General features: G+C 41.3%; 1 pseudogene; it reads right to left on the minus strand.

Moving 5' to 3' along the window:
• Window positions 1-38,438: 38,438 nt before the first annotated feature.
• On the minus strand, window positions 38,439-54,624 carry LOC138372350 (voltage-dependent T-type calcium channel subunit alpha-1G-like; annotated as a pseudogene).
• Between the last annotated feature and the right edge of the window lie 17,465 nt (window positions 54,625-72,089).

The raw sequence follows: 72,089 nt of genomic DNA on the forward strand, positions 1-72,089 counted from the left end.
TGGGTATGGGGTGCATAATAAATGAACTAAACTAACTAACTTCCGGCCTAAACATAACACTGGGAATGTTGTAACATCTCTGACTGCCCTGTTATCAATGATTTCAGACCAAATGGTACGAGGTATTTTGAGCTCTGTAACTACTTTTATTATTATTATTATTATTATTATTTATATATGGAGGAGTTCATACATGGTTGTAAAGCCACTAGCACACATAGCGTTTCGTGCAGGTCCTTAGTGCTATGTTCCCTGGAATACCAACCAGGTACCCATTTTACTGTCAGGGTAAACAAAGGCTATAGTTAAGGATTGGCGGCGTCCAGTAAATCCTCCCCGGCCAGGATACGAACTCAGGACAAAGCGCAAGCTAAACGCCAGGCGAGTCTTAACCACTACACCACCGGGACTACTTCATACACTTACGTGTATTGGAAGATATTCTTGTGCTAGTGTACTGGTGGATCAGCCTGGCATTCCATATTCTCTCCTGATTCCGTGTATGACTGGCCTTCCTGTGAGACGGGGAGGTTAGATGAACTTGTGGCTAGTTTTTGATCTACACTTTGTAATCCATCATATAGAATAGCGAAGCAGCATATTGCTGTGTACACCTAAGCTTGTTAATACAAGATTTTCTGAATATTAATTTCAGTGGGAGACACAGTTCATCTGCCAGTTCTTTTATAACTTGTGATTTAATTTCGTTTACACCTGGGACTTTTGAGTCGTTGACCCAATGTACCTTCTTGTATATATAAAATAAATAAATAAATAAATTTACGATGCTTACTGTTTGAGACATTTATTTTTGCTATATTTCGTATATGACAAGTGAAATTCAGTTCCTTGTCAATGTGAACACCAAAAATAATTTTCCAACTACTCTGCTTTCAATTTGGGTATTGTTAATTGTTAGTTTAATATGATCCATAGCAAGTCATTGAGTGCTCCTCGTACAACAGGTGTCAAGGTCACTAACCAGCAGAGTCACCCCATAAATGTATCTCGTTTTCTGTCAAACAAAAATCACAGAGAATGTTAAAATTTGTCAATAACATAAACTGTGTAACTTCAGAGATATCTAAGTCAATATGTGGATTTATTCCGTGATAGCGTGACAATTATAGACCAAGTAACATAAATAAGTTAAAATACAAGCCTAAGGGACATGTGGGAGCACTGGATAAAACTGGGTTAAAATGTTTATCATAAAATGTATAAAATTATCGATTATATCATTGACAGTATTTATTTATTTATTATTTATTTAATTATTTATTTATTTATTTATTTATTTATTTATTTATTTATTTATTTATTTATATATATATAAGAAGGTACATTGGGGTTTAACAGAGAACATAGAAATTGAGTTGATTTTACATTCTTGTAAAGCCACTAGCACGCTTAGCGTCTCCTCCATAGAATAAGACATGGAAGGAGTGTGCATCATTGCATCACCACCATTCTTACTCTTAACACTTTTAACTCTGTATTAGACTCATGTCAGGACCTAGGTTTAGTCATCTCAGCAGAGAAAACAAAGATACACAATCGGCGCCCACCCAGGCAGGGAGGAGCTACATGTTCGCAAGATGCAACTGTCTGATGGCTCCCAGCTTGACTATGTTAACAGGTTCAAATACCTTGGCCTTGAGGTGCCACTGTATGGTCCTGTTGTATTCAGACTCTGTCGTCAGTATAAAGAGAGGCTCCGAGCTCTCAAGGCTGTTGCAGGTTATCACTCAGGCTATGGTGCCAATGTCAGAATTGTCAAAATGATGTACCTTGCACACATCAGATCTTTAGTGGATTATGTTGCAACTCTGCTTGTCTGCTTGCTCTGGAGGACTTGGAGGCTTCGTGGGGCTGGAGACTTGGAGGCGTGGAGGTCTCGGAGGTCTCGGAGGGCTTGGAGGGCTTGGAGAGGGTTGGAGGACTTGGAGGCTTCGTGGGGCTGGAGACTTGGAGGCGTGGAGGTCTCGGAGGGCTTGGAGGGCTTGGAGAGGGTTGGAGGACTTGGAGGCTTCGTGGGGCTGGAGACTTGGAGGCGTGGAGGTCTCGGAGGTCTCGGAGGGCTTGGAGGGCTTGGAGAGGGTTGGAGGACTTGGAGGCTTCGTGGGGCTGGAGACTTGGAGGCTTCGTGGGGCTGGAGACTTGGAGGTCTCGGAGGTCTCGGAGGGCTTGGAGGGCTTGGAGAGGGTTGGAGGGCTTGGAGGGGGTTGGAGGCTTGGAGGGCTTGAGAAATTGTAGACGGAAGCCGTGTGGATTACCCTTGGGTGCCCTCGTGTCAAGCAGAGATTTAATATAAGAAAGGAACGTAATATTCGGAGCGTTATTGATCGTGTTACTGAAATTATGGCACAAGCCTCACTACAGGAATTTCCGGAGATTTCAGAACCGCTAGACCGAGTAGGGGCTGATTTGATTGATCTCCATTGCAGCCATTCAGGCAATCGGTATGTGTTGGTATTAGTGGCCCATCTGTCCAGATACACCACCTTGATCGCCATCCCTCAAAAGGACTCTCATACTGTTGCCCGAGTATTTTTGAATAGGTTCGTAAATCGGACCGAGGTCAAGAATTTAATGGGGATATATTTAGAGAAGTTTGTAAGATATTGGAGACAACCTCAGCCTTTACAACAGCTTACCACACTCAGGCAAACGGGATGACTGAACGTACCAACCGTTCAGTTAAGGATATGCTTGCAATCCTTGCTGAACGCGATGCAAACTCATGGGACGAACACCTACTCTATGTTCAGCTGGCTCTGAATACTGTTATCCACCAGTCTATTAATACCCAACCCCCTTCTTTTGTTCACTGGTCAATCATGCAATTTCCCATCAGGTCTGCTTAACAGACACAATGTTGCATATGGAGAGGACTATCCTTTAGAAGTTCTGAACAAAATGAGGAATCTTGGAGAGTTGCAGCGGAGGCTTCAAGAAAAGCACGGGGTAGATATGCTCACTATTATGACAGTAATGTCATAATAGTGAGATAAGCAGATACCTAATAAAGGTATCAGGTATTTATTAGGTAGATAAGCTATACCTAATAAATTCCCTGTAATCTACCTTACCCTTCTATTGTCAACCAATGTCTGTTTTTTTTAAAGAGCGCTGTTTGTCGACATAATTGTATTTGTGCTGCTTTTTCAGCTATGTTTTCATTTCTTGTTTTCATTCTACTCATTATGCGCAATTAGTATTAAGCTTGTCATTTAAGTTTATCATGCCCGAAACGCTTTGCGTAATAGTGGCTTTAGGCATTGTATGTACTAGCTCTACCTATAAGTCAACCAATCTTTGTAAAAATTTATTGTATGTATGTACCTTACCTAAATAAACATTTTATTTTTTATTTTTTTTTTGATTGCCAATGAGCAATCTGAGAGCAGTAGTACACCGAGAACTTCAACAAGATCTTGTAGATCTGAGGCAAAGTAAAATCGTCACCAGTAATTCCATCTATCATCATACTATCATGCAAGAGGAGCCACACATCTATGGTTCATCCAATAAAATCAGCAGACTTCTAGATGTTACTACTGCTCGGCTTAGACTCAGTTACAAGTATCTCTGGGAATTCTCATTATCTGCCGATGTAGACCTGACCAAATGTAAACTGTGTCAACAAAATTATTCGTACACCCTCCGTCACTATGTGATGGAGTGCGAAAAGATACATGAATTCAGAGACAATTCTATAACCAATGTTCCAGCGATGTGTAAATATTTCATTCAAAATGATCTGCTACCAGAAATTTTAGCCAAATATCCCCAGTTTGCTAACTGTAGGTAGTAACTGATTGTAACCTATCCACCGCTGCCCACTGGATGGGGGGCGGTGTGCAGGACAAACATATCAATTTTGACACTAGCTCTCCACATATGTCAGTTGCTTAATTTAGAAACTGTACTTGTGGTCGATCTCGAACCCATTGTTGATGTGACGACTTATACTGAATTTTGTAACCTAGCTCATCAAGATTGTAACTTGCTTAGCTAAATGAATTGTGGGGTTCAGTCCCTGAGCCCATTATGTGCCTCTGTAACCCTTTCCACTACCGCCCACAAGATGGGTATGGGGTGCATAATAAATGAACTAAACTAACTTCCGGCCTAAACATAACACTGGGAATGTTGTAACATCTCTGACTGCCCTGTTATCAATGATTTCAGACCAAATGGTACGAGGTATTTTGAGCTCTGTAACTACTTTTATTATTATTATTATTATTATTATTTATATATGGAGGAGTTCATACATGGTTGTAAAGCCACTAGCACACATAGCGTTTCGGGCAGGTCCTTAGTGCTATGTTCCCTGGAATACCAACCAGGTACCCATTTTACTGTCAGGGTAAACAAAGGCTATAGTTAAGGATTGGCGGCGTCCAGTAAATCCTCCCCGGCCAGGATACGAACTCAGGACAAAGCGCAAGCTAAACGCCAGGCGAGTCTTAACCACTACACCACCGGGACTACTTCATACACTTACGTGTATTGGAAGATATTCTTGTGCTAGTGTACTGGTGGATCAGCCTGGCATTCCATATTCTCTCCTGATTCCGTGTATGACTGGCCTTCCTGTGAGGCGGGGAGGTTAGATGAACTTGTGGCTAGTTTTTGATCTACACTTTGTAATCCATCATATAGAATAGCGAAGCAGCATATTGCTGTGTACACCTAAGCTTGTTAATACAAGATTTTCTGAATATTAATTTCAGTGGGAGACACAGTTCATCTGCCAGTTCTTTTATAACTTGTGATTTAATTTCGTTTACACCTGGGACTTTTGAGTCGTTGACCCAATGTACCTTCTTGTATATATAAAATAAATAAATAAATAAATTTACGATGCTTACTGTTTGAGACATTTATTTTTGCTATATTTCGTATATGACAAGTGAAATTCAGTTCCTTGTCAATGTGAACACCAAAAATAATTTTCCAACTACTCTGCTTTCAATTTGGGTATTGTTAATTGTTAGTTTAATATGATCCATAGCAAGTCATTGAGTGCTCCTCGTACAACAGGTGTCAAGGTCACTAACCAGCAGAGTCACCCCATAAATGTATCTCGTTTTCTGTCAAACAAAAATCACAGAGAATGTTAAAATTTGTCAATAACATAAACTGTGTAACTTCAGAGATATCTATGTCAATATGTGGATTTATTCCGTGATAGCGTGACAATTATAGACCAAGTAACATAAATAAGTTAAAATACAAGCCTAAGGGACATGTGGGAGCACTGGATAAAACTGGGTTAAAATGTTTATCATAAAATGTATAAAATTATCGATTATATCATTGACAGTATTTATTTATTTATTATTTATTTATTTATTTATTTATTTATTTATTTATTTATTTATTTATTTATATATATATAAGAAGGTACATTGGGGATTAACAGAGAACATAGAAATTGAGTTGATTTTACATTCTTGTAAAGCCACTAGCACGCTTAGCGTCTCCATAGAATAAGACATGGAAGGAGTGTGCATCATTGCATCACCACCATTCTTACTCTTAACACTTTTAACTCTGTATTAGACTCATGTCAGGACCTAGGTTTAGTCATCTCAGCAGAGAAAACAAAGATACACAATCGGCGCCCACCCAGGCAGGGAGGAGCTACATGTTCGCAAGATGCAACTGTCTGATGGCTCCCAGCTTGACTATGTTAACAGGTTCAAATACCTTGGCCTTGAGGTGCCACTGTATGGTCCTGTTGTATTCAGACTCTGTCGTCAGTATAAAGAGAGGCTCCGAGCTCTCAAGGCTGTTGCAGGTTATCACTCAGGCTATGGTGCCAATGTCAGAATTGTCAAAATGATGTACCTTGCACACATCAGATCTTTAGTGGATTATGTTGCAACTCTGCTTGTCTGCTTGCTCTGGAGGACTTGGAAGCTTCGTGGGGCTGGAGACTTGGAGGCGTGGAGGTCTCGGAGGTCTCGGAGGGCTTGGAGGGCTTGGAGAGGGTTGGAGGACTTGGAGGCTTCGTGGGGCTGGAGACTTGGAGGCGTGGAGGTCTCGGAGGGCTTGGAGGGCTTGGAGAGGGTTGGAGGACTTGGAGGCTTCGTGGAGCTGGAGACTTGGAGGCGTGGAGGTCTCGGAGGTCTCGGAGGGCTTGGAGGGCTTGGAGAGGGTTGGAGGGCTTGGAGGGGGTTGGAGGCTTGGAGGGCTTGAGAAATTGTAGACGGAAGCCGTGTGGATTACCCTTGGGTGCCCTCGTGTCAAGCAGAGATTTAATATAAGAAAGGAACGTAATATTCGGAGCGTTATTGATCGTGTTACTGAAATTATGGCACAAGCCTCACTACAGGAATTTCCGGAGATTTCAGAACCGCTACACCGGGTAGGGGCTGATTTGATTGATCTCCATTGCAGCCATTCAGGCAATCGGTATGTGTTGGTATTAGTGGCCCATCTGTCCAGATACACCACCTTGATCGCCATCCCTCAAAAGGACTCTCATACTGTTGCCCGAGTATTTTTGAATAGGTTCGTAAATCGGACCGAGGTCAAGAATTTAATGGGGATATATTTAGAGAAGTTTGTAAGATATTGGAGACAACCTCAGCCTTTACAACAGCTTACCACACTCAGGCAAACGGGATGACTGAACGTACCAACCGTTCAGTTAAGGATATGCTTGCAATCCTTGCTGAACGCGATGCAAACTCATGGGACGAACACCTACTCTATGTTCAGCTGGCTCTGAATACTGTTATCCACCAGTCTATTAATACCCAACCCCCTTCTTTTGTTCACTGGTCAATCATGCAATTTCCCATCAGGTCTGCTTAACAGACACAATGTTGCATATGGAGAGGACTATCCTTTAGAAGTTCTGAACAAAATGAGGAATCTTGGAGAGTTGCAGCGGAGGCTTCAAGAAAAGCACGGGGTAGATATGCTCACTATTATGACAGTAATGTACAACCTCTGAAACTGAAGGAGGGCAGCCTGGTCTTGAGAATCAATGAAGCTGCTCCCACCAATCAGAGTAGGAAACTAGCTCCTAGATGGCGGGGGCCATACAGTGACCAAGAAAGACGGCCCTGTCAATGTTGTCATAATGGGAGTATTTGAGGATCAGGTGGAAAGAACTGTCCACATTAATAAGTTGAAGATTTATCATGCTAGGGAGGAACTGGAATTGCCTTCAGCAAGTCTAATTCCTGACCCAGCAGAGCTGACTAATGACTCAAGTTACGAGTCAGATGGAGACAATGACCCTCTGTCATCTCTCGTCAGTAGTCAAGTGCACTCTCGTCACCCCATGGTAACAAGAACTCGCACTGTACAGTAAAGGTTAAAGTAACTCCCTTAGTTAGTATAATTTAGAATTCATTAGATTTTCCTGTAGAGGCAATAATGATGTGGATTTCTTGGCTGTACTTAACTCAGATAGCAGACTTTACCTTGCTCTGGGGTTTCCAACTTCCAACAAACCCAGAGTTGAGTTATATCCATGCATCCGCCATGTTGTTGTCTGTCTTTTCCCGGGTCTGATTTGTACACCTGCCCAGTTGTCCCAGCCACACGTGAACCCTATCTGAGAAGATCAAGGGGGAGGCACGTAACACAAAGTCCTCCCCCACCAGACCCAGCAACTAACCACATGGTTACTTAGGGTTGGTGACAATACACCAGTCACCCAGCCGTCACCTAACGTCACTAACGAGGTTGTCTTGGCTCAGTATGCTGTCCACAAGGATGCAGTCACCAGATGCCAAAGTTTTACACCATCGTGGGTAGTTGTCTCGACGTCACCACCACCCACGAGGACTTAGGAAGGGAAGAATGCTTTACTGGCACTTGCTAGGCTGTGTGGGGAGAAGAGAAAGGAAATTAGGAGCAAGTATTGGCAGGAGTTTGCAGAGAAAGTTGGAAGTAACAGAAACTTGAAGGAAATCTGGCAAGACGTAAATAAAGTAAGGGGTAAAAAGCATAATTTTTGTTGCACATCCTGACCCGCAAGGAATTGCAAATGGTCTCGTAAATAAATGGGCGGAAGCTGCCAAACTTAGTTCATTACCCGCTGTAACGAGAGAGTCATTAGATTCTTGGAAAGATCTAAGAAAGGATTTTATACTTACAGCAGGTAACAGTGGTGATGTCACTTGCACAGGTATTACCAGAGAAGAACTAATAACGGCGATTAAAGTTGGGAAATCTACCGCCCCTGGGGATGATGGAGTAACTTATGAAATACTTAATGAACTTGCCACTATGACGAAAAGCCCACTTTTAGACCTCTTTAATATTAGTTATAAAGAGGGCAGTATTCCCAGTAAATGGAAAAAAGCTATGATCATCCCTATCCCTAAAGCCAATGGAGAGTACAGACCTGTGTCTTTAACCTCGTGTTTTTGTAAAATGATGGAGAGGATCATTTTAAATAGACTTTTATATATAATAGGTGATCAGCTGTCTAGTAATTTGTTCGGGTTCCTCAGAGGAAAAAGTCTCCGTGGTGTAGTGGTAAGACACTCGCCTGGCGTTCCGCGAGCGCTATGTCATGGGTTCGTATCCTGGCCGGGGAGGATTTACTGGGCGCAATTCCTTAACTGTAGCCTCTGTTTAAGCAACAGTAAAATGTGTACTTGGATGAAAAAACGATTCTTCGCGGCAGGGGATCGTATTCCAGGGACCATAGGATTAAGGACTTGCCCGAAACGCTACGCGTACTAGTGGCTGTACAAGAATGTAACAACTCTTGTATATATCTCAAAAAAAACAAAAAAACAAAAAAACAAAAAAAGTACCTCTGATTGTATTATTAAATGTCTAGCTAATGGTAATGATTATTATAGAATTTTTATTGATTTACAAGGAGCTTTTGATAAAGCCAACAAAGAGGTTATTTTATATGAATTAGCTGGTCTTTGTGTTAAAGGGAGATTATTGCGCTGGATAGGGGATTATCTTTACGAAAGGAAGGCTCAGGTGTGGTATCAAGGTTGTGTCAGGTGTGAGATCCTTTGAACTCGGCACACTTCAGAGAGGAGTGTTGAGTCCCACCTTGTTTAATGTACTAATGAATAAGATAGCATCTGAGAGATACTCAAATGGGGTAACTCCGACCATATATGCCGATGATATTTTGTTTCAGGGGCAAAGATAATTCAGAGGATCAAACAGTGTTGGATAATTTCGGAAACCTGTGTCACCATATGGGACTGGTGTTTAATGAAAACAAAACTAAGTTTGAATGTAGAAGTCGGAGGCCCATTATATTGAAAATAAACGGTAAAAATATATAGAGAGTTAATATATATATAAATATTTAGGCATATATGTTGGATATACCCATGAGAGTTTGGAAGCTGAGATGAACAGACTGTTGGGTCAATGTCGGAAGAGATTACAACCTCTGAAGGCCTTGGCATCCTGTGGAAAAGGAGTGGGAGTCCCTGTGCTACGAATGATATACTTGAGTACTGTAAGATCTCTTATTGATTATGCTGCACCTGTCATTTCCTGTCATGTCATTTCCAATCGACTTTAGAATGGTCCAGGACGGACCGAAACGTCGTCGTCCCTTCAACTTCTAGTGTGTGGTCTGGTCAACACTGTCATTTCTTGTTTTGGTAAAGGTAGGATGGGCAAGTTGGAGAAGGTACAAAATGAAGCCATGAGAATTATCTTAGGATGCCCAAGAAATGCTATGATTGAGATAATGAGGATGGAGTTGAATCTGCAGAGTATTGGGGATAGAATTGTAGAGATAAATGTAGCCTCTGCCATTAGATTAATGAGAGGTGGGGGAGCCAATGAATTAATCCTCTCGGTTCAAAAGGTGGGAAGTAGTGAACAGTGTATGATGAAGAAGAGAGTATATATGAATAACTTATGTTCTAATGTTATAAAGTTTATTGCTGTGCCCAAGAGAAAATTCACACCACCATGGGAGGATTGTAATGTAGATGTAGTAATTATTCCCTTGCAAAAGAAAAAAAGTATGTATGAAATAAGAGAGCTGAGGGCAACATACGATTGTATAATTAGAAAACTACCTACAGAAAACACTCTACATGTATATTGTGATGGGTCAGTAGCTAGGGATGGGAAGGCAGGATGTGGAGTCTTGATCAGGGAGTACACTGACATTGGCACTGTAGATACTGTTAATTGACAATGTCTCTTCGACGCAGGCTGAACTCCTAGGTGTATTAGCAGGATTACAGGAAGTACTCAAATGTGGTAAAAATGCTTGCTTCTTTATTGACAGCAGAGGAGCGTTGGTCTTTAAATAGCAGACGCCCAGTATATCAGAATATTGTGATAGAGTGTAGAGAGAATGTTAAGAGACTAGAAAAAACTGGGTAAAAAGTAAGATTCACGTGGATCCCTTCACATGTGGGAATACTGTTGAATGAGGTAGTTGATGACATAGCGAAGAGAGCCACTGAAAAAACTCTTGTTGATGTTGAATGTCAGTTAACCTTGAAACAAATAAAACAAGAATCAAGAAGATCCAAGAAGGTGAAGAAATGATAAAGAACATAAGAACAAAGGTAACTGCAGAAGGTCTATTGGCCCATACGAGGCAGCTCCTATCTATACCCACCCAATCCAACTCATATACTTCTCCAACCCACGCTTGAAACAATCGAGGGACCCCACCTCCACCACGTTACGCGGTAATTGGTTCCACAAATCAACAACCCTGTTACCGAACCAGTATTTACCCAAGTCTTTCCTAAATCTAAACTTATCCAATTTATACCCATTGTTTCGTGTTCTGTCTTGTGTTGATACTTTTAATGCTCTATTAATATCCCCATTGTTAAGGCTATTCATCCACTTGTAAACTTCTATCCTGTCACCCCTAACTCTTCGCCTTTCCAGTGAATGCAATTTAAGCTTTATTAATCTTTCTTCATATGAAAGATTTCTAATTAGGGGAATTAACTTTGTCATCCTACGCTGGTCACGTTCAAGTGAATTTATATCCATTCTATAGTACGGCGACCAAAACTGAACTGCATAATCTAAATGGGGCCTAACCAGAGCAAGATATAGTTGAAGAACCACACCAGGTGTCTTGTTACTAACGCTTCGATTAATAAATCCCAGTGTCCTATTCGCCTTATTACAAACATTCATGCATTGATCCTTTTGTTTAAATTCTTACTAATCATAACTCCCAGATCCCTTTCGCAATCCGACTGCAATCTCAACACCATCTAGCTCGTATCTTGTAACTCTATCATCATTACCTAGCCTCAAACTTTACATTTATTAGCATTAAACTGCATCTGCCAATCCTTTGACCATTTCAAAACCCTATTTAGATCAACTTGAAGTGACAGCGAGTCTTCTTTCGTGTTAATTTCCCTACCGATTTTTGTATCATCTGCAAATTTGCAGATGTTGCTATTGAAACCTGAATCTAAATCATTTATATATATTATAAACAACAGAGGTCCCAGAACAGAGCCCTGAGGTACTCCACTAACAACATTATCCCACTCTGACTTAATCCCATTTATACTAATTCATTGTTTCCTTTGGAATAGCCATGCCCTAATCCAACTTAATATAGCCCCCCCAATACCATTAGCCTCTATTTTTTTAATCAGTCTTTCATGTGGCACTGTATCAAAAGCTTTGCTAAAGTCAAGGTACACAACATCGCAAACCTTACCACTATCAACTGCCTCAACTATGCTGGAATAAAAAGTTAGCAAATTTGTTAAACATGAACGGCCATTTGTAAAACCATGTTGCGACTCATTTATTCATTTATGTTTTTCAAGATGAAGACGAATTGTATTTGCAATTATTGATTCAAGTAACTTTCCCACAATAGACGCTAGGCTAATTGGCCGATAGTTTGACGCAAGTGATCTATCTCCTTTCTTAAAAATTGGTACCACATTAGCTACCTTCCATGACTCTGGCACTCTGCCTAACTCTATTGATTTATTAAATATGGTAGACAGTGGCTCGGAAAGCACCTCTTTGCATTCTTTAAGCACCCTGGCAAACACTTCATCCGGCCCTGGGGATTTAAGAACATAAGAACATAAGAACAAAGGTAACTGCAGAAGGCCTATTGGCCCATACGAGGCAGCTCCTATTCTATAACCACCCAATCCCACTCATATACTTGTCCAACCCGTGCTTGAAACAATCGAGGGACCCCACCTCCACAATGTTACGCGGCAATTGGTTCCACAAATCAACAACCCTGTTACTGAACCAGTATTTACCCAAGTCTTTCCTAAATCTAAACTTATCCAATTTATATCCATTGTTTCGTGTTCTGTCCTGTGTTGATACTTTTAATACCCTATTAATATCCCCCCGGTTATGTCCATTCATCCACTTGTAAACCTCTATCATGTCACCCCTAACTCTTCGCCTTTCCAGTGAATGCAACTTAAGCTTTGTTAATCTTTCTTCATATGAAAGATTTCTAATTTGGGGAATTAACTTAGTCATCCTACGCTGGACACGTTCAAGTGAATTTATATCCATTCTATAATATGGCGACCAAAACTGAACTGCATAATCTAAATGGGGCCTAACTAGAGCAAGATATAGCTTGAGAACCACACCAGGTGTCTTGTTACTAACGCTGCGATTAATAAATCCAAGTGTCCGATTTGCCTTATTACGAACATTTATGCATTGATCCTTTTGTTTTAAATTCTTACTAATCATAACTCCCAGATCCCTTTCGCAATCCGACTTCGCAATCACAACACCATCTAGCTCGTATCTTGTAACTCTATCATCATTACCTAACCTCAGAACTTTACATTTATCAGCATTAAACTGCATCTGCCAATCCTTTGACCATTTCAAAACCCTATCTAGATCAACTTGAAGTGATAGTGAGTCCTCCTCCGAATTAATTTCCCTACCGATTTTCGTATCATCGGCAAATTTGCAAATGTTGCTACTCAAACCTGAATCTAAATCATTTATATATATTATAAACAACAGAGGTCCCAGGACAGAGCCTTGAGGCACTCCACTTACAACATTTTCCCACTCTGACTTGATTCCATTTATACTAACTCTCTGTTTCCTTTGGTATAGCCATGCCCTAATCCAGCTTAATATAGCACCCCCAATACCATGAGACTCTATTTTTTTAATCAGTCTTTCATGTGGCACTGTATCAAAAGCTTTGCTAAAGTCAAGGTATACAACATCGCAATCCTTACCACTATCAACTGCCTCAACAATGCTAGAATAAAAAGATAACAAATTTGTTAAACATGAACAGCCATTTATAAAACCATGTTGCGACTCAATTATTAATTTATGTTTTTCAAGATGAAGACGAATTTTATTTGCTATTATAGATTCGAGTAACTTTCCCACAATAGACGTTAGGCTAATTGGTCGATAGTTAGACGCAAGTGATCTATCTCCTTTCTTAAAAACTGGTATCACATTAGCAACTTTCCAAAACTCTGGCACTCTGCCTGACTCTATTGATTTCTTTGTGATCACTGCTCCCTAGCTCACTCCCTATTTCGATGTCATTAATTTGCGTTTCCCTGTTAGTTAACACTAAATCTAAAATATTATTTTCCCGTGTTGGTTCCTTAATGTGTTGCGTAAAAAAGCAATCGTCAATTATTTCTAGAAAATCTTCTGCTTCACTATTCCCTGTTTTGTTCAACCAGTTTATTCCGCTAAAATTAAAGTCACCCATGACATAAATACTGTTAGATCTAGATGCTCTAGATATTTCATCCCATAGATGCTTTGCTTCCATTCTGTCTAAATTTGGTGGCCTATATATTACTCCTATTATAATATTATTAGCTTTTTCGTTTAATTCAATCCAAATAGTTTCTGTGTGTGGCTCTGTTTTGATTCCCTCTTTGAGACTTTGAGTCTTTGAGACTTTGAGAGTTAAGAACAAATAAAAAAAAAAAAAAGGGGGGGGGAACATGGCTGAAAAAGCAGCACAAATACAATTAGGTCGACAGCGTCGTTAAAAAAAAAACAGACATGGGTTGACAATAGAGGGGTAAGGTAGGTTACAGGGAAATTATTAGGTATAGCTTCGTTTTTATCTTAAATTGGTTGAGAGATGTACAGTCTTTAACATGGTTGGGAAGGTCATTCCACATTCTTGGTCCCTTGATTTGTAGAGCATTTTTAGTTTGATTAAATCGTACTCTTGGAATATCAAAACTGTATTTATTTCCGGTGTGGTGCTCATGGGTTCTGTTACAACCTTCTATGAAGCTTTTGAGGGCAGGATTGACATTACAGTTTAGCGTTTTATATATGTATAATACACATGAGAGAATGTGCAGTGACTTAATTTCTAACATATTCAGAGATTTGAGTAGGGGTACCGAGTGATGTCTGGGGCCAGAGTTGGATATTGTCCTAATAGCAGCTTTGTGTTGATTTAACATAAGAAGAACATAAGAACAAAGGTAACTGCAGAAGGCCTATTGGCCCATACGAGGCAGCTCCTATCTATAACCGCCCAATCCCACTCATATACTTGTCCAACCCGCACTTGAAACAATCGAGGGACCCAACCTCCACCACGTTACGCGGCAATTGGTTTCACAAATCAACAACCCTGTTACTGAACCAGTATTTACCCAAGTCTTTCCTAAATCTAAACTTATCCAATTTATACCCATTGTTTCGTGTTCTGTCTTGTGTTAAGTTGCATTCACTGGAAAGGCGAAGAGTTAGGGGTGACATGATAGAGGTTTACAAGTGGGTGAATGGATATAACAAAGGGGATATTAATAGGGTATTAAAAGTATCAACACAAGACAGAACACGAAACAATGGGTATAAATTGGATAAGTTTAGATTTAGGAAAGACTTGGGTAAATACTGGTTCAGTAACAGGGTAGTTGATTTGTGGAACCAATTGCCGCGTAACGTGGTGGAGATGGTGTCCCTCGATTGTTTCAAGCGCGGGTTGGACATGTATATGAGTGGGATTGGATGGTTATAAATAGGAGCTGCCTCGTATGGGCCAATAGGCCTTTTGCAGTTGCCTTTGTAATAATGATGATAGGGTTACAAGACACGAGCTAGATGGTGTTGAGATTGCAAAGTCGAATTGCGAAAGGGATCTGGGAGTTATGATAAGTAAGAATTTAAAACAAAATCAATGCATGAATGTTCGTAATAAGGCAAATAGGATACTGGGATTTATTAATCGAAGCGTTAGTAACAAGACACCTGGTGTGGTTCTTAAGCTATATCTTGCTCTGGTTAGGCCCCATTTAGATTATGCAGTTCAGTTTTGGTCGCCATACTATAGAATGGATATAAATTCACTTGAACGTGTCCAGCGTAGGATGACTAAGTTAATTCCCCAAATTAGAAATCTTTCATATGAAGAAAGATTAACAAAGCTTAAATTGCATTCACTGGAAAGGCGAAGAGTTAGGGGTGACATGATAGAGGTTTACAAGTGGATGAATGGACATAACAAATGAGATATTAATAGGGTATTAAAAGTATCAACACAAGACAGAACACGAAACAATGGGTATAAATTGAATAAGTTTAGATTTAGGAAAGACTTGGGTAAATACTGGTTTGGTAACAGGGTTGTTGATTTGTGAAACCAATTACCGCGTATACTGGTAATTGCTCAGAAAGGTGGGGTCCCTCGATTGTTTCAACGCCGGTTGGACAAGTAGTGGACAATGAGTGGGATTTGGTGGTTATAGATAGGAGCTGCCTCGTATGGGCCAATAGGCCTTCTGTAGTTACCTTTGTTCTTATGTGTTGATATTTATAATACCCTATTAATATCGCCCCTGTTACGTCCTATCATCCACTTGTAAACCTCTATCACGTCACCCTTAACTCTTCGCCTTTCCAGTGAATGCTACTTAAGCTTTGTTAACCTTTCTTCATATGAAAGATTTCTAATTTGGGGAATTAACTTAGTCATCCTACGTTGGACACGTTCAAGTGAATTTACATCCATTCTATAATAAGGCGACCAAAACTGAACTGCATAATCTAAATGGGGCCTAACCAGAGCAAGATTTAGCTTAAGAACCACACCAGGTGTCTTGTTACTAACAAAGCTTAAATTGCATTACCTTGAGGTTACCTTGAGGTGCTTCCGAGGCTTAGCGTCCCCGCGGCCCGGTCGTCGACCAGGCCTCCTGGTTGCTGGACTGATCAACCAGCTAGGCTGTTGGACGCGGCTGCTCGCAGCCTGACGTATGAGTCACAGCCTGGTTGATCAGGTATCCTTTGGAGGTGCATTCACTGGAAAGGCGAAGAGTTAGGGGTGACATGATACAGGTTTACAAGTGGATGAATGGACATAAGGGGGATATAAATGTGTCAACACAAGACAGAACACGAAACAATGGGTATAAATTGGATAAGTTTAGATTTAGGAAAGACTTAGGTAAATACTGGTTCGGTAACAGGGTTGTTAATTTGTGGAACCAATTACCGCGTAACGTGGTGGAGGTGGGGTCCCTCCATTGTTTCAAGCGTGGGTTGGACATGTTTATGAGTGGGATTGGGTGGTTATAGATAGGAGCTGCCTCGTATGGGCCAATAGGCCTACTGCAGTTACCTTGTTCTTATGTTCTTAACTTCAGACCTACAAGATCTTGTTGAAGTTCTCGGTGTACTGCTGCTTTTGCTCAGGGAGAGGAATTGTTGTTTAACGAGGGGAATGCACTTTCACTAATCCAATTCTTATATATAAATAAATAAATAAATAAATATATAAATAAATAAATAAATAAAAAATAAAATAAAAGTGAAAATGAAACTCACACTTGTCAGCTCTATGCCCAGTAGTGCATCCACTATGGGAGAGCTGTTTCCTTTTAAAAGTATAATCGTGTGGCATTATGTTTAAAGAAACAATTCCAAGTACATTCTTTGATTGAAAAACATGAGGATAAATACAAGTGTTAATTGTAAATTACTAGTTATAAACAAAAATAAGAAACAGGAAAAATGAAATGTGGACCCAGACAAAAACATTGGAACGCTTAGGTGAAGAGGGGTGCGCGACCGCCTCCATATAAGCAGCACCAGCCGGTGATATCCAACTTTACGTCGACATCTTTTCATTGGCAACGGAAGCAGTAGCACGTCGCGCTCGCAGTGAGATCTAGGCGATACGCTGTTTGAGCGCCCCCGCACCTGCAACCACCTGCCTCTGCATTATTGCAGTTACATGGGACCACCGTTTTGAGGCATCTGACATCACAACCACCACAGTGATCCAACAGCATCGATTCAACAGCAGCCAGAGATGCAGAGCGCTAGTAGCACCTGTTGCTAACTTGCAAGGTCAGGGCCGCTTGGTCGGCCCAGACGAGCATACTCTCGTGGTAACCCTACCTGGGGCCACATCCTTATCACAGCCATCTTCCATCCAAGGCAACACCCAGGCAAACTGGCACACACCTCTTTTTCAGGCAACGACGGCTCTTCCTCTCGGCGTGTTCACGGTTTATGTTACAGCTCTATCAGTGATATAACGTGCAAAGATACATTACCCTAGTGGGCCAACCCGTACTGCCACCCTGAATAAAACCAGGGACAGCTGGATGGCCTAACTTACGTAATGTGTATTGCCGTGTATAGCACTCTTTCTCTCCTCTGCTAAAAATTTCTTCCTCTTCAGGCCGGGACCTACCCCCTGTGCGGTGAAAGTGCAGTGGGGTATTCGTCCTTTCCTCCCAGGTGGGGTCACAGCACGTGCTTGCGCCCTGTGTCTCCCTGCCTGGCTTGTTTGCTATGCAAACAAGCCAGACGTGCTATGCCGATCTGACGTGCTATGCCGATCCACTGCTAGAACCTCGTGATAGTGCGAGTCAACTAGCAGTGGGGGTTGCCCTTGAGTAACACCTTCAGGACTCACGAATACTTTGTATTTGTGCCGAACCGGGTTCAATTAGCCTGCTAGGAACCCTGAATTACGCCTCTGACAACCGAGCTCCAACCCACAGCTCACGAGCACACTGACCCCCCCACTGAGCTAATGGAATCGCAGTGATTGGCACAAGACACAGGACAGTGAGTCACAATGGCTCACTGTCTACGGATGACCTACACTGGGAATATACCCATAGACACAGTTGACTGCATCACTACCTTTTACAATGCCACTGGCACACCAGCCACAAACCATATAAAACATGCCAACACAAACACCATCAAATTTCTCATTGCCTCAGAAGACGACCTTTTTGCCTGTTTCAGGGAACCTGCTTTATCAAAACTCACACAAGCTTCACTGACTCCTGTCCTCACAATTGAACAAAAAACTAAATGCTCCATCCTTGTAAGAAATGTCGACAGCTCTGTCCTATCAGCACCTAACACTATCAATCTCTCCCAAGACATCTCACACAGGAATGCTATTACTGTCATGGAAATATACCCAGTGCCCAACACAAAACACCTTAAGATCCAGTGTTCCTCCCCTACAGAAGCTCAAAAACTCTTGCATCATGGGATAAAAATCCTCAACACCAGCACTACTCCCTATCTCATTAGTCCAGTTGACTATCTTCCTTTGCTGCAATGCTTTAAATGCTACAAATACAGTCATGAAACCCGGAAATGTAAAAGCCCACAAATTTGTTCAAAATGTTCTGCAGAAGGCCATTTTTACACTCAGTGCTCTGCCAACACTTTAAAATGCATCAATTGCCAAGGAGGTCATTCAGCAGTTGACAAATCTTGCCCTTTGAGAAAGCAAACCCTAAAATCTCTTCGCAATAACCAACCTCGCACTCAAGCTCACCCTCATTCCTCTTCTTCAACCTCCCATAACCTATTTCATCACCAAACAGCATCAGCCACCTCAATGTCCTATGCCAGTGTCCTTAATGCTTCACCTCACCAGCAACATCATCATAATACTGCACAACAAACTCAGTCCTCTCCACCTCTCTTCCCTCACCCACCACCTCCACCTTATTCTCCTCTTCAGAACCTTGCATATGAACGAGTCACTGCCTGTGTACAAGCTGCTTACTTGAAGGCCAAGGACGATGGCCGTGACTTTGCTGACTATCTTCCAATCTTTCTCACTCATAACGGCCTTCCTAGTATCTCTGTTCCTCCTACTCAACTATTGCGCTCTGCTCCATTCTCGCCTACAGTCCTCACTCCACAAAACACCATGACTTCAGCTGAAGAAAATACTACAGTTCCCCCACAATCTCCTACCAACCCACTCCTGACTGCTACAGAAAACGGTGCCACTGACCAAACAGCACATCCTGGACTATCCCAAACTGAAGCATCCATGTCAAAGGCACTTTCAACCTCTTCTCCCAACATTGTCCTCTCCACTTCCAATCTGACTACTAACACTACAACCTCTGATACCTCTCACCCGGTCCCTGTCAACAAGCCTTCTGTCTCCCTCCATCCCCCAACAACTTCAGTCATTTCTTCTGTAACTCATCTTGTCTCGTCCCGAGCCCGTTCAGCAACCCGTTGTCTTACTCCCACCTCCCGCTGTAAATATCCTACAATTCCTACCACCATCCTCCAAGATGCACCCTCCTCAATAACTGCCCAACTCATTGAATCACGCAACCCTCATGCTCTTGTACATGCACAAAACCCCACCAGCACCCCATCAAAACCTAAAAATTCATAAAGATCATACAGTTTAATGTGAGGGCATATTTCAACATTAGACACATGGTGTCAGATTTTATTGAGATCGAGAGACCTGATGTGCTATTATTAAATAGCACATACATTACGAACTCATATAAAATCAAACATTATGGCTACTCCTCTTACCAGTCACCAGATGAAGCACATGAAGGAGTTGCAATACTCATCCGTTCTTCATACAAACACGAACTCCTACACACTCATTGGCTTCACAAACATTTCCTAGCCATTAAAGTTCATACACAAATGGGGTCTCTCATCATCTGCACAACCTACACACGTCCTAACACCGACATTCCCATGCAAGATTTCATAACTCTCTTCAACAACTCTCACTTGCCTGTTTTTCTGCTTGCAGACCTCAATGCACAACACCCTACATTCCACCACAATACCACAAATCAGCATGGCAGACAGCTTCACCAAATATACACCCAAAAACATCTATTCTTTCTTGGCCCTGATTTCCCCACTTGTTTCACACATACAGGTTCTGGCCGGCCTGATCTCATATTCACCAACAGACACGGCAGCAACTTGCAACACTTCATTTCACCAGGGCCCATTACGGGCTCTGATCATATTCCCTTAATTCTCACAGTCTCCACAAATCCTATTCTCATCCCCAGCACTCCTCAATTCTCATACCATAGGGCAAACTGGGACATGTTCAAACAACACATTGATGACACTGATCTCACTTATGAATACAATGACAAACATCACACTGACATCGACACACAAGCACGCAACATACAAGACACCATCATTCATGCAGCAAACATCTCCATTCCTAAAACAGCACACAAACCACATTTCACTTTCACCCCCTCCATTCGCTCCAAACGCCTCTTAGCTTGCTATCACACTAGATTCTTACAAAACATACATCGTCATGGACAAATACTATGGGACCTAACAACATTAAAAAACCATATCCTTAACAGCCTAGATGAAGATCACACAAAACATTGGAAACACCTTATAGAACAAGCAGAACAATACAGAAAACTGACACCTCAAGAATTCTGGAAACGAATCAAACGATTACAAGGATCAACTCACACACCGTTTAAATACCTTCTACATAATAACAACAAAATCACTGATCCTGAAGCAGTTCTCAACATTTTTAAACACCACTGGGAACAAATCTTTCACCCTCATCCTCCTGAACCATTTGCACGCCCCAACATTGAAATAGTCGAAGACTGGATACACCAAAATAGACAAGCAACTACTCCAGACGACCTCATTCACCTTGAAAATCTCAATTCAAACACTGAACTACAGACTCCCTTAACTCTAGCTGATGTCAAGACAGCTCTCATGGGCACTCGTCGTAGAGCCCCTGGTGCGTCTGGCATTGGACATATCCTTCTTAGACAACTCCCTGCTTCTATCATTACTGCTATCACTAACCTATTCAACGCCTCCCTTGCCTCTGGATACTTTCCACTCAACTTTAAGTCTGCCACAGCCGTTCTTATTCCAAAACCTGGGAAACCCCACACTGACCCAAAGAACTATAGACCCATCAGCCTTCTAGAGACACTTGGCAAAGTCTTTGAAAGGCTGATCAACCAGAGACTTAGAACCCACCTTGAACACAATGACTTACTCACTAACAAACAGTTTGGATTTCGGCCTCACCGGTCCACTCACGACGCCTTAAACATCATGACTAACTACCTCAGTATCAATCAGCACCAAAGACTTAAGACTGCACTCATCACTAAGGACGTTGAGAAGGCCTTTGACACTGTTTGGCATGACGGCTTAAAATTCAAACTATGCAACAACTTTAATCTTCCTCTTATCACCACCAAACTTCTTTCAAACTACTTAGACAATAGGACAATGAGAATTAAGTTCCTCCAACAACACTCTGACTACTTCAATTTACACGCCGGTGTTCCCCAAGGTTCTGTTCTTGCCCCAACACTCTACATCCTATACATAAACGACATTCCTGACCCTGTTCATCACACTTCATTAACCATATGTTATGCTGATGATGTCTCTCACCTTGTCACCAGCAACACCATTGATACACTAACAAACAGAGCACAAACAGAACTTGATGTTGTCACTGAGTGGGAGTACAAATGGCGTATAAAAACCAACTCCAGCAAATCTAAAATCACCTACTTTTTCTGTAAAAGAACTATTCGCCCAATTCCTCTCAAACTCTATTCATACACTCAAAATCCTACTTATATCTCTGTATCTCCCTCCTCCACAGTCCTGGGACTCACATTTGATCGACAACTACTCTTTCACACACACATAACACAGAAACATGCAATAGCTCTTCAAGCCATGAAGAAACTATACAGACTTAGATTTGCAAAACCTGACACAAAAATGCACCTTTACAAAGCACTTATTAGACCTCTCCTAACATACGCTCCACTAGCTCTTTCTCTATCTGCACGCACTAACAAAATAAAACTTCAAAGAATACAGAACAGAGCACTAAGATGGGTACTCAACACCCGATGGCAAGAGTTAAATACCAGTCAAAGTCTCCATGAAAGTACTAACATTCCTGCCCTAAATACCTACTGGAAAACTCTATCAGACAAACAAATCGATAGACTACTCACTCATCATGAACAACACATTGATTTTCTCCTACACACTCTCAGACTACCACGAAACAATCATGACCTCTTCTCTACCATCCATGATCCTCTTCCTAACTCTGTATTTCGTTAAACTTTAGCTCTCAAAACCCAGCATCCACTATCATTACATATTCAGCTCTCAACAACCAGCACAAACAATCCGTAAAAAAGTTCAGCCCTGACGCTCTTGAGCCAATCACTGTGATGTTGTGAGTTTGTGATGTCCCGATGTTGTCACTGAAAACACCTGACTGAGTCCCTGCCTCGAAAGCCGCAACCTAACGACACGCAGCTGGGTTTAGCCCTGGCACTTTTTCTCTTACAAATCTTCTTCCTCTCACCCCCCCTTATCTTCTTCTGTCCCCACTTCCAAGCTCGCCCCTATGGGCATCTTCTCCTGTATTATTCTGATTCTGACTGATATCCAGCAGTCACGCAGGGTGCAGTCGCACCTCCACAGATCTCCAGTATCATCTATTGATACTGGTAATTGCTCAGAAAGGTCTCCACTTACGGGCTATTCATTCCCGTGCCACCTTTTAGGTGGCTTAATCTTCGTCATTCATTAATCTTCGTCGATATCCAGCACGAGCATTAAGGGAAAACCTTGACACAAACTGCACCTATCATAAAGAAGAAGCACCACCATTGACCGCCAAGTGCTCACATCAAGTCTAACTCTAAGAAACAACACTCAAGCCTTGACGCTTCTCCCAACATCCGGGGGAGAAAACCTTCACACAAACTGCACCTGTCATAAAGAAGATGAAGACTCACCCGTGTCCACAGTGTCAGAAGGTATTCACCAGTCCTTCACATGTGAAGCGCCACATGTTAGTGCATTCAGGTGAGAAACCTCACGAGTGTCCAGAGTGTGGGAAGAGATTCAGTGAGCGTGGAAATATGAAGACTCACATGATGGTGCATGCGGATGAGAGACCTTTTCAATGTGCCGAGTGTGGCAAAAAATTTAGAGGACGTGGAACTATAATAAGGCACATGTTAGTGCATTCAGGTGACAAACCTCATGAATGTCCAGAGTGTGGGAAGAGATTCAGTCAAGGTGGAAGTATGAAGACTCACATGTTAGTGCATTCAGGTGAGAAACCTCATGAATGTCCAGAGTGTGGGAAGAAATTCAGTCAGCATGTACATATGAAGACTCACATGTTAGTGCATTCAGGTGACAAGCCTTACGAGTGTCCAGAGTGTGGGAAGAGATTCAGTCAAGGTGGAAGTATGAAGACTCACATGTTAGTGCATTCAGGTGAGAAGCCTCACGAGTGTCCAGTGTGTGGGAAGAGATTCAGTCATCTTGGTAATATGAAGACGCACAAAATGATACATGCAGATAATAGGCTAAACACTTAGAGTGTGGAAGGTAATTAAGAGAATGTTGAAGGATAATGAGGCACATAATGGTATATTAACTTAACTTTAATCTAACAGTGTGCTATCACAATGTCAGTTGGATGTTCTTCAAAGGTAATTCTATTTTGTTTGAGAAATACACTTCACCATGAGAGGTAAAGATCAAGATATTTTATTATATTGTTCTTTTATGAAAGTTAGATGACCAAGCAAGAACTAGAGAAGCTGTCACTATTGGAAAATTCAAAATTGCCTATAAGTATAGAAATATCTCTTTAGTTTAGCAAAGATAAATCAAAGCTGTAAATGTTTTTCTTCATATTTATGTAAATAATAATGTGCTTTCTGTTTTTGTTCTCTGTGAAAATATATTTAAAATGTAATATACTCTGTAGCTAAGTTATGGACATTATTGTTGTAATATTATTTATCATTGGTGCTGGTGAAGAAGACAGTCTGAGACGTACTTAAGATGAGACCATTTGATTGATAGGGAAATGTAGGTTAATCAGGGAATTTTCTCATCAGATTCATATGCAAACTGATGTCTATTTTATATTTTTTGTTTAGGCATATTTATGAATAATACTCTCGATTATAAATATTTCACCAAAGAGTTTATTGAAGGCAGATTGGCATTTATAACTGTCAGTCATGTTGATATGAAATTTATATTACTCTAGAAATTTACATCACTCTAAATTTACCAGAAATTTATATTACTCTAGCCTAACTTTATCAGTTATGCTGTAATTGTCTTGGAATAATATTTTACCCGATTTACCTGAGGGCTACTAACCCTAGTGGCCTCGATAAAAACGGGAAGCTAGCAGCTTCCCGTTTGAAGGTTCCCTTCCCCCCCCCCCATTTTGCTTGATTTTTTCCAGGTATATTTTGAAATTCAGCACATTTTGGCAGTTATGGCGTTGGTGGGTAGTCAGTTCCATCGATCAATAACCCTGTGGGTGAAAAAGCCTGATTCAAAGTTATATTAGCTTGATTAGCAAAAATATTATCCTGATTCGTATAATCCTGTCAATTATATTATCCAAACTGGCAATTATATTAAGATGATTGTGAATTACATAAACCTTACTGGCAATTATATTAGCATGACTGTCAATTTATATCAAACAGATATTTATTTATGTTGTGGTGCTCGTGGGTTCTATAACATCTATCAATGGAGAGTTTCAGATCAGGATTAGCATTTAGGAACAAGGTTTTGTACATGTAAATAGCACAAGAGAATGTGTAGAGTGAGTGTATATTTAGCGTGTTCAGGGATTTAAACAGAGAGGCTGTGTGTTGTTTGAAGACAATTTTATTGTTCTGATAGCAGATTTTTATTGGGTGGTGATGAGCATCAGGTAATTTGCAGTGGATGAATGAACCCCATGCACAGATACCATATGTTCACATACCAACCCTAATTTTCAAAGAAAACTCTAGATTTTTAGCTCCAGCCATTTCATTGCTCTACAACAAATCATTTGAACTCCAAACCTTTCCTGATATACTTAGGGGAAAAAAAGCAAGAGTAACCTTAGTCCATTAAAGTGTCAATCTCACTGAAGTCAACAATTATAGACCAATATGAACTCTGCAGATTTTGTCTAAAATATTTTAAAGAGTTCAAGCTACAAAGCAGCCTACAAAGCTACAAAGCAGCCTACAAAGCTACAAAGCAGCCTACAAAGCTACAAAGCAGCCTACAAGCTACAAAGCAGCATCTACAAGCAGCCTTAATCCTATTTAGCAAAACAAAATTTACTTACTTCTTGCCATAATGGTTTCAGGCCCCAAAAAGGACCAATCATGCACCGATTAGTATGATTAACTTTATATGTGCAGCTCTTGGAAGAAATGAGTACCCTTGTTCATTTATTTGTTGACCTACATTAAGACTTTTTTACACTGTTAACACATTAACTTTCTTAAATTACAACATTACGGAGTAAGAGGTTAATCCCTCCAATACCTAGAGTCTTACGTTAGTGACAGGCTCCAGTATGTCTTTGTGAATGATTCCAATTCACCCACTCTACCTATTAACACTGGTGTTACATTGGGCAGTATTCTTCACCCTCTCGTCTTTCTCATTCCCCCCTCCCTTTCCAGCCCGTTGCCATCATGAGGGGGCTTGGTTGGCGGATGCTAGAGTGTGATGCTCCATGGGACAGTGTCCTCTGTCCTTTTGAAGCCTAATGCTCTTGCTGCCATCTTCGCTAATTGTGCTGAATGCTTTTTCCTATTAAGTTTAATTTTTCCTTCCCAATTCTCCTGTTTAATTGCTATTTCCTTGTGACGTTTTACAACTCTTGATTATTCTTTCAGATGTTTTCTGAAAGAATTTTATTTTTGGGGAGGCACACCCTCTCCCCCGTAAAACTGACTGTGGTACTCGTCATTGTCGAGCAAGAGGACACCTTTATTGTCAACCTTTTCCTTCATTGCTGAGCCCAATTATATCGTGCTGAGCTTCCATTATATCTTGACGGACTGATGATTCCTATGGTTGCGATTGTAGGGCGTATATCTACAGTGCACCCCTGTGGGGGGGGGGGGGCACTGTAGATATACGCCCTACACTGTAGATATACTGTAGATATGTAGTCTTGTTGGGTGTCCTATCCTCTAATTGTGGCTCCATGGTGAGTATGGGGCCTTGTTTGTTGATGAAATTCACCATTCATTTACATGCTGATATCTGACCCTCTTTTTAACTTCTAAGACGTGAGGGGTGGGAGACTAGGCCCCAAGTCGAACTGTGATGGAAAGCTGGGCTTTGTAGCCCACACTACATTGGTCCCAGATCAGGCAGCTCCTGACTCTCCCTGTTTGATGAGGTTCTGGGAGCTCTTCTACCCAGCAAACATAGAACGTTTGTGAACGTTTTTAAATGGTGCCACAAAGGTAATACATTTGACATAAATACGTATTTCTGACGTTCTTAAAACCAAAGGATATAACTAAAAACATGTATTCTTGAGACACAGTTTTTTAAGATTTATGTAAAAATTTAAAAATACTAGTGAATGCTATGGAATTATAATGTTTTCATGCTTTATATATAAAAATAAACAATTTTCAGTCAACATTTCTTTTTTTTTTTTTACTTTATGTAAACCTATTCAATTTACGTTCTTATAACATAAATATAACATTTATATGTCGTCAATATAACGTTATTTACACGACATCGTTACGTTATTATAATGTTATATCAATGTTTAATTCCTGTATAAAAAAACTGAAATATATTGAGCTTTATATTTTAAACCTTGTAAAATTGTCGTAAAACTTGGAATAAAACAGTAAGCATGCTTTATTTATGAAAATATAGAAACAAATCAACAAAAACATAAACCACATGTCACCTAGCTATAATTCTTTGTCTTTCTAGAGAATGTAATTTAAGCTTTGACAATCTTTCTTCATATGACAGGTTTCTATTTTGGGGTATTAACTTTGTTATCCTCCGCTGGACGCATTCTAGTAAATTTATATCCATGATGTGGATATGCTATGACCAAAAGTGAAGTGCATATATATCTAAATGGAGCCTACCCAGAGCAAGATATATCTGAAGAACAATGAACCGATATCTTAATTATTACTAGTGTTTCAATACATGAATCCCAGTGTTCTGTTTGCCTTATTACGAACATTTATTCATTGATTTTTGTTTGTTTTAAATTCTTACTAATCATAACTCCCAGATCTCTTTCATAATTCGACTTCATAATCTCAGTACCATGCATGCATCTAGCTTATATCTTGTAACTCGGTCTATCGTCATTACCTATCCTTTAAACCTTACATTTGTCAGTATTAAATGGCATCCGCCAATCTTTTGACCATATTTCAGTACCCAATTTAGATCGTTCGATCGATCAATTTAGACCTTGTATCATGTATCATAATACATGATAATATAATGATACACACTACTGGGTATGCTGATGATATAATGATACACACTACTTGTTATGCTAACATGCAGAACACTCTTAACTCTGTATTAGTCTCATGTCAGGACTTAGGTTTAATTATCTCAGCAGAGAAAACAAAGAAATAGGCGCCCACCCAGGCAGGGAGGAGCTGTTCGCAAGATGCAATTGTCTGATGGCTCCCAGCTTGACTATGTAAACAGATTCAAATACCTTGGCCTTGAGGTGCCACTGTATAGTCCTGTTGTATTCAGACTCTGTCGTCAGTATAAAGAGAGGCTCCGAGCTCTCAAGGCTGTTGCAGGTTATCACTCAGGCTATGGTGCCAATTGTCAAAATGATGTACCTTGCATACATCAGATCTTTAGTGGATTATGCTGCACCTCTGCTTGTTTTGATGCCTGAAAGAAAGCTTGGAGGGCTTGAAAAATTGCAGAACGAAGCCTTGAGGATAATCCTTGGGTGCCCTCGTACAACAAAAGATACTTAATATGAGAAAGGAACTTAATATTCCGAGCGTTGTTGATCGTGTTACTGAAATTAACTGTCAAATTAGTATTAAAATGCTTAGGCTAACTCATCCTAGTTCTTGCACAGAAGCCCTCCAGAATTTCTTTATTGAAGATCAGCATTGTTGCAAATGTATAAAAAAACTGGAACTCAACTCAGAATGTATCAGGTTCATGATTTGTACCAAGAGAAGCAACAACGGCACTTTCCTGCACCGTGGGAGGTTACACCCTTTCCAGTTTTAATCCCTCCCTTTCTACCCAAGAAGCAAATTAGAAATCAGCCCAAACTTCGTCTTGAGGCAAAGCTCAACGCCTTAAGCCATATTGATGCTCTGTCCACAGAGCATTCTCTCTCTCAAATCATATACACTGATGGTTCCCTACACCGCACCACGGGTGCAGCTGGAAGTGCAGTTGTTCTGACAATGGGCGATGGCCTATACTTTGAGTGGGGAGTCCGTATAAACAATTGGGCCTCTACCTTTCAGACTGAACTATTTGCTTGCTCCTTGCACTGAAATGTGTTCAAGTCTCCAAACTTGATACATTAATTGTAAGTGACTCCTTATCATCCTTAAATGCTCTCAACTCTTTAAGACATAACTGTAACATGCTCGTGTCCGAAGCTAGGCACAAATACAACAAAATTATTAAGGATGGTAACAGAGTCCATTTCATGTGGTCTCCATCTCATGTTGGCCTCCGAATGCATGATAGAGCTGATAAGTTAGCCAAAGAATCTGCCTTTAAAGGAGACGTATGAGTGTAGCCTTGGATTGTCAATGAGCAATCTGAGAGCAGCAGTACACCGAGAACTTCAACAAGATCTTGTAGATCTGAGGCAAAGTGAAATTGACACCAGTAATTCCATCTATCATCATACTATCATGCAAGAGGAGCCACACATCTATGGTTCATCCAGTAAAATCAGCAGACTTCTAGATGTTACTACTGTAACATCTAGATATGCACTATATATAACACTATATGTAACATGTCTTTTTGTAAAAAGTTTGTAATTATATGCAATAATATGTATTGTTTCATTGCAGATTAGAGATTCTAGATAGTTCTAGATTTCCGAAGTACTGAAACGTGCGCCATACAGGCTTGGTGGATCTAGGTGCAAGGTAAAATTATTTACATTTACTTGTTTTATATATATATATATATATATATATATATATATATATATATATATATATATATATATATATATATATATATATATTATATATATATATATATATATATTATATATATATATATATATATATATATATATATATATATATATATTATATATATATATATATAATATTAGTATATTTTGGTAGCAGTCTTTCCTGTAGACATATTTTATTAAATATGACCGAAAAAGTAAGATTAATAATTCTAACACGAATTTTCTCAATCTTTCGTACATTATGCTTCACTGTTGGAGGTAAATCAAAAATCACTTCTCCAAAATTCATTTTTATTTCTAGTCTGACGCGACACGGGCGCGTTTCGTAAAACTTATTACATTTTCAAAGACTTCACAAATACACAACTGATTAGAACTTGCATTTCCCTGATTTTATATCTACTTTTGAGTGAGGTGGGAAGGGTGATGTGGCATTACATTTGAGTGAGGTGGGAAGGATGATGTGGCATTAGAGGATATTAATAGGGTATTAAAAGTATCAACACAAGACAGAACACGAAACAATGGATATTGAATAGAAGTGTTTGTAGAAAGCCTATTGGTCCATATTTCTTGATGCTTCTATATTGGAGCGGAGTCTTGAGGTGGGTAGAATATAGTTGTGCAATAATTGGCTGTTGATTGCTGGTGTTGACTTCTTGATGTGTAGTGCCTCGCAAACGTCAAGCCGCCTGCTATCGCTGTATCTATCGATGATTTCTGTGTTGTTTACTAGGATTTCTCTGGCGATGGTTTGGTTATGGGAAGAGATTATATGTTCCTTAATGGAGCCCTGTTGTTTATGCATCGTTAAACGCCTAGAAAGAGATGTTGTTGTCTTGCCTATATACTGGGTTTTTTGGAGCTTACAGTCCCCAAGTGGGCATTTGAAGGCATAGACGACGTTAGTCTCTTTTAAAGCGTTCTGTTTCGTGTCTGGAGAGTTTCTCATGAGTAGGCTGGCCGTTTTTCTGGTTTTATAGTAAATCGTCAGTTGTATCCTCTGATTTTTGTCTGTAGGGATAACGTTTCTATTAACAATATCTTTCAGGACCCTTTCCTCTGTTTTATGAGCTGTGGAAAAGAAGTTCCTGTAAAATAGTCTAATAGGGGGTATAGGTGTTGTGTTAGTTGTCTCTTCAGAGGTTGCATGGCTTTTCACTTTCCTTCTTATGATGTCTTCGATGAAACCATTGGAGAAGCCGTTATTGACTAGAACCTGCCTTACCCTACAGAGTTCTTCGTCGACTTGCTTCCATTCTGAGCTGTGGCTGAGAGCACGGTCGACGTATGCGTTAACAACACTCCTCTTGTACCTGTCAGGGCAGTCGCTGTTGGCATTTAGGCACATTCCTATGTTTGTTTCCTTTGTGTAGACTGCAGTGTGGAAACCTCCGCCCTTTTCCATGACTGTTACATCTAGAAAAGGCAGCTTCCCATCCTTTTCCGTCTCGTAAGTGAAACGCAGCACGGAACTCTGCTCAAATGCCTCCTTCAGCTCCTGCAGATGTCTGACATCAGGTACCTGTGTAAAAATGTCGTCAACATACCTGCAGTATATGGCCGGTTTCAAGTTCATGTCGACTAAGACTTTTTGCTCGATGGTACCCATGTAGAAGTTTGCAAACAGGACACCTAGGGGAGAACCCATAGCGACCCCATCTACTTGCTTATACATATGCCCATCCGGGCTCAAGAAGGGTGCCTCTTTAGTACAAGCTTGGAGTAGTTTCCTCAGAATACTTTCTGGCATGTCAAGAGGAGTACAGGCTGGATCACGATACACTCTGTCGGCTATCATTCCGATTGTCTCGTCCACAGGTACGTTGGTAAACAGCGATTCTACGTCCAACGAGGCTCTTATCCCTGTGGCCCGTGCGCCCCGCAGTAAGTCCACAAATTCCTTTGGAGACTTCAGGCTGAAGGCGCAAGGAACATAAGGAGTCAGCAGGCCGTTGAGTCGCTTTGCCAATCTGTACGTGGGTGTGGGTATCTGGCTAATGATTGGCCGAAGTGGGTTTCCAGGCTTGTGCGTCTTGACATTTCCATACGCATATCCAGGTTTATATTCCCCAATGATCTTTGGCAGGTGGAGTCCGGATTTCTTGGCGTTCACAGTTTCGATCAGTTTGTTGACCTTTGCTTTTAATTCGGCTGTAGTGTCCTTCGTTACCCTTTGGAACTTAGTTTGGTCAGAGAGTATGATGTTCATTTTCGCCAGATATTCGTCTTTTTTAAGAATGACATATATTGGCGACTTGTCACCTCTCCTGACAACTATCTCCTTGTTCTCGCGAAGGCTTTTAGCTGCCGCTCTAAGCTCGGGGGACAGTATGGTGCTTCTGTAGTTGCCTCGATTCTTTCCTCCTTCTGCAATAAGTTCTGCTTGTAAGGTATCTTTGGTAGTGACCTTCTTTTGTGTCTCGAGGTCGAATATGTCGTCCAACAGAATTTCCAACTCCACTTTCCGGGCCATTTCACTCGGTCTGGACATAACATGACAGTTTATGCCCAGATTTAGGAGAGTGACTTGGTCCTCAGTGAGGTTAATTCCTGCAAGGTTCAGGAAGCCATCTCTTGGTCGTGGAATTGCCATAGGTCCTCCATATAATGTTGTTAGTTTCTTGATAATCCTTGTTTCAGTGCTGAGGTGATGTTGGTCTGTGAGGATGTCGAGGTGTTGTTCAATGCGGGTACGGATACTATGGTCGATGTTGCTATTTCTCCACTCGTTTGTAGCATGAAGTAGTTGCGTTTTTTTGTCTTTGATTTCATTCTCTGCCTTGTATATCTGATCACGAATCAGATCCTAGCGATATTTTATCGTGAAGGCTTGATTCCTTGCTGCTGGGTCGTGCACTTTAACATTAGTATATTTTGGTAGCAGTCTTTCCTGTAGACATATTTTATTAAATATGACCGAAAAAGTAAGATTAATAATTCTAACACGAATTTTCTCAATCTTTCGTACATTATGCTTCACTGTTGGAGGTAAATCAAAAATCACTTCTCCAAAATTCATTTTTATTTCTAGACTAGAAATAAAAATGAATTTTGGAGAAGTGATTTTTGATTTACCTCCAACAGTGAAGCATAATGTACGAAAGATTGAGAAAATTCGTGTTAGAATTATTAATCTTACTTTTTCGGTCATATTTAATAAAATATGTCTACAGGAAAGACTGCTACCAAAATATACTAATGTTAAAGTGCACGACCCAGCAGCAAGGAATCAAGCCTTCACGATAAAATATCGCCAGGATCTGATTCGTGATCAGATATACAAGGCAGAGAATGAAATCAAAGACAAAAAAACGCAACTACTTCATGCTACAAACGAGTGGAGAAATAGCAACATCGACCATAGTATCCGTACCCGCATTGAACAACACCTCGACATCCTCACAGACCAACATCACCTCAGCACTGAAACAAGGATTATCAAGAAACTAACAACATTATATGGAGGACCTATGGCAATTCCACGACCAAGAGATGGCTTCCTGAACCTTGCAGGAATTAACCTCACTGAGGACCAAGTCACTCTCCTAAATCTGGGCATAAACTGTCATGTTATGTCCAGACCGAGTGAAATGGCCCGGAAAGTGGAGTTGGAAATTCTGTTGGACGACATATTCGACCTCGAGACACAAAAGAAGGTCACTACCAAAGATACCTTACAAGCAGAACTTATTGCAGAAGGAGGAAAGAATCGAGGCAACTACAGAAGCACCATACTGTCCCCCGAGCTTAGAGCGGCAGCTAAAAGCCTTCGCGAGAACAAGGAGATAGTTGTCAGGAGAGGTGACAAGTCGCCAATATATGTCATTCTTAAAAAAGACGAATATCTGGCGAAAATGAACATCATACTCTCTGACCAAACTAAGTTCCAAAGGGTAACGAAGGACACTACAGCCGAATTAAAAGCAAAGGTCAACAAACTGATCGAAACTGTGAACGCCAAGAAATCCGGACTCCACCTGCCAAAGATCATTGGGGAATATAAACCTGGATATGCGTATGGAAATGTCAAGACGCACAAGCCTGGAAACCCACTTCGGCCAATCATTAGCCAGATACCCACACCCACGTACAGATTGGCAAAGCGACTCAACGGCCTGCTGACTCCTTATGTTCCTTGCGCCTTCAGCCTGAAGTCTCCAAAGGAATTTGTGGACTTACTGCGGGGCGCACGGGCCACAGGGATAAGAGCCTCGTTGGACGTAGAATCGCTGTTTACCAACGTACCTGTGGACGAGACAATCGGAATGATAGCCGACAGAGTGTATCGTGATCTAGCCTGTACTCCTCTTGACATGCCAGAAAGTATTCTGAGGAAACTACTCCAAGCTTGTACTAAAGAGGCACCCTTCTTGAGCCCGGATGGGCATATGTATAAGCAAGTAGATGGGGTCGCTATGGGTTCTCCCCTAGGTGTCCTGTTTGCAAACTTCTACATGGGTACCATCGAGCAAAAAGTCTTAGTCGACATGAACTTGAAACCGGCCATATACTGCAGGTATGTTGACGACATTTTTACACAGGTACCTGATGTCAGACATCTGCAGGAGCTGAAGGAGGCATTTGAGCAGAGTTCCGTGCTGCGTTTCACTTACGAGACGGAAAAGGATGGGAAGCTGCCTTTTCTAGATGTAACAGTCATGGAAAAGGGCGGAGGTTTCCACACTGCAGTCTACACAAAGGAAACAAACATAGGAATGTGCCTAAATGCCAACAGCGACTGCCCTGACAGGTACAAGAGGAGTGTTGTTAACGCATACGTCGACCGTGCTCTCAGCCACAGCTCAGAATGGAAGCAAGTCGACGAAGAACTCTGTAGGGTAAGGCAGGTTCTAGTCAATAACGGCTTCTCCAATGGTTTCATCGAAGACATCATAAGAAGGAAAGTGAAAAGCCATGCAACCTCTGAAGAGACAACTAACACAACACCTATACCCCCTATTAGACTATTTTACAGGAACTTCTTTTCCACAGCTCATAAAACAGAGGAAAGGGTCCTGAAAGATATTGTTAATAGAAACGTTATCCCTACAGACAAAAATCAGAGGATACAACTGACGATTTACTATAAAACCAGAAAAACGGCCAGCCTACTCATGAGAAACTCTCCAGACACGAAACAGAACGCTTTAAAAGAGACTAACGTCGTCTATGCCTTCAAATGCCCACTTGGGGACTGTAAGCTCCAAAAAACCCAGTATATAGGCAAGACAACAACATCTCTTTCTAGGCGTTTAACGATGCATAAACAACAGGGCTCCATTAAGGAACATATAATCTCTTCCCATAACCAAACCATCGCCAGAGAAATCCTAGTAAACAACACAGAAATCATCGATAGATACAGCGATAGCAGGCGGCTTGACGTTTGCGAGGCACTACACATCAAGAAGTCAACACCAGCAATCAACAGCCAATTATTGCACAACTATATTCTACCCACCTCAAGACTCCGCTCCAATATAGAAGCATCAAGAAATATGGACCAATAGGCTTTCTACAAACACTTCTATTCAATATCCATTGTTTCGTGTTCTGTCTTGTGTTGATACTTTTAATACCCTATTAATATCCTCTAATGCCACATCATCCTTCCCACCTCACTCAAATGTAATGCCACATCACCCTTCCCACCTCACTCAAAAGTAGATATAAAATCAGGGAAATGCAAGTTCTAATCAGTTGTGTATTTGTGAAGTCTTTGAAAATGTAATAAGTTTTACGAAACGCGCCCGTGTCGCGTCAGACTAGAAATAAAAATGAATTTTGGAGAAGTGATTTTTGATTTACCTCCAACAGTGAAGCATAATGTACGAAAGATTGAGAAAATTCGTGTTAGAATTATTAATCTTACTTTTTCGGTCATATTTAATAAAATATATATATAATATATATATATATATATATATATATATATATATTATATATGTGTGTATATGTATTTGTATGTATATAAATTTGTGTGTAAATCACGGAAATTAACATGCGGTGAAAAATGTGACAGTGTCAGACCGCGAAAAAAGAATTGGAACAGGAATTTCCGTAAGTACTTTCAAATTTAAATAATACATCTTCAGGAGGAATGATTCCTTCTGAAGATGTATTACTGAAATATGAAAGTACTTAAGGAAATTCCTGTTTCAATTCTTCCTCAGTGGTCTGACACTGTCATACGTAATTACCTAAGTTTTGAAAGTGAACAAATTGTTTACAATGGTTTATAATTTTATCAGTGTCAGACACAATTACATCTTACAATTACATCTGCTCATTACAAAATACTCTTTAAAAAATTACTTCTTAACAATAAGAGCATATAAATATATGCATAATCATCTGTATCAAACCTTATTACAGGTAAAACCAGTAGGTAGTCTACTGTATTTTATCAAACCCTTATTAGAATAATAGATCTTGTAATAATTTTGCAAAAATAGTGGCATTTACTATTTTTAAAAGATTATTAAAAAATTTACCGATATGGTGCATTCGGAAGACAAACCAAATTTTTCACTTTTGACAATTGAGCACCTGCTACATCTTTGTAGCAGGTGCTACAGGTGCTACATCCATCCATTGGTTTCAACCCTCTTACCCTGTTGTAGCTCAGTCGATTAAGGCAGTGTCTGGGATGCTCCCGGACGCAGGTTCGAATCCTCATCACGGCCCTTGTGGATTTGTTCATTTGATGTATCACGTTATTGTGTTCTGTGTGTGTAATTCTTCACCTGCTACAGCAACAGGAATGTGTGTGTGTGTGTCTGTATATTTGTGTTGAATATGACCGAAAGTGTAAGATTAATGATTCTAACACAAATCGTCTGAATATTTGTTTTTCTTCACTGTCGAGAGTAGTTAAAAAAAATTTACTCGAGTTTATTTTCACACTTTATTTATGGTCTTTCAGTCCCTCTCCTTACTGCTGCTGCTGTTTCTCGCATCTTTGCATCGCTTGTATGTTAGGGGGTTTGGCCTCTTGCTATATATTGATTCCATTTGTGTGTGTTTGGGTCTCTGGCCCTCTCGCAATTTCTGTTGAACAAACCCCTTTTCCTAGTTCTGCATCTCTCCTTTGGTATAAATTTTGTTGTGCTTTTATCATATATTTCACAAAACTTGACATACATCTCATTTACTTCATGTCCTATCAGCAAGTGTTTGTCAAATTCTTTAGGGAAAGTTTATCATCCTGATTGCAAAATCAAGATGATAAAATATAAAATATTTGTTAAAAATACTACTCATCTCCTTGTCATTTTCCGTTATTTGACCTGTCTCAGTTTTTAATGGACCTATCCTTTCCCTAGTCTTAGTTCGATATAACTGAAAAAACCCTTTAGGATTTGTCTTTGCTTGCTCTGCTATGCGAACTTCATAGTTTCTTTTTGCTTTCCGTATCTCTTTTTTAACATTTCTAACCAGTTGTATGAATTCCTGTTCTAAACTGACTTCCCATTCTTAATCCTTTTGTACCAAGCTCTCTTTTTACCTATAAGGTTCTTCAAATTATTTGTTATCCACTTTGGGTCATTAGTATTCGATCTATTCAATTTCTATAGTATACAATGTTCCTGTGCTTTGTTTAGAATATTCTTAAATAAGTTATATATTAAATCCACATCGAAATCCCCTTTTACGTCACCTATCGCTGGGTTCATGTTAGTGGAGTGCCTCAAGGCTCTGTCCTGGGACCTCTGTTGTTTATAATATATATAAATGATTTAGATTCAGGTTTGAGTTGCAACATCTGCAAATTTGCAGATGATACGAAGATCGGTGGGGGAATTGGCACGAAAGAAGACTCACTATCACTTCAAGTTGATCTAGATAGGGTTTTGAAATGGTTAAGGGATTGGCAGATGCAGTTTAATGCTAATAAATGTAAAGTTCTGAGGCTAGGTAGTGATGATTTGCAGAGTTACAAGATACGAGCTTGATGGTGTTGAGATTGCGAAGTCGGATTGCGAAAGGGATCTGGGAGTTATGATTAGTAAGAATTTAAAACAAAAGGATCAATGCATGAATGTTCGTAATAAGGCAAATAGGACACTGGGATTTATTAATCGATGCGTTAGTAACAAGACACCTGGTGTGGTTCCTCAGCTATATCTTGCTCTGGTTAGGCCCCATTTAGATTATGCAATTCAGTTTTGGTCGCCGTACTATAGAATGGATATAAATTCACTTGAACGTGTCCAGCGTAGGATACCTTAAGGTTACCTTGAGGTGCTTCCGGGGCTTAACGTCCCCCGCGGCCCGGTCGTCGACCAGGCCTCCTGGTTGCCGACCTGATCAACCAGGCTGTTGGACGCGGCTGCTCGCAGACTTACGTATGAGTCACAGCCTGGTTGATCAGGTATCCTTTGGAGGTGCTTATCCAGTTCTCTCTTGAACACTGTGAGGGGTCGGCCAGTTATGCCCCTTATGTGTAGTGATGTAGGATCTTCTTGAGGTTATCTTGAGATGATTTCGGGGCTTTTTAGTGTTCCCGCGGCCCGGTCCTCGACCAGGCCTCAACCCCCAGGAAGCAACCCGTGATAGCTGACTAACACCCAGGTACCCATTTTACTGCTAGGTAACAGGGGCATAGGGTGAAAGAAACTCTGCACATTGTTTCTCGCCGTTGTTGTTGAGAGAGAGGTTTTGAGAGGAGAGTTGTAGTTAAGAGAGGTTTTAGCATGTTTCTTTGAGGGTTTGGTTTGTATGTTCCCAGATTATCCACTTGTTAATCCCATGCTCACCTTGGGTGGAAGATGACATGAAAATTCAATGGGTATGGAGCTAAGTATACTTATGCTTTCTGTAGTGTCCTTTATTCTTATCTTATTATTATTTCAAGTTGTTAGTGATGTTTGTATATTCGTGTTGAATACTACATATATGTAGTAATAAAATTACTGTTTTTGTGCTTCAAAAATCAACTTAGCATTTTTCTAACAATATAACAACTTTGTACCAACCAATTTCCATTTACTGTATCTGGAATTATTTTTGACATGTCAGAAAATACAATCTTAAATCTAATAATGCAAAAAAAAATTCATAAAATTAAAATTAGCTTACAAACAACTTTCTCAAATTTATTATCACATTACCTGAGGATGACAATGATGCCATCAAAAACATTGAAACCATTGCTTATGTAACCAAAGGGTCCCTCGGCAATAACCTCTAGCAACATTTCGACGGCAAACACGGCTGAGAAGACGAAGTTGCTCAGTTCCACAATAATTGTCAACATCATTGGCTGGTTATGGTACTCGATCCCCATGCTGAGGGTGTTGATGAGGATAGCAATAAGAATGCCCCGTGGAAAGTATCGGTGATCCACCAGCTTCTTGATACGAAGAAGCTGGTGGATCCGTGTGGATATACACACGAATTTGTGAACAAAATCTGTGGGCTAAAGAAGGCTGTTTTGTCCCCTCATCCTTCCAATCTTCATCACTCCAGTCAGACTCTGAGTCACAGGAATCAGACTCTGAATAGTAATTTGTGAAACCTGCAGGGGCTTGATCAGCAGAAAAGAATAAAGTTGGTGCTGAAAAGTGTTTAACTCCTTTGGCCAATGAAGAATAAAGTGTGTGGACGGAACGGGAGTCAATGCCCAAGTGTGTGGGCAAAGCAGCAGAAAGAGCACCACTAAGTGCCAGTAGTTCTCCACAAGTGAGAGAACCTTTTCCCCCTGAACCATTATTTGAGGGTGTTCGCGAGACAGAACGCAAGGAAGATTTATTCTTGTTAAGGGGTAGGAGGGCTGGGGGTAGTAGAGCAGGGGGCATAAGAGAAGGTGGTCCTGGTGTGTGAGGTGATGGGGTAAGGGCTCACGGAAATATGATGGATCTAGAGGTTCATCGTCAGTTTGCGTAGTCTTCTCACTGTGACAGACATTTTTTGTTGCTGTCTCCCCAGCATGACCATGGAGAAGCACTACATCACTGAACATGACAGAGCTGCGTCGATGCTGTCGTGGGGTACAGGTGCCCTGACCACCTGGTGATGGTGGCAAGAGCTCATTGCTGCCATCCCCACTTGTACCGCTTGAGATTTTGAGGAGAACAGGACGATGTGTGGAGGCTTGAGGATCTATGTCAGAAAATTCTGGGCTAATGCGGGGAGCATTATTGTTTCTCGAGTCGTCTGGAACTTCGTGTACTTCTGGAGGTGACAAAAGCTGTGGAGATGTTGAGCTTATGTTATTCATCACAGTTAAAGCTCCACCAGGTCCAATGCCACCAACAGTAGGAGCCATGGCTACTACAGTGCTTGTCACTCCAGATGCTCCACCTTCCCGACTGATAATGGAACTCTGTGCTGCCTCATATTGTCGACGACGACGCTGCTTCTTGAGGCTCAGCTGATGAGGATGATCAGACTTGTTTCTCCGGCGAAACTGTTTGTACCGAATGTAAAATTTTCTCTTTCCTCGTCTCCATAAGTGAGCAATATATTTTATAATTTCTGCATAGCATGAATTTGGTTCCGAAGTGGAACCAGATGCAAGTGTACTAGTTGACTGAAACCTGGCACGCTCCATTTTCATTCGTTCCATTTCTCGCTTCTTAGTCTCTGAAAACTGAGTAGCAATAACAACCAGGCACAAGTTGATCATGAAGAATGACCCAATCACAATTAGTAGCACAAAATATATCCAGTCCCAAAAGGGGTGAGTATACCATACAAATTGAATAGATCGAATACTAATGACCCAAAGTCGATAACAAAGAATTTGAAGAACCTTATAGGTAAAAAGAGAGCTTGGAACAAAAGGATTAAAAATGGGGAGGTCACTTTAGAACAGGAATTCGTACAACTGGTTAGAAATGTTAAAAAATAGATAAGGAAAGCAAAAAGAAACTATGAAGTTCGCATAGCAGAGCAAGCAAAGACAAATCCTAAAGGTTTTTTTCAGTTATATCGTACTAAGACTACGGAAAGGATAGGTCCATTAAAAACTGAGACAGGTCAAATAACAGACAGTGATGAAGAGATGAGTAGTATTTTTAATAAATATTTAAATATTTTGTATCTGTATTTACCAAAGAGGAACTTAACAATATGCCTTCAGCCGAACAAGTCTATGTGGGTGGGGACGAGGACAGGTTGACGAGTTTAGCAGTTACCAGGGAGGGTGTTCTTAAACAAATAGTAAAACTCAAACCAAACAAATCCCCAGGGCCGGATGAAGTGTTTGCCAGGGTGCTTAAAGAATGCAAAGAGGAGCTTTGTGACCCACTGGCAACCATATTTAATAAATCAATAGAGCCAGGCAGAGTGCCAGAGTTTTGGAAAGTTGCTAATGTGATACCAGTTTTTAAGAAAGGAGATAGATCACTTGCGTATAACTATCGACCAATTAGCCTAACGTCTATTGTGGGAAAGTTATCCGAATCTATAATAGCAAATAAAATTGGTCTTCATCTTGAAAAACATAAATTAATAATTGAGTCGCAACATGGTTTTATAAATGGCCGTTCATGTTTAACAAATTTGTTATCTTTTTATTCTAGCATTGTTGAGGCAGTTGATAGTGGTAAGGATTGCGATGTTGTGTACCTTGACTTTAGCAAAGCTTTTGATACAGTGCCACATGAAAGACTGATTAAAAAGATAGAGTCTCATGGTATTGGGGGTGCTATATTAAGCTGGATTAGGGCATGGCTATACCAAAGGAAACAGAGAGTTAGTATAAATGGAGTCAAGTCAGAGTGGGAAAATGTTGTAAACGGGGTGCCTCAGGACTCTGTCCTGGGACCTTTGTTGTTTATAATATATATAAATGATTTAGATTCAGGTTTGAGTAGCAACATTTGCAAATTTGCCGATGATACGGAAATCGGTAGGGAAATTAATTCGGAGGAGGACTCACAATCACTTCAAGTTGATCTAGATAGGGTTTTGAAATGGTCGAAGGATTGGCAGATGCAGTTTAATGCTGATAAATGTAAAGTTCTGAGGTTAGGTAATGATGATAGAGTTACAAGATACGAGCTAGATGGTGTTGAGATTGCGAAGTCGAATTGCGAAGGGGATCTGGGAGTTATGATTAGTAAGAATTTAAAACAAAAGGATCAATGCATAAATGTTCGTAATAAGGCAAATCGGACACTTGGATTTATTAATCGCAGCGTTAGTAACAAGACACCTGGTGTGGTTCTCAAGCTATATCTTGCTCTAGTTAGGCCCCATTTAGATTATGCAGTTCAGTTTTGGTCGCCATATTATAGAATGGATATAAATTCACTTGAACGTGTCCAGCGTAGGATGACTAAGTTAATTCCCCAAATTAGAAATCTTTCATATGAAGAAAGATTAACAAAGCTCAAGTTGCATTCACTGGAAAGGCGAAGAGTTAGGGGGTGACATGATAGAGGTTTACAAGTGGATGAATGGACATAACAAATGAGATATTAATAGGGTATTAAAAGTATCAACACAAGACAGAACACGAAACAATGGGTATAAATTGGATAAGTTTAGATTTAGGAAAGACTTGGGTAAATACTGGTTCAGTAACAGGGTTGTTGATTTGTGGAACCAATTGCCGCATAACATTGTGGAGGTGGGGTCTCTCGATTGTTTCAAGCATGGGTTGGACATGTATATGAGTGGGATTGGGTGGTTATAAATAGGAGCTGCCTCGTATGGGCCAACAGGCCTTCTGCAGTTGCCTTTGTTCTTATGTTCTTATGATTCAAAGTGCAGCCAACTACTCAATCCCACTGAAAAAACAGTCCACCGGACACCATAAAGATCATTGGTACTATTGCGAACGTGTCAAAGAACTCAACCATAGACTCAATAGAACAAGAAAGCTATTCAAAAAGCAGCCAAGTGACCGCAACAGGATATTACTTTGTGAGGTCAAGGAACATGTACATCGAGAGACCAGACAAATAAAAGAACAAAAGTGGCTGGAATGGTGTTCACACCTGAATGAACACACCCCTCTCGGGGAGATGTGGCAGCAAATTCACCGGGCCAAAGGGAATAAAACACCTAAAGCTCCACACCCCAAGGATCCTCAACAGGAAGCCGAAGTACTGGCAACCAGGTTTGCAGAGAGAGCAGCCAGCAATCAACTTCCACCAGATGTATTAGCAGTACAGACTGGACTAGAGGAAGAAAGGTGGCACAGAATCCTTACAGCATGTGAAGAAGTCTCTGACACTAATGCCCCCTTCACACTGGATGAACTCAATAGGGCTAAGAAAAACTCCAAGGATACATCCCCTGGAGCCGACAAAATAACCTATAAAATGATTAGAAACCTCGGCCCAGAGGGAGACGCTGCATACCTAAGGATAATTAATTTAGCGTGGACTTCTCAAACTAGACCTTCTGCTTGGAATAGAGCAGACATAGTGCCGATCCCAAAACCCAAAGATCCAGCTAATCCCAGGCCCATCTCTCTCCAAAGCTGTGCAGCCAAGACGGCTGACAGAATGGCACTCAACAGACTGGAGTGGAAAATGCCTAAACTGCACCATGATATGTATGCCTATAGAAGAGGGGTTGGCACAGTGGAATGTATTACAACTCTGTTAGCCCACTTGAATGACAGACCAGGAATGCTGATATTCCTGGACCTCGAAAAAGCCTTTGAACTGGCTAGCGCCCCAGCTATTCTCTGCTGCCTCATTGACAAAGAGGTCAGAGGCAACCTGCTCTCCTGGACCAAAAACTGTCTCATAAACAGAGAAGCAAGAGTAAAACTTCATGGCACAGTCTCTGAGTACAAAAGACATGAAAATGGTACACCGCAAGGAGGTATTCTTAGCCCTCTTCTCTTCAACTGTTTAATGGAAAGAATAATGAGGTTGAAACTCCCACATCACTGCAGGCTGCTAAACTACGCGGACGACTTTGTCATCATCATAAAAGGAAGGGATGCGGCGCGCCTTGCACCCAAATGCTTAGACTGCATCAGTAAAGAGGCAAAACAGATTGGGATCAAACTCAACCCCTCAAAGTCAAAGGCCATGCCCATAAAAATAGCGAAGCCCAACATCCAACTCACTGTACAGGGTCAACCAATAGAATGGGTCGACACCTATCAGTATCTAGGAATCATCCTGGACACACACATGAATTTTAATGCTGAGGTCACTTACTTGAGAGAGCGAACTGCGGCCCAGACGGCAATCCTCAGGTCGCTAACCTCCCTTTCTGGAGGAGCCAATCTGCAAGTCCTTCGCACATACTATGTACAGGCAGTCAGATCAGTGATCGATTATGCCGCACCTGCACTCACAAATCTATCACACCAACAGTGGAAAAAGCTTGAAGTTGCCCAAAACAATGCTATGAGAGCTGCACTGGGAGAATGGCACTATGTGGACCAGGCATGAAACTCTTGAAAAGAAAAAAAGAAAAGAAAAAAAGAAAAAAAAGAAACTGGAGACGGGTTTGCCCTCTCTACAAGAAAGAATATCACAAAGGACAGCTACAATTATCAGTAAGATAATTATTTCTTCTGATCCAATCCCAGTACGGCAGGCCTTGGTGGTTGGACTAGGCCAAAACATTGGGAACTCTTGGGTTGCAAGAGCAGGAAAAGTCCTAAACAGACTACATTTAAAAAACATGATTATTGATAGAGAGGGTGATCATCCACACCCAAATTACACTCCTTCCGCGCCGTGGGAAGAGCCTACTTTCAAAATAGTAATAGAAAGTCTCCCAATGAAAAAGGCTTCCTATGATCCGACAATCCTAAGGCGCATAATAGAAGAGCAAACGTATAGCATAGCAGTAGCCACCCACATCTTCACAGACGGATCGGTGGACACAGAAAATGAGAGTGCTGGCGCTGCTCTTTGCACGACCAGCGTACAGGCATATTGGAGACTGGGAGGACTAGTATCATCAACCCAAACTGAGCTGTTTGCCATATAACAGGCATTCGCATATGTGATTGCACAAAACACTCAAAATGCAATCATACACACTCAAAAGCTGCACTTCAAATACTAGGACAAAAACAGTGGAAAGATAATGTGGAAATAATTACCACCATTTTGTATCTTGGAGCAGTCGCTAAAGGCAAAGGACTCAACATAACTTTAAACTGGATCCCATCCCATATTGGAATCCCATTAAATGAAAAAGCTGATGAAATTGCTAAATTGGCAACTCGTCATCCAGTGATACATAAAACAATTCAACCCAGCCTAGAGAACATAAAAAATATCATCACCAAAAAACTCTCACATCTCAACAAAGCCTACCTGCACCAGAGAATAGATGAGGGTTCGTCATCTGCAACATGGTATCTTCAGGCAACCAAATTAGAAAGGTTAAATATCCCAAAAGGAATCCACAGGGAAATAGCAGTTAGGTTATATAGACTACGTCTAGGTTACAGATGCAACTGGGAGATTGGTGAACCCCGACAGAGAGAGTGCATCTTCTGCCAAACTGTCACAGAAAAGCCATTACTTCACTATCTTCTGGAATGTGAAGCAACCAATGACCTTAGAAGAGCTTTAAGAGTTCCTGAATCATGCAGTGGCCACCCTGAAGCCATCAACACAGCCACTCTCCTGGTCAACAAAGGTGTCCAGCAGCTGGACACCCTCATAAAGAGGGTGTGCTTGTGATACTGCTTCACCCTCATGTGAAGCAGTATCCTCCCCCGCGATAACAGCTTGATGGTTAAATGCAACCTCAGAATACTGAGAAAAAAAAATACCATTTACGGTCCGTGCCACCTCTTGGGCACGGACCGTAATTGATCTTTATCAATCAATCAACTTCACTCCTAACTCGACCAACATCATTTCCTCCCACAAGGAACGTGGTGGAGGTGGGATCCCTCGATTGTTTCAAGCGAGGGTTGGACATGTATATGAGTGGGATTTGGTGGTTATAAATAGGAGCTGCCTCGTATGGGCCAATAGGCCTTCTGCAGTTACCTTTGTTCTTATGTTCTTATGTATTGGGGGAGCTATATTAAGCTGGATTAGGGCATGGCTATACCAAAGGAAACAGAGAGTTAGTATAAATGGAGTCAAGTCAGAGTGGGAAAATGTTGTTAGTGGATCGAGTACATCAGGGCTCTGTCCTGGGACCTCTGTTGTTTATAATATATATAAATAATAAATAAATAAATAAATGTTTATTTAGGTAAGGTACATAAAAGAGATTTTACAAAGAATGATGGATTTATAGATAGGGCTAGTACATACAATGCCTAAAGCCACTATTACACAAAGCGTTTCGTGCATGAAAAACTTAAATGACTAAAGCTTAAGAACATAAGAACATAAGAACAAAGGTAACTGCAGAAGGCCTATTGGCCCATACGAGGCAGCTCCTATTCTATAACCACCCAATCCCACTCATATACTTGTCCAACCCGTGCTTGAAACAATCGAGGGACCCCACCTCCACAATGTTACGCGGCAATTGGTTCCACAAATCAACAACCCTGTTACTGAACCAGTATTTACCCAAGTCTTTCCTAAATCTAAACTTATCCAATTTATACCCATTGTTTCGTGTTCTGTCCTGTGTTGATACTTTTAATACCCTATTAATATCCCCCCGGTTATGTCCATTCATCCACTTGTAAACCTCTATCATGTCACCCCTAACTCTTCGCCTTTCCAGTGAATGCAACTTAAGCTTTGTTAATCTTTCTTCATATGAAAGATTTCTAATTTGGGGAATTAACTTAGTCATCCTACGCTGGACACGTTCAAGTGAATTTATATCCATTCTATAATATGGCGACCAAAACTGAACTGCATAATCTAAATGGGGCCTAACTAGAGCAAGATATAGCTTGAGAACCACACCAGGTGTCTTGTTACTAACGCTGCGATTAATAAATCCAAGTGTCCGATTTGCCTTATTACGAACATTTATGCATTGATCCTTTTGTTTTAAATTCTTACTAATCATAACTCCCAGATCCCTTTCGCAATCCGACTTCGCAATCACAACACCATCTAGCTCGTATCTTGTAACTCTATCATCATTACCTAACCTCAGAACTTTACATTTATCAGCATTAAACTGCATCTGCCAATCCTTTGACCATTTCAAAACCCTATCAAGATCAACTTGAAGTGATAGTGAGTCCTCCTCCGAATTAATTTCCCTACCGATTTTCGTATCATCGGCAAATTTGCAAATGTTGCTACTCAAACCTGAATCTAAATCATTTATATATATTATAAACAACAGAGGTCCCAGGACAGAGCCTTGAGGCACTCCACTTACAACATTTTCCCACTCTGACTTGATTCCATTTATACTAACTCTCTGTTTCCTTTGGTATAGCCATGCCCTAATCCAGCTTAATATAGCACCCCCAATACCATGAGACTCTATCTTTTTAATCAGTCTTTCATGTGGCACTGTATCAAAAGCTTTGCTAAAGTCAAGGTATACAACATCGCAATCCTTACCACTATCAACTGCCTCAACAATGCTAGAATAAAAAGATAACAAATTTGTTAAACATGAACGGCCATTTATAAAACCATGTTGCGACTCAATTATTAATTTATGTTTTTCAAGATGAAGACAATTTTATTTGCTATTATAGATTCGAGTAACTTTCCCACAATAGACGTTAGGCTAATTGGTCGATAGTTAGACGCAAGTGATCTATCTCCTTTCTTAAAAACTGGTATCACATTAGCAACTTTCCAAAACTCTGGCACTCTGCCTGTCTCTATTGATTTATTAAATATGGTTGACAGTGGGTCACAAAGCTCCTCTTTGCATTCTTTAAGCACCCTGGCAAACACTTCATCCGGCCCTGGGGATTTGTTTGGTTTGAGTTTTACTATTTGTTTAAGAACATCCTCCCTGGTAACTGCTAAACTCGTCAACCTGTCCTCGTCCCCACCCACATAGACTTGTTCGGCTGAAGGCATATTGTTAAGTTCCTCTTTAGTAAATACAGATACAAAATATTTATTAAAAATACTACTCATCTCTTCATCACTATCTGTTATTTGACCTGTCTCAGTTTTTAATGGACCTATCCTTTCCCTAGTCTTGGTACGATATAACTGAAAAAACCCTTTAGGATTTGTCTTTGCTTGCCCTGCTATGCGAACTTCATAGTTTCTTTTTGCTTTCCTTATCTCTTTATTAACATTTCTAACCAGTTGTACGAATTCCTGTTCTAAAGTGACCTCCCCATTTTTAATCCTTTTGTACCAAGCTCTCTTTTTACCTATAAGGTTCTTCAAATTCTTTGTTATCCACTTTGGGTCATTAGTATTCGATCTATTCAATTTGTATGGTATACTACGTTCCTGTGCTTTGTTTAGAATATTCTTAAATAAGTTATATATTGAATCCACATCGAAATCCCCATTTAAGTCACCTATCGCTGGGTTCATGTCTCGCTCCAAGACCGGCCCCCACCCCATACCCAAGACTTTCCAATCAATTTGACCCAAAAAATTTCTTAGGCTATTAAAATCAGCTTTTCGAAAATCTGGCACTTTAACAGAATTTTCTCCTACTGGTCTATTCCATTCTATGCTAAATCTGATTTCTTTGTGATCACTGCTCCCTAGCTCACTCCCTATTTCGATGTCATTAATTTGCGTTTCCCTGTTAGTTAACACTAAATCTAAAATATTATTTTCCCGTGTTGGTTCCTTAATGTGTTGCGTAAGAAAGCAATCGTCAATTATTTCTAGAAAATCTTCTGCTTCACTATTCCCTGTTTTGTTCAACCAGTTTATTCCGCTAAAATTAAAGTCACCCATGACATAAATACTGTTAGATCTAGATGCTCTAGATATTTCATCCCATAGATGCTTTGCTTCCATTCTGTCTAAATTTGGTGGCCTATATATTACTCCTATTATAATATTATTAGCTTTTTCGTTTAATTCAATCCAAATAGTTTCTGTGTGTGGCTCTGTTTTGATTCCCTCTTTGAGACTTTGAGTCTTTGAGACTTTGAGAGTTAAGAACAAATAAAAAAAAAAAAAAAAGGGGGGGGGAAACATGGCTGAAAAAGCAGCACAAATACAATTAGGTCGACAAATACAATAGAGGGGTAAGGTAGGTTACAGGGAAATTATTAGGTATAGCTTCGTTTTTATCTTAAATTGGTTGAGAGATGTACAGTCTTTAACATGGTTGGGAAGGTCATTCCACATTCTTGGTCCCTTGATTTGTAGAGCATTTTTAGTTTGATTAAATCGTACTCTTGGAATATCAAAACTGTATTTATTTCCGGTGTGGTGCTCATGGGTTCTGTTACAACCTTCTATGAAGCTTTTGAGGTCAGGACTGACATTACAGTTTAGCGTTTTATATATGTATAATACACATGAGAGAATGTGCAGTGACTTAATTTCTAACATATTCAGAGATTTGAGTAGGGGTACCGAGTGATGTCTGGGGCCAGAGTTGGATATTGTCCTAATAGCAGCTTTGTGTTGATTTAACATAAGAAGAACATAAGAACAAAGGTAACTGCAGAAGGCCTATTGGCCCATACGAGGCAGCTCCTATCTATAACCGCCCAATCCCACTCATATACTTGTCCAACCCGCACTTGAAACAATCGAGGGACCCAACCTCCACCACGTTACGCGGCAATTGGTTTCACAAATCAACAACCCTGTTACTGAACCAGTATTTACCCAAGTCTTTCCTAAATCTAAACTTATCCAATTTATACCCATTTGTTTCGTGTTCTGTCTTGTGTTGATACTTTTAATACCCTATTAATATCTCATTTGTTATGTCCATTCATCCACTTGTAAACCTCTATCATGTCACCCCTAACTCTTCGCCTTTCCAGTGAATGCAATTTAAGCTTTGTTAATCTTTCTTCATATGAAAGATTTCTAATTTGGGGAATTAACTTAGTCATCCTACGCTGGACACGTTCAAGTGAATTTATATCCATTCTATAGTATGGCGACCAAAACTGAACTGCATAATCTAAATGGGGCCTAACCAGAGCAAGATATAGCTTAAGAACCACACCAGGTGTCTTGTTACTAACGCTTCGATTAATAAATCCCAGTATCCTATTTGCCTTATTACGAACATTCATGCATTGATTTTGTTTTAAATTCTTACTTATCATAACTCCCAGATCCCTTTCGCAATTCGACTTTGCAATCTCAACACCATCTAGCTCGTGTCTTGTAACCCTATCATCATTATTACAAAGGCAACTGCAGAAGGCCTATTGGCCTTCAATGGGTATAAATTGAATAAGTTTAGATTTAGGAAAGACTTGGGTAAATACTGGTTTGGTAACAGGGTTGTTGATTTGTGAAACCAATTACCGCGTTTACTGGTAATTGCTCAGAAAGGTGGGGTCCCTCGATTGTTTCAACGCCGGTTGGACAAGTAGTGGACAATGAGTGGGATTTGGTGGTTATAGATAGGAGCTGCCTCGTATGGGCCAATAGGCCTTCTGTAGTTACCTTTGTTCTTATGTGTTGATATTTATAATACCCTATTAATATCGCCCCTGTTACGTCCATTCATCCACTTGTAAACCTCTATCACGTCACCCTTAACTCTTCGCCTTTCCAGTGAATGCAACTTAAGCTTTGTTAACCTTTCTTCATATGAAAGATTTCTAATTTGGGGAATTAACTTAGTCATCCTATGTTGGACACGTTCAAGTGAATTTACATCCATTCTATAATAAGGCGACCAAAACTGAACTACATAATCTAAATGGGGCCTAACCAGAGCAAGATATAGCTTAAGAACCACACCAGGTGTCTTGTTACTAACAAAGCTTAAATTGCATTACCTTGAGGTTACCTTGAGGTGCTTCTGAGGCTTAGCGTCCCCGCGGCCCGGTCGTCGACCAGGCCTCCTGGTTGCTGGACTGATCAACCAGCTAGGCTGTTGGACGCGGCTGCTCGCAGCCTGACGTATGAGTCACAGCCTGGTTGATCAGGTATCCTTTGGAGGTGCATTCACTGGAAAGGCGAAGAGTTAGGGGTGACATGATACAGGTTTACAAGTGGATGAATGGACATAAGGGGGATATAAATGTGTCAACACAAGACAGAACACGAAACAATGGGTATAAATTGGATAAGTTTAGATTTAGGAAAGACTTAGGTAAATACTGGTTCGGTAACAGGGTTGTTAATTTGTGGAACCAATTACCGCGTAACGTGGTGGAGGTGGGGTCCCTCCATTGTTTCAAGCGTGGGTTGGACATGTTTATGAGTGGGATTGGGTGGTTATAGATAGGAGCTGCCTCGTATGGGCCAATAGGCCTACTGCAGTTACCTTGTTCTTATGTTCTTAACTTCAGACCTACAAGATCTTGTTGAAGTTCTCGGTGTACTGCTGCTTTTGCTCAGGGAGAGGAATTGTTGTTTAACGAGGGGGATGCACTTTCACTAATCCAATGTACCTTCTTATATATAAATAAATGAATAAATAAATAAATAAATTTATAAATAAATAAATAAAATAAAAGTGAAAATGAAACTCACACTTGTCAGCTCTATGCCCAGTAGTGCATCCACTATGGGAGAGCTGTTTCCTTTTAAAAGTATAATCGTGTGGCATTATGTTTAAAGAAACAATTCCAAGTACATTCTTTGATTGAAAAACATGAGGATAAATACAAGTGTTAATTGTAAATTACTAGTTATAAACAAAAATAAGAAACAGGAAAAATGAAATGTGGACCCAGACAAAAACATTGGAACGCTTAGGTGAAGAGGGGTGCGCGACCGCCTCCATATAAGCAGCACCAGCCGGTGATATCCAGCAGTCACGCAGGGTGCAGTCGCACCTCCACAGATCTCCAGTATCATCTATTGATACTGGTAATTGCTCAGAAAGGTCTCCACTTACGGGCTATTCATTCCCGTGCCACCTTTTAGGTGGCTTAATCTTCGTCATTCATTAATCTTCGTCGATATCCAGCACGAGCATTAAGGGAAAACCTTGACACAAACTGCACCTATCATAAAGAAGAAGCACCACCATTGACCGCCAAGTCTAACTCACATCAAGTCTAACTCTAAGAAACAACACTCAAGCCTTGACGCTTCTCCCAACATCCGGGGGAGAAAACCTTCACACAAACTGCACCTGTCATAAAGAAGATGAAGACTCACCCGTGTCCACAGTGTCAGAAGGTATTCCCCAGTCCTTCACATGTGAAGCGCCACATGTTAGTGCATTCAGGTGAGAAACCTCACGAGTGTCCAGAGTGTGGGAAGAGATTCAGTGAGCGTGGAAATATGAAGACTCACATGATGGTGCATGCGGATGAGAGACCTTTTCAATGTGCCGAGTGTGGCAAAAAATTTAGAGGACGTGGAACTATAATAAGGCACATGTTAGTGCATTCAGGTGACAAACCTCATGAATGTCTAGAGTGTGGGAAGTGTGGGAAGTGGGAGTGTGGGAAGAGATCCAGTCAAGGTGGAAGTATGAAGACTCACATGTTAGTGCATTCAGGTGAGAAACCTCATGAATGTCCAGAGTGTGGGAAGAAATTCAGTCAGCATGTACATATGAAGACTCACATGTTAGTGCATTCAGGTGACAAGCCTTACGAGGGGGTTTGGCCTCTTGCTATATATTGATTCCATTTGTGTGTGTTTGGGTCTCTGGCCCTCTCGCAATTTCTGTTGAACAAACCCCTTTTCCTAGTTCTGCATCTCTCCTTTGGTATAAATTTTGTTGTGCTTTTATCATATATTTCACAAAACTTGACATACATCTCATTTACTTCATGTCCTATCAGCAAGTGTTTGTCAAATTCTTTAGGGAAAGTTTATCATCCTGATTGCAGATCTCTAGTGCTATTATGTCAACTTCTTGTGGATTCGCAATCATTATTTAATTTACCTTTAGGTGTTCTTTCACCAGCACAGCAACACTGTACTTCTCCCAACCAGTTTAAGATAAAAACTAAGTACTAACTAATTAACTCAATGTAACCTACCTTATGCAGGCGATGAGTCACAATAACGTGGCTGAAGTATGTTGACCAGACCACACACTAGAAATTGAAGAGACGACGACGTTTCGGTCCGTCCTGGATCATTCTCAAGTCGATTGTGATGAGGACAGGTAGGGACAGGCATTAAATAGGCAAGAGAGAGAGCTGAGGAGGAAAGTCAGGTGTAGGGGATAGAAGTAATGAGAACTGCAGCAGGCCTATTGGCCCATACGAGGCAGCTCCTATTATAACCACCGAAGGAGATGGTAATAGGAAAAAGAAGAGGATAGCAAGGGAGCGTAGAAGACAATGAACAGAAAAAGGGAGAAGAGGGAAAGAAAGGGAAAGAGAAAGAAAGAAATGGAAGGGGGAAAGCTTATGTTAAGTCACGTTTGTTAGAAAGATTAGAGCATTTGAGTATATACTGTGAAAGGGAAGAGTCCACAGCAACAAAGCCAGGACTCAAGTTCATGTTGGGTACATTGTTAATAAGAGCCGATTCTACAAGACGGCGTCTGTGTAGAGTAGAGGCAGGAAAGATTATTTTGGAGGAAGACCAATCAATGGGATGATTAGAATCCCTCACATGGCAGAAGAGAGCATTGTTAGTGTCTGCAGACATAACACTTCGCTTGTGTTCTTTAAGTCTGTCATTCAGTGTACGGCCAGTTTCGCCAAAGTATTGGAGAGGACAGATGAACAGGAAATAGTGTAGACACCAGCAGGATTAGAAGCAGGAGGAGCAGTGTGAACTAGATTGCTACGAAGTGTGTTAGTTTGTCGAAAGGCGAGTTTAATGTCAAGAGGACGAAAGGTATTGGTAAAAGTTTTGAGTTCAGATATGAAGGGAAGGCATAGTACAGTGCTACTAGTGTTGGAAGCAGGTTTAGGATGAAAGAAATTTCGTTTAGCTTGAGAGTGGGCACAGTTGATGAAATGCAAAGGATAACCAAGGCGAGAGAATGATTTGTAGATAAAGGCAATTTCAGAATCAAGAAACTGAGGGTCGCTGATGCGTAGAGCGCGGAGAGAGACGAGGACACTTTTCTTGACAGAAGGAGGATGGTAGGAAAAGAAGTGAATGTACATGCCACTATGCATGGGTTTACGGTAGACAGAGAAAGAGAACCCAGACACAGAGCTGTGAACATGAACATCAAGAAAAGGAAGGAGGGAATTAGATTCCCACTCAACTTTGAAATGGATAGAAGGAGCCAGATTGTTAAGAGAGGAGAGGAAAGGCTGGAAAAGATTAAGGCCATGAGGCCATAAAGCAAAAATGTCATCAACATAGCGAAGCCAGAGAGAGGGACGAGTATCAATAGAAGGAAGAAGAACAGTTTCGAAGTATTCCATGTAGAAATTAGCAAGAACAGGGGAGAGAGGGGAACCCATAGCGACGCCGAAAGTTTGAGTGTAATATTTACCGTTGAAAGAGAAAGAGTTAGATTACACAGAGTCTAATGAGATCGAGGAAAACGTCAGTGGGAAGTGGGAGAGGAAGGAGACCCTCTGACGCCTTCTGTCTGAGGAAAGAGAGAACGTCATCGAGCGGAACATTAGTGAACAGAGAGTCGACATCAAGACTAAGCATTTTACAAGAGGGTTGCAGGCGCAGTCTATCTATAAAGTCCTGAGAATGACGAAGGTGGGCAGGGGAAAAAGTGCCAAGGTAAGGTGTCAGGGTTTTAGCGAGCCAGGAGGCAAGAGGATAGCTGACAAAGCCCCGTGAAGAAATGATAGGACGAAGAGGAACACCAGGTTTATGAGTCTTAGGAAGACCATAGAAATAAGGAAGAGAAGGGCAGATGACACGGAAACGTTTAATGAGATCAAAGTCAGGAGGGCAAAGACTAGAGAGCTGTCTTAGTTTGCGGTTAAAGGAAGTTTTGAGGCGATCCAAAGGGTTAGAAGTCAGAGGAGCATAAGTGTGAGAGTCAGAGAGCAAGACATCTGCTTTTCGGAGGTAGTCCTCACGGTCAAGGACAACCACCGAATTGCTTTTGTCTGGAAGGATAAGAATAGAGTTGTTAGATTTCAGGGAGGCAAGGGCAAGCTGGAAGCGACGAGGAAGGTGGTTATTTTTTGAAAACAAGCTGTCAAGAACGGGGATAAGGGCCCCTCTAAAGGCAGACAGGTCCGAAAGAGTACTAGAGTTAGAATTGACAAACCTGTCAAAGGAACTAATGAGATCAATGCCACAGCGTGTGCCTGTAAGACACATGGTGGTGATGTACCATGGGAGAGTGTGCCTGTAAGACACATGGTGGTTTTGTACCATTGGAGTGTGTGCCTGTAAGACAGATGGTGGTGATGTACCATGGGAGAATGTGCCAGTAAGACACATGGTGGTTTTGTACCATGGGAGTGTGTGCCTGTAAGACACATGGTAGTGATGTACCATGGGAGAGTGTGCCTGTAAGACACATGGTGGTGATGTACCATGGGAGAGTGTGCCTGTAAGACACATGGTGGTGATGTACCATGGGAGAGTGTGCCTGTAAGACACATGGTGGTGATGTACCATGGGAGAGTGTGCCTGTAAGACACATGGTGGTGATGTACCATGGGAGTGTGTGCCTGTAAGACACATGGCGGTGATGTACGATGAGAGAGTGTACCTGTAAGACACATGGTGGTGATGTACCATGGGAGTGTGTGCCTGTAAGATACATGGTGGTGATGTACCATGGGAGAGAGAGCCTGTAAGACACACAGACTTTCACCCAAAATGCTATGCGTGCTATTGGTTGTACTAAAATGTAAGAACCCTTGTATACAAAAATAATAAATAAAATACAGTAATATATCATAATATATTACTGTATTATATCACAATTATGTAAAATATCATAAATCCTATTGTTTAGCTTTCTAAGTTTTCTGAAGCATTACATGGGTTACTGTGTGCATGCGTTTAACATTAGGGGGGGGGGGGCAGGGTCCATGCAGGTTTCACATAAAGCTGTAATTAGGCCAGTTTCAGTCTCATATGTCCTGCACCTCGTAGTGTTCTACAATGTTAAAGATTTTTCTTTTAAACCATTTCATATATTATTGGGTCCCAGAGACATCATCTATAACTTTTGTTACTCCTCTGCATGAAACTTTTTTTTTTCTAATTTCACCCAAAAAATCATAAAACTTTTTCCTTGAAAGATTATCGGCTACTTTTGATCTCACAATATTATCTTTCTCTTTCTTAACCCTCAAACTGCTAGGGGTCCAAATGGCTTTAACACCCACAGGCGCAACAAAAAAAAAAAATAAAAAAATTCTTTCATCTTATTTATTTATTTATTTATTTATTTATGCATATACAAGAATGTACATAAGGAATGTGAGGATACAATTATGGTAATTACAGTCTTGTAAAGCCACTAGCACGCGCAGCGTTTCGGGCAGGTCCTTAATCTAAGAAAATTTTAAGGAGGTAAATACTTGCAAAATTTATAGACAAAAAAATGATAACAGATTACATGGAATGAAAAAAAAAAAAAAAAAAAAGATGAGAGAAAATTATAGGTACAGTATATTAAAGCACATAGGTAGCTATGATTGATTGCAATGACAGCTTAAAATGGTAGTTGACAACAAATTGGTAGGCACAATACAGCAGAAACAATATAAGATTGATTGCAATGACAGCTTGAATGGTAGTTGACAAAAATTGGTAGTCACAATACAGCATATGGCTAGCACATAAAAGAAGACAGCAATGAACACAATGATAAGGTTGTTTGATATTACATAAAAATTAGGAGATTGGGTACCACTAGGTACAGAGCAAATTAAAGCTCAGTGTAGGAAACTAAATAGATGAAGTTAGGTACTTTTTGGTTTTGCTTTTAAATAAGGCAAAAGTTTTACAGTTTTTCAATTCACTAGGGAGTGAGTTCCATAGACTAGGTCCCTTAATTTGCATAGAGTGTTTACACAGATTAAGTTTGACCCTGGGGATATCAAAGAGATATTTATTTCTGGTGTGGTGATAATGGGTCCTATTACATCTGTCCAGGGAGAGTTTCAGAGCATGGTTTGCATTTAAGAACAGGGTTTTGTAAATGTAGTTGACACAAGAGAATGTGTGGAGGGAGTTAATATTTAGCAAGTTTAGAGATTTAAACAAGGGAGCTGAGTGTTGTCTGAAAGCAGAGTTAGTTATTATTCTGATAGCAGATTTTTGCTGTGTGATGATGGGCTTAAGGTGGTTTGCAGTGGTAGACCCCCATGCACAGATACCATAATTAAGATAGGGGTAGATTAGTGCATAATATAGTGAGAGGAGAGCAGAGTTAGGAACATAATATCTGATTTTGGAGAGTATACCAACTGTCTTAGAGACTTTCTTAGTTATGTGTTGAATGTGGGTGCTGAAGTTGAGTCTCTTGTCTAGGAATAGGCCAAGAAACTTGCCATCATTTTTATTACTGATGTTAATGTTGTCTATCTGTAGCTGAATTGCATTTGATGATTTGTTTCCAAATAAGATGTAGTAAGTCTTTTCGATGTTTAATGTTAGTTTGTTCGTTGACATCATGAAGTGGACTTTTTTTAATTCATTATTCACAACATTATTTAGTGTATGTGGGTTGAGGTTTGAGTAGATAAGGGTAGTATCGTCAGCAAACAATATAGGTTTGAGAATATTAGAGACATTAGGCAGATCGTTTATATATATAAGAAATAGAAGAGGTCCTAAGATGCTGCCCTGTGGCACTCCAACGGTAATTGGTAGAGTGGAAGAAGTTGTATCATTGATGGTTACATATTGGTGTCTGTCACTAAGATAGGATCGGATGTAGTCAAGGGCAAGGCCTCGGATTCCATAATGCTGGAGTTTAAATAAGAGGTAGTTGTGATTAACAGTATCAAAGGCTTTTCTTAGGTCAATGAAGAGTCCAATCGGAAACTCATTTTTGTCAAGGGCTGAGTAGATAATGTCAAGGAGACTAATGATTGCATCATTGGTACTCTTTTGGGACCGGAAGCCAAACTGGCAGGGGCTGAGTATGTCGAATTTTACGAGGTAGGAATAGAGCTGTTTGTAAATAATTTTTTCAAATATTTTTGATAGAATGGGTAGATTTGATATTGGTCTATAATTGTTTATGTCCGCCGGATTGCCTCCTTTATGGACTGGCGTTACTCTTGCTTTTTTGAGGATATCAGGGAAGGTGTGACACTCTATAGATTTGTTGAACAGTAGTGCTATGGGTGGGACAAGGGCATGGGAGGCTCTCTTGTACACAATGGACGGAATTTCACTGGTGTTCCCTGCCTTGGTTTTTAGAGAGTGTATGATGGACACAACATCTGCCGGGCTGATTGGTGAAAGGAGAAGAGAGTTTGGATAGCTGCCTGAGAGATATGTGTTAATATGTGTCTGAGTCTGTGGGATTTTACTGGCAAGATTAGCACCAACCGATGAAAAGAAACTATTAAATTCATTTGCCATTTCTAAATCAGTTGAAGGTATATCCCCATCCTTGTAGAGTTTTATTTGGTTATGTGAGTGTTGTTTAGTTCCTAGGATACTAGAGATAGTTTTCCAAGTGTTTTTCATGTTACCTTTTGCTTCATTGAATCTATTCACATAATATGCAAGTTTTGCCTTTCTTATGATACTGGTAAGCATTGATGAGTACCTTTTAGCTACTTCCCTTGAAACTAGGCCAATCCTAACTTTCTTTTCATATTCATGTTTCTTGTTGATTGAGTTGAGAATGCCATTTGTGAGCCATGGATTGTTTAATCTTTTGTCAGTTACTTGCTTTGTAAGAAGGGGACAATGAAGGTTGTAGAGGCTTAGAGTTTTGGAGAGGAAGAGGTTAGCTAATGAATTTATATCATGGGTATTAATGAATTCAGAATCCCAGTTAATATTGTGAAGTGCCTCTGTAAGATTGTCTAAAGCTGATTCACTGTGTAGCCTAAATGAAAATTTCTTGCTTTTTGGTGGTGTTATGTCCATGTTCGCTATGAGAAAGGTAGGATAGTGGTCAGTTGTTCTGTCGTAGATTATACCAGATACAAGGGGAGCTGTTATGTTTGTCCATATGTGGTCCAAGGTAGTGGCTGATGTTTGAGTGACTCGGGTAGGTTTGGTGATAGTGGGGATTAGCATACAGGAGTTCATGCTGTTAAGGAAATAGTCAACTAGAGAGTAGTTTTGTTGACCCAGGTCAATATTAAAGTCTCCTCCCAGAATGATGTGGTTTTTGTTGAGATTGTTGTTTATAATAAGATTCCTTAGGTTGTCTGAGAAAGAAGCTATGTTAGTATTAGGAAATCTATAGATGGCTCCAATAGTCAAAGAGGATTTAAGGGATTTAATTGTAAACTGAGCAAAAGTATATTCACAGTAGTCATCTCTGTCACTAATAACACTGTTGCAGATAAATGTATCTCGGTAATATATAGCTGTGCCACCACCTTTTTTATTAGGCCTACAGTTATGAATGGCTTTATAACCAGCTAAGTTGTAGAGTTGGGTATAGTCTTTATTTAGCCAAGTTTCTGTTAAAATAATGAACGATAGGTTAGTACCTAGTGCTGTGAGTAGTGCATTTAAATCGTCAAAATGTTTACCAAGTGATCTAACATTTTGGTTATAAACTGATAGACAGGTGCTATTTTGGAGTTTGTTTTTAGCCTGGTGTGCTGTGAAATACTTGCAATAATGATGATCAATGTGCTGGTTGGTATAGATATGAGACAGAAGATTTTGATCAGGATCAATATCAGTGTGCATAGAGATGCAGAGGGATAACGATACAAGATACACGATAAAGCAAAACACAAGAATAAAAGCAGATACAATAAAATAGTAACAATTTAGAAGTAAAATAAAGATCCAATAGATAGCCAGGGAGGACACAGAAGTTACATAAAATAAAACACAAAAAATCAGTAGAGACTGACAATATAAATGTAAAATAAAAAATAATAAGAAAAATAATAATAATCATAAAAAAATGATCTTGAAGATAATTAGCTTAGTAATGGTTAATTAACAGGGTAATAAAAAGCCCTAGGTTTAGTGACAAGGGGATTAACTAAGAACAAATAATTAAGAGTATAAAACAGGCAAAGATGACAAACAAAAAATAAAGTAAAAATTAAAATAAAAATAAAAATAAACACCTTTGGAAAGGAAAGGCAGAGCTTAAGTACACTTTGGTTGTATGTGAGACTACAAATTATGTTCTGGTTATTCAGCTGATATCCCACAGTCATCCAGGAAAGAAGTGAGGTGTGCCTCAGTGGTTATGACATAAGTTTTTCCAGAGTCAGTCTTCCTAGCTATTATTTTACCATCGCGCACAAAACAATGTTTAATAGCAGTGGATCTATTGCGAATTCCACGTAGTTTAAATAAGAGATTTTGTCTGAATCTGGTAAGACATTCGTTCACATAAACCTTGGATTTCCTAGCGACTGCAGCAGTGATAAGGTCTGACTTGCGGGAGCAGCTATCCAACTTCACGCGTATCCTTCTGTTGTTTGCACCAGATGATTTGGTACCCACTCTATAAGCTGACTTAATGTCTCTTGCTTCGATTGAATAATTCAACTTAGTACGCAATTCCTGGATCACGATGGCAGTACAGTCTTCTCTGTCAGTTTCATGGGGAAAATCCTGTGATGAGATGATGACAGAATCAAGGAGCTTAAGTTGGTCTGATTCGTCTTGGGTTGCAGTTTGTTGCTGTTGTAGGGAGTTAAAGTGGTTCTCTAACTTTTGTAACATCTCTTCTTGCTTCTTAGAGGTTTCTGCTGGTTTAAAGTTAGTAACCGAGATCCGAAGAGAGCTTAATTCATGTTCGAGGTGGCCGACTCTGGCAGACAGATCTTGGTTAGCCTTGTGCATTGCCAAAGCATCACTCTGAAGCTTCATTATCAGGTCCGACTGCTCTCGGATTATAGACTTTTGGTCATCATGTATTTGAGTCAATAATCTGAGCCATGGATTATCAGCGGGACGCTTAAAGTCAGTACATGGGGAGGCAGCTCGTTTAAGTTGCTCCATATGGTTACATAACTGTTGTAAGGCTCGAGTCAGTGACGACGCTTCAATCAGCTGAGAAGGTTTGTTATTGTTGACGCAGGGAGGGTCGGTACTCCCCCCGGTAGCCCCTAAGGGGGAGACAGCCGCATTATTCCTGTTGCTAGCTTGGCTGGTTGGGTTCATCCTGATAGGTGTGCTATCATTCTTTACGGCCTTGCCGAGCTTAGAATTGTTTAGCATGGTAGCAGCAGAGATGTATACAGCAGATGGGGTAGACTTGTTGATATGGCAGCAGCAAACGTCAGGTTAGCTTCCTCCAGGGAGCAACACTAATGAGGTCGAGATGAGGTAGTAGGTTAGGTTTTGTCGAATATTTCGGTCACATTTAGGTCACTGGGTACTTAGCTGCCTTCTGGGGTTGTTACATCATGTTAGGGATGTTGTGGGCTCAAGGAGCAGCTGATAAAGCTGGAGGGGGAGCAGGGTCGTCAGGAGCGGATGAGCGTTCGAGATATCTTATAAAAGTGTTCATTTGGGTTCCCTGATCATGGAAAAATTAACAAAAAAATTGTAGATGGCATATTTTAGTCGCAATAGGATAGGGAAGTCTGGCAAAAAAGGAGTGTTGACAAAGCCTTCATCAGACGAGGTCTACTCCGCTCGAGCTGTCAGGCGGCAGTTTCTACAAATATATTATTACCAAATTATTTCAATGTCTCTGATTGATTTTTTCTTAGTTTTTTGCAGTAATATTATTCAATACAGTGAATTGTGTTATATTTATATAATAAAATGTGTGAATTATCGCTGTACTCAAAATTGTGGTGTGCATATTAGTGATTCAATTATTATGTTCATAAAACAATAAACAAATAGTTTTGCTGTTATTACACTATATACACAGGTTATATATAAGTATCTGCATGTTTTGCTCACCACAACGAACCACTAAGTCGGTCTTGTGAGTCAAAATGCAACGAGGAGTGACCGCCACACACCAGCCAGCCACTCTTTGCCACTCCCTCCCTCAACACATCACTCGCTCTCATTCTCCTCCCCAATACTGTTTTTGCATTTTTTCACTAAGCACATATGTTATATATAAGTATTTACATGTTTTGTTCACCATAACTGTACATCTAAGCTTATATGGTGAGTAAAGGCACAAAGACATAGCTACTCATACAGTCAGCTGGTGGCGGCCACCCTCAAGGCCAGACGCACAAATATTTCTAATCCGACAATACTGTTTGTGGTGTTATTACGCTATATATGCACATTACATAAAAGTATCTACCTGTTTTATTCACAATACCTGTACAAATAAGCTGGTATGGTGGCCAAATATCATAGTGGCCACCAGTAAACAACATGATAAGTGGTGCAGACGACGCACCTCCATCACCAAAATGGCGGCTCCCAACCTACTCCTATTGCTGTTATTACACTCTATACACACGTTATATATAAGTATCTACATTTGTGTTCACCATAGCGAACCACTAAGCTGGTATGGTGAGTGCAGTCAATAAAAGGTGGCCACACACAGTCAGAAAACGACGCCACCATCCTCCCTCCCACAGCATTACTCCTCCCTCAATGGAGCACAGCGCTAAATATCACCACAATTCTGCTATTATCAGAATCCTGGTCAGTTCTATCACAGTCAGGGGTCTTCTGTAATACTATCATCGCTAAATAATAGCAGGAACATATTTATTATGGCATTTGTAGGCGATGCTGTGGTCACACGTTGAACAGCGGTGCTGTGAGCTCGTGCTGTGTGCATCAGCCTTGGTGGCTTGCTCAATACTGACGCTGTAACACCCAAGAATGTTGGCCTGGATTTTTTTCTAGGTGGCATCTGGCAACTATCGGTCGTGGCTGCACTAAAGCTGCCCCTATCCCAGGCGGGGGGGGGGGGGGTTAAATTATAGTGCTAGACATGAAATCATATATATATGACATGCGCGGTTTTGGTTGTCACTGAAAGCATATATATATGATTTGCGGGGTTTAAGGGTTAATCCTCTTGCTTGATATTGAGCCCTGGTGCCACACCTGAGCTGGGGCCACCAACCATCTCTGGGGCCCCCTGCATCTTTACGTAGGTAATTCCAGAAGTTCTGGGGCCCCCCTGCAGCCTTCTATAGATTATGCCAAAAGGAATGGGGCTCCCCCTGCTTCTTTCCGTAGGTTGTGCCAAAAGGTCTTGGGCACTCCTGCATCTTTCTGCAGGTTATATGTTTAGGGCCTGCTGCATCTTTCCGTAGGTCATGCCAAAACGTCTGCAGTACCATGCATCTTTTTGTGGGTTAGGCCAAATGGTCTGTAGCACCCTGAAACTTTCCATAGAGTTTTCCAAAAGATCTGGAGCATCCTGCATCTTTCTGTAGGTTATGCCAAAAGGTAGATCTATTTTGAATTTCCCCTAACATGATTGTTCCAACCTGGCATACTACTTCTTTTATTGGTTATAAGATAAATACTCTCTTCCCCTGCACTATCTAGCACTGAAACGACTGATGTGAAAAAGTCCTTGAGATTGTTCTGATGCAAATTGCACTGGATAATATTGCAAGCAATTGCATCACTTGTTATTTGAGTATTGGTTAAGCAGGCATTTAAACTTATCCAGGTCAGCAAGAGTGGCCTTCCTACGTTTAGGTGTGTTCTAGGGAGGTTTATGTTATCTTTGGCAGCAGCAACTTGTGAGTGAGGTATATTGGAGGTGGCCATGGCAGGATGATACCAGGACAGGTTGTCATCACTGACAGCCTTATACTTAAAGGTGTGACCAGTTATATCATCAATAAGAAAATGATCAATATGAGACCTTCCATTCCTATCTCATGACATAAAGCTATAGTAATAGTAAATAAATCATTAATAGCAGGACTATGTAAATTTTCAGTATTTATGAATGCATTAAACAAATTTAAGTATACATCTTAGCGGGTAAAATCAGTGTTAAAAATCACCTACCACCCATGAGCTCAGCATTATGATACAAATTAGTCAAATGATATATTTCTGATCATATATTTCCATACTCATCTGCACAGTTGATATTGCTTGTGGAAACCATGCATATACACAAACGTAATCAAATACTGCTGAGCACCTTTCAGGCCCCTGAGCAAAGGGTCCTGACAGCTGAGCGGACTTTGCATCCAATTTATAGTCCTGAGGTTCCGGGTTCGATCCTTGGTGGAGGCGGAAACAAATGGACAGAGTTTCTTTCATCCTGATGAGTCTGTTCACCTAGCAGTAAATATGTACCTGAGAGATAGACAGCTGCTACAGGCTGCTTCCTTGGGATTGTGTAACAAAAAGGAGGCCTGGTCGAGGACCGGGCCGTGGGGGATGATAAGCCCCGAAATCATCTCCAGATAACTATAGGACACAAGTATAGCAGGAGTGAGCCCTGATACAATATTGACAACCTCAACTTTACATTGCATATTGTTATGCCCAGGATAGCAGCAGCACCATAGGGTCTTCCAGGACCTGACCAGTCAATAGACATGTCAATACTGGCAGTGGAAAAAGAACTATCAATAAATTTGAAGTGGTTTTGAAATTCATAAGATGTAAGCCAGTGTTCTTGCAAAACAAGAATATTTTGCACATACCAAAATGCTTTTAACGTTCATATATTCAGGGTTTGTTATTTCTCTAATTACCTTAATAACCTGGAATTATAACTTTACAAATACTGAAGCATTGTCATGGGGGTAAATAAACCATATTACGTGAAGATCATTTATGTGCTAATTAAAACAACACTTATAGTAAGAGGACAGTAAATTGGAATGTTGAGACAATTGTAAAGTAATAATAATATAATAATTAACAGGTTTTAAGAGCCATCTATTGCACATTATTCTATCTATAAATAATCTGAACTAATAATAGAGCCTAAATAAATAATAATTAAACATCATTCACATCCATCAAGACAAGAAATTAAACGACCAATCAAAACCATATAGGTTACTCCTACATCTCATAATACAGGCCAATAATGATCATAAATATACTTACCAATTAAACAATATTCAAACTAAGGACTTTACATCAAATTTTTTAAATCACTAATTTAAAAGCAGACATCCTTTTATATTAATAAATTGTCAGATTAAGGCATTTGTAAACAAATCAAATAAATATTAGTAATTAAGCCTTCGATGAAATACTCCGCATTATAATACAAATTCTGGAGTCACTCATATATATGCAAAGTTTTGGTTTATAAAATACAGTACCAGATATAAGATAATACAAATATCAGAATCAGGCTAATATTATTGCCAGATTCATATATATATATATATATATATATATATATATATATATATATATATATATATATATATATATATATATATATATATATATATATATATATATATAACTGGGGACAAATGTCCTGGGGACCATTCAGGCTTGTTCGCATATATATATATATACATATATATATATATATATATATATATATATATATATATATATATATATATATATATATATATATATATATATATATATATATATATATATATATATATATATATATATATATATATACAACTTTAGAACACTTTCCCACCAGGAGACTCGAACCCTAGCCAGCACAGAAGCCTTCCAGCAACTGGCATAACAGGTACGCCTTAACCCTCTTCACCACCTGCTCAGACCCTTAAAAGAGATGGTAATTTCGGAGTATTTAAATACACCAAAGATCAACACCTCCCAAGAGCACTAGAGCAAGTGAGGGGTCATTTAGACGTTAATTTCATCAAGTCCCTGTTAATATGGGAAGACACAGTGTCTATGCTTAAGGCACAACTCTCCTAAACACGAGAGTGAAGTATACAACTTTAGAACACTTTCCCACCAGGAGACTCGAACCCTAGCCAGCACAGAAGCCTTCCAGCAACTGGCATAACAGGTACGCCTTAACCCTCTTCACCACCTGCTCAGACCCTTAAAAGAGATGGTAATTTCGGAGTATTTAAATACACCAAAGATCAACACCTCCCAAGAGCACTAGAGCAAGTGAGGGGTCATTTAGACGTTAATTTCATCAAGTCCCTGTTAATATGGGAAGACACAGTGTCTATGCTTAAGGCACAACTCTCCTAAACACGAGAGTGAAGTATACAACTTTAGAACACTTTCCCACCAGGAGACTCGAACCCTAGCCAGCACAGAAGCCTTCCAGCATATATATATATATATATATATATATATATTTATATATATATATATATATATATATATATATATTTATAGAATTGCTTGCTACTTATATATATATATATAATTGCCAGATTCATTTATACATATATCGAATTGCTAGATCCATATAAATATAAAACTGTCCGATTCTAGATAATGTAATTAACATATTTATGCTATATATATATATATATATATATATATATATATATATATATATATATATATATATATATATATATATATTTTCTGAAGATGTATTTAATATACGAAAGTACTTAAGGAAATTTCCTGTTTCATTTTTCCTTCGTGGTCTGACATTGTCACATTCTTAATCACGTGTTTATTTTCGTGATATACACACACACATATATATATATATATATATATATATATATATATATATATATATATATATATATATATATATATATATATATATATATATATATATATATACATATAAATATATATATATATATATATATATATATATATATATATATATATATATATATATATATATATATATATATATATATATATATATATATATATACCCAGCAAACAATTTTAGGTTGCCACAACATATCTGGAAAGTATTTGAAAGTATTGGAAACGTTTGTTTTATCGTATCAGATACGATATTGTGTGTGGACTTAAATAGGTTTCCAAAACTTATAACCAAGACATATGTATCTAACACTAATTTGAGATGTTGTGGCAACTTTACACTCCTAACATGAGTCATTCATAATCCATTCATATACCAATATGAATCTCTTATGAAAGGTTTGAGCCAATAATCTGAACCCTTTTCACATCTTTGTGTTTAAAGTTAAATTTCTTGAAATTAAATTATATTTTATATTATATTATTTTTATTATATTTTATATTATATTATTATTTTCAATTTAAATATTAAAACCAATTTAAGGGTAAAAAAAATCTAATAATTTATATTTCTTTTATTATTTACTAACAATTATAATTATTTACTAACGGAGAGAGGGGAGGCTGTACGGCAGAGAGTGGCGGCTGTGGCGGACAGTGGCGGCGGTGGCGGATAGTGGCGGCGGGCGGACAGTGGCGGCGGCGGGCGGACAGTGGCGGCGGGCGGACCGTAGCGGCGGTGGCGGATAGTGGCGGCGGGCGGACAGTGGCGGCGGTGGCGGATAGTGGCGGCGGGCGGACAGTGGCGGCGGGCGGACAGTGGCGGCGGGCGGACAGTGGCGGCGGGCGGACAGTGGCGTCGGGCGGACAGTGGCGGCGGTGGCGGATAGTGGCGGCGGGCGGACAGTGGCGGCGGGTGGACAGTGGCGGCGGTGGCGGATAGTGGCGGCGGGCGGACAGTGGCGGCGGGCGGACAGTGGCGGCGGGCGGACAGTGGCGGCGGGCGGACAGTGGCGTCGGGCGGACAGTGGCGGCGGTGGCGGATAGTGGCGGCGGGCGGACAGTGGCGGCGGGCGGACAGTGGCGGCGGTGGCGGATAGTGGCGGCGGGCGGACAGGGCGGCGGCGGGCGGACAGTGGCGGCGGGCGGACAGTGGCGGCGGGAGGACAGTGGCGGACAGTGGCGGCGGGCGGACAGTGGCGGCGGGCGGACAGTGGCGGCTGTGGCGGATAGTGGCGGCGGGCGGACCGTGGCGGCGGTGGTGGACCGTGGCGGCGGTGGTGGACAGTGGCGGCGGCGGGCGAACAGTGGCGGCGGCGGGCGGACAGTGGAGGCGGCGGGCGGACAGTGGAGGCGGCGGGCGGACAGTGGAGGCGGCGGGCGGACAGTGGAGGCGGCGGGCGGACAGTAGTGGCGGCGGGCGGACAGTGGCGGCGGCGGCCGGACAGTGGCGGCGGCGGGCGGACAGTGGCGGCGGCGGGCGGACAGTGGCGGCGGCGGGCGAACAGTGGCGGCGGCGGGCGGACAGTGGAGGCGGCGGGCGGACAGTGGAGGCGGCGGACGGACAGTGGAGGCGGCGGGCGGACAGTGGAGGCGGCGGGCGGACAGTGGAGGCGGCGGGCGGACAGTGGTGGCGGCGGGCGGACAGTGGTGGCGGCGGGCGGAGTGTGGTGGCGGCGGGCGGACAGTGGTGGCGGCGGGCGGACAGTGGTGGCGGTGGCGGACAGCGGCGGCGCTGGCGGACAGTAACGGCGGTGGTGGACAGTGGCGGCGGCTGGTGGTGGTGGGTGGTGGCGGCGGGTGGTGGTGGGTGGTGACGATCGGCGGTGGGGGGGGGCTGGTGGCGGCTGGCGGTGGCGGCTTGCGGTGGCGACTGTGGCAACGGGCGGTGACGGCTGATAGTGGGCGGTGGTGGCGGCTGGTGGCAGGTGGTGGTGGCGGTGGTGGCGGCTGGTGGTGGCGGCTGGTGGTGATGGCAGCTGGTGGCGGTGATGGCGGCTGGTGGTGGTGGCAGCTGGTGGCGGTGATGGCGGCTGGTGGTGGTGGTGGTGGTGGCGGCTGGTGGTGGTGGCAGCTGGTGGCGGCTGGTGGCGGTGATGGCGGCTGGTGGTGGTGGTGGTGGTGATGGCGGCTGGTGGCGGGCGGTGGCGGCTTGTGGCGGCTGGTGGTGGCGGCGGTGGTGGGTGGTGGTGGTGGTGGTGGGTGGTGGTGGCGGCTGTGGTGGGTGGTGGCGGTGGTGTCGGCGGCGGCTGTGGTGGGTGGTGACGGCGGCGGTGGTGATGGGTGGTGGCGGCGGCGGTGGTGGTGGGTGGTGGTGGCGGCGGCGGTGATGGGTGGTGGCGGCGGTGGTGGTGGGTGGTGGTGGCGGCGGCGGCTGGTGGTGGTGGGTGGTGCTGGTGGCGGCGGGTGGTGGTGGTGGGTGGCGGTGGCTGGTGGCGGGTGGCGGCTGGTGGTGGGTGGTGGCGGCGGGTGGCGGTGGCTGGTGGCGGGTGGCGGCTGGTGGTGGGTGGTGGCGGCGGGTGGTGAGTGGCGGTGGTGGGTGGCGGTGGCTAGTGGCGGGTGGTGGCGGGTGGCGGGTGGTGGCGGGTGGCGGCTGGTGGTGGGTGGTGGCGGGTGGCGGCTGGTGGTGGGTGGTGGCGGGTGGCGGCTGGTGGTGGGTGGTGGCGGGTGGCGGCTGGTGGTGGGTGGTGGCGGGTGGCGGCTGGTGGTGGGTGGTGGCGGCTGGTGGTGGGTGGTGGCGGGTGGCGGCTGGTGGTGGGTGGTGGCGGGTGGCGGCTGGTGGTGGGTGGTGGTGGGTGGCGGCTGGTGGTGGGTGGCGGGTGGCGGCTGGTGGTGGGTGGTGGCGGCTGGTGGTGGGTGGTGAGTGGCGGTGGTGGGTGGTGGTGGTGGGTGGCGGTGGCGTTGGCTGGTGGCGGGTGGCGGCTGGTGGTGGGTGGTGGTGGGTGGCGGGTGGTGGTGGGTGGTGGCGGGTGGCGGCTGGTGGTGGGTGGTGGCGGGTGGCGGCTGGTGGTGGGTGGTGGCGGGTGGCGGCTGACGGTGGGTGGTGGCGGGTGGCGGCTGGTGGTTGGTGGCGGCTGGTTGTGGGTGGCGGCGGGTGGCGGCTGGTGGTGGGTGGCGGGTGGCGGCGGGTGGCGGCTGGTGGTGGGTGGTGGCGGGTGGCGGCTGGTGGTGGGTGGTGGTGGGTGGCGGCTGGTGGTGGGTGGTGGCGGGTGGCGGCTGACGGTGGGTGGTGGCTGGTGGTGGGTGGCGGCTGGTGGTGGGTGGCGGCGGGTGGTGGCTGGTGGTGGGTGGCGGCGGGTGGCGGCTGGTGGTGGGGGGCGGGTGGCGGCGGGTGGCGGCGGGTGGCGGCTGGTGGTGGGTGGTGGCGGGTGGCGGCTGGTTGTGGGTGGCGGCTGGTGGTGGGTGGTGGCGGGTGGCGGCTGGTGGTGGGCGGCGGGTGGCGGCGGGTGGCGGCTGGTGGCGGCCAGCTGGGACACACCCTTCACCACTGAAGGTCTGAGCAAAACTAACCATATGTCTCTCTCACCCACCAGCCCAGTGTTGCCAGCTCGCGCTCTCAAAATGTTTCCTTCAAAGATTGTATATTATCTTTGAACAACAAGTTTGATTATCAAGGAAATAATGCATATATTATTGTCACATTAATACTGTGCAATATCTTATTACATTCCTGCTAAATAATTATAATTTGAAACAGGACAAAAAATCCAACATATATATAAAAACCAACATTAGAGATCACGAGGCCTAGGCCTCGCCTGTGACCACACATCCTGCCTCCCTGGCCTGCTACCAACTCACACCTCACACTCTTAACTTTCTCATAATCACTCTCACTCTCTTACTCTGTCACTCTTACTCTCTGTCACTCTTACTCTCTGTCACTCTTACTCTGTCACTCTTACACTCTGTCACTCTTACTCTCTGTCACTCTTACTCTGTCACTCTTACTCTCTGTCACTCTTACTCTCTGTCACTCTTACTCTCTGTCACTCTTACTCTCTGTCACTCTTACTCTCTGTCACTCTTACTCTGTCACTCTTACTCTGTCACTCTTACTCTCTGTCACTCTTACTCTGTCACTCTTACTCTCTGTCACTCTTACTCTCTGTCATTCTTACTCTCTGTCACTCTTACTCTGTCACTCTTACTCTCTGTCACTCTTACTCTCTGTCACTCTTACTCTCTGTCACTCTTACTCTCTGTCACTCTTACTCTGTCACTCTTACACTCTGTCACTCTTACTCTCTGTCACTCTTACTCTCTGTCACTCTTACTCTCTGTCACTCTTACTCTGTCACTCTTACTCTCTGTCACTCTTACTCTCTGTCACTCTTACTCTCTGTCACTCTTACTCTCTGTCACTCTTACTCTGTCACTCTTACTCTCTGTCACTCTTACTCTCTGTCACTCTTACTCTCTGTCACTCTTACTCTCTGTCACTCTTACTCTGTCATTCTTACTCACTCTCAGTCACCCTTACCCATTCATACTCACTCTCTCACTCTTACTCTCATACTCTTACTCTCAATTACTCTTACTCTCAATCACTCTTACTCCTAATCACTCCTACTCCCAATCACTCCTACTCTCAATCACTCCTACTCTCATTCTTACTCTTACTCTTACTCCCAATCACTCTTACTCTCAATCACTCTTATTCTCATTCTTACTCTCACTCTTACTCTTACTCCCAATCACTCTTACTCCCAATCACTCTTACTCTCAATCACTCTTACTCTCAATCACTCTTACTCTCATTCTTACTCTTACTCACTCTTACTCTCAATCACTCTTATTCTCATTCTTACTCCTACTCTCACTCTAACTCCTACTCCCAATCACTCTTACTCCCAATCACTCTTACTCTCAATCACTCTTACTCCCAATCACTCTTACTCTCAATCACTCTTACTCTCAATCACTCTTACTCTCAATCACTCCTACTCTCAATCACTCTTACTCTCACTAACTCTCAATCACTCTTACTCTCACTCTAACTCTCAATCACTCTTACTCTCATACTCACCCTTACTCTCAATCATTTTACTCTCACTCTTACTCATTCTGTCACCCTTACTCTCACTCTTACTCACTCTGTCACTCTTACTCTCAGTCACTCTTACTTATACTCACTCTTACTCACACTTACACACTCTCTGGCACTCTCACTCACCTTCAGTCACTCTTACTCACTCTTACCAACTCTCGCTCTTACTCACTCTAGTTAATAAGAACACGTAAATATAAGACAACAAAACGTTTTCAGATTCTTTCTCACCACTTTCCAGCAACTTTTATAATTTATATAAATTATCTTAGGGAATAATACATAAATGATATATTTAAACTTGATATTAGTGTTTAGTGGAATGCATAAGGAGTCAAATTGTGTTAAAAAGAGCGATTTTTAGAAAATTTGGAAAACTACTTTTTTCTGTTCATATTATAACTAAATGGATTTTAAAGGTTTCACTCAGCCAATATATATCATTCACAATTTATTAATGAATTTTACAAAAAAACACCATAAATTTTATATTTAAACATGTAAAAACTATTTGTTTTACATTTGGAAGAAAATATTTGTAGAAAAACAATTTATAATTAAACCTTTGTGTTTGGATTTTTTGAGTAAAAGTTTCTCAAAGGCTCTCCTGCACCATTCTCAATGCAAATCATTCCCACACCTATGGGAAGAGATAGGCGAACGTTGTGTAGATGATTTGTGTTTGCTGGGTATATATATATATATATGACATTGTCACATTCTTAATCACGTGTTTATTTTCGTGATATACACACACACACACATATATATATATATATATATATATATATATATATATATATATATATATATATATATATATATATATATATATATATGTCGTACCTAGTAGCCAGAACGCACTTCTCAGCCTACTATGCAAGGCCCGATTTGCCTAATAAGCCAAGTTTTCCTGAATTAATATATTTTCTCTAATTTTTTTCTTATGAAATGATAAAGCTACCCATTTCATTATATATGAGGTCAATTTTTTTTATTGGAGTTAAAATTAACGTAGATATATGACCGAACCTAACCAACCCTACCTAACCTAACCTAACCTATCTTTATAGGTTAGGTTAGGTAAGGTAGCAGAAAAAGTTAGGTTAGGTT

This window comes from Procambarus clarkii, chromosome 38 (genome assembly GCF_040958095.1).
Source record: "Procambarus clarkii isolate CNS0578487 chromosome 38, FALCON_Pclarkii_2.0, whole genome shotgun sequence".
Classification (NCBI taxonomy): Eukaryota; Metazoa; Arthropoda; class Malacostraca; order Decapoda; family Cambaridae; genus Procambarus; species Procambarus clarkii.